The sequence below is a fragment of the Channa argus genome, chromosome 10 (assembly GCF_033026475.1).
Source record: "Channa argus isolate prfri chromosome 10, Channa argus male v1.0, whole genome shotgun sequence".
In the NCBI taxonomy this organism is placed as follows: Eukaryota; Metazoa; Chordata; class Actinopteri; order Anabantiformes; family Channidae; genus Channa; species Channa argus.
Window position 1 is genome coordinate 7,476,818 of NC_090206.1, and position 70,742 is coordinate 7,547,559.

Sequence of the window (70,742 nt, forward strand, 5' to 3'; positions counted from 1 at the left end):
GAGAACATAAATAGTGATGGGATGATGTACTGGCAGTCAAAAAGATTTGAAAACATACATACAGCAAACATAATAGCTTTGTTGAATTACACAGCATTAAGTTATTCTATGCCCGATATATTGTACAGAACATTCAGACTCCCAAAAATCATAACAGACATCACACAAGCTTGGTGTCTGAAATTTGGCTGTTTAAAACCTGATGGTGCAAATGTGCATGTTTTGTTGTCACACCACATTACCAAAACAGGTTTCTGCAAAACCTCTGGGTAAATCTAAAATCCTTTCAAATAGACATTTAATAAGGCTCAGCTGTGTAGATGTGATTTATTGCCGGCCTACTACTAACTTTCCCCATCTTCTTGTTTATAGTATAAAAGGAATCAGTCACTGTGAAACTTCTTTGCCGCAGATGAACAGCATATCTGACAGGAAAACAACTGGATGCTGTGTGTACCCAATTACGCTGTCTGCCAGCCAGTAATGAGACACATGACAGCTTCATTAGGAGACAGACGGTGAGCCTTTCTATTGCATCAATGAGCAGCAGATTTGCATATGTACACAAACACACTGCCAAGACAGCACAAACAAATACCTCTCAGTGAAAAAACACTCAACGTTCTTCATGCATGGCCAAACACGCACACACCCACAAACACATATGGACACACCACTGGCCTGGTAGTCAGAGGAACCACCTTTTAAGTACTGGATGTGTAACTATTTTTGTCTGCAAGCATCTGCTGAATAGGACTTTGAGCAGGACATCTGTCCTCAACTAGACCTCAGAGGTCATACATAGGTCAAAATAGCCAAAAGCAAATAGTATTACACCCACGGGGACACAGTTTTATTACTCAGTGTATGTGGTTAAAAATGAGTTCAGCTTTAGGGACCTGAGGTTAAGATTTTTATACAGAATCAGGCAAGTTTGTGCTTTAAAAAAAGTGGAGATGCTGAATGATGTGTCGTGTGTGCTCCAGGTGAGGTCCTCAGTGATGCTGCTGACTCTTTCTACAACAGAGCTGTCAGCAGGGAGTCACTGGTAAGTGCAGGTCCTACTCATTGTTGCTGCTGAGGCTCACAACCATTGTGTCGTCTGTCAATTTAATGCTGTGGTTCGAGGGAGATCTGACAGTGTAGTCATGGGTCATCAGTGTGAACAGCAGCGGAAGGGGGACACAGCCTTGGGGGGGCCCCATGCTCAGTCTGCAAGTTGTCATAAAACTTTCGGACTTGGTATCTCCAGTCTTTGACAAATCCTCAACACCAGAAAATCAAATATTTCTCTGTGTTGTTTAAAATTGTGTCTGAAAAAAACTTGGCAACCATGACAGATTTCTCTTAAATTGAATCGTTCGGAGGAAATTTAATTTAATTGAAAAAAACAAAATCTGGAAATGTCAGAATTAGCGTAAAGTCAAGCACCTCTTCATGTGTTTTATTTACAATATTGAATTCAGGCTCTCTAACAATTGTGGTAAGAGCTAATATCCCATACTGGTTCAGCAAATGACATAAAAAACCACAGAATTTAACACATGCACACACTATTGTTTGCCCCAGGCCCCGTTTGCCGTTTTAGCATTGACTAACTGTCTTGACTGCGGTAAGGCCAGCTGGATGTGAGGTACATGTATCAATAGACTGCATTGATGAGGCTTAGGGGTCAGCGAGGGGCACATGATTCGGTCCTTCTTCAGTCAACTCCACTCTGATGGGGAGGCTTCCTGTACACTTGGCGGGGATAACAAGTGGACCATTGTGTGCGTCTGAGTGCGTGATTGTGTGCGACTGCTTTTACGATGGTGCACTTGGAGGGTCATGGACAAGTCCAGTGAGTTTGTGTGACCAGGTGTCATGTGACAGCTGGAAGCAAACACAATGACCACTTGAGGAAGAAAGTAAACAACATGGTACCTGTTATGGCATCTTCTTCTGTCCAGACCAGTGGACGTCCACCCACCTACAGTGCTCGCCTTCCTCTTTTTCTGCCTGACCTCTACAATCCCTTTTTTCACTGACCAGAGTCAAATAAAGACGTGACTTTTTTTATTAAAGACATTTCTATTGATTAAGCCATTCACTTGCAAGAAAAAACATCTATGAAATATCTTTTCACATTTTATTTAGTTTAAAAATGCAAAAACCTATCTACCTACCTACCTATATATAGCTTTCACTACTCATTTTAATAATGGTTGGGTTATGAGAGTCTTTTGTTAATTATAGAAATATGAATTTTCACTATTTTATTGTGAAAAGGTGTAAGCAATTTATACATTTTCTATACTGGTTTTTTGCTCTTCATGTTTTTTCTTTCTTTCTTGAATATGGGAATATATGAATTATTAAGTTTTTAGGCCATTTTAATTTAGGAAACTGTGGTCAAACCTGAGTTCATGGGCAGTATGCAGTGATATTGTATATTATAAATGTTATTAACATGATTAGATGCTCTGTGTATGAATGACAGTTTATATACTGCATATGTTGTGGTTGGTTGCTATACCACAGCTTATTTTGATCAACTCGTTTAGCTGCTCAACAGGCGATGGATGACATTTATTGAATTAAATTGAATTTGTGTAATTAGTAGCTTGTTTGAGAAGCAATCTTCAGCCCTACAATTATATACTGCAATTAAGCCCATTGCCTCCCTCTGACACTAAAAAGGAGTGGGAGTTTATTTCAAAGGGTCTTCAAAAGGAAATACAAAACAGTTGGTGGTTTTTAAAATATATCAAAAATAATAATTTTATTAGGCTGCAGGTAAGGTAGACGGCATTTACACAGCTAAATAGGCCTATTTTTAATTTACCATTGCTAGATAACACAGATTTAACATAACACAGGCCATAAGAAATTGTTATTATATATTATTATATTTTACAATCCAACCATTTAACTAATAATAATTTTAATTGATCTATTAATTGAGACATATTATAGTTCAGTCTATTATTGTGTATTTGTATCTATCAATACAAATACAAATAGCATAACAAATATAACAGACACATGGCCATAAATCTTAAAAATAAATTACATTTGTACTTTTTCAAGATAATGTATCATTTTAGAAATCCATGTTTTCCTTGGACAATGATACTATCTTGCTGTAAATGATCACAATTACTGATTACTCGTCAATAAATCAGACAATATTTCATTAAAATCTCTCTCCAACAAAGAACTCTGCACTAAATGAAGACAAATTGTGTTTTCCAGTGTTAACAGTTCTTTTTTTCACTCGGTTCCGGCATGTGACAGCAGGTTTCAGAGCCAAACCTCAGCTTTATTCACTTTGGAAGCACTATTTATTTACAACAGTCTTACTGGTCTGGATAAACTTTAACAGACTGTCCAAACTCACTGTGTATGTACAGATCCTAACCAGTTTATTAAGAGGTAAAAAGAGACTCATAGGTTTCACTACTGGGGAAATCTATGGTAACTACGGTTTTACTAAAACTTTACTATTATTTTAATCATCGAGTTACAAAGAGGTTCTGCTTTGGACTGAGTGCTACAAAGTGATTGTTCCTTTTTTCTCTGAACAAAGAGCTTTTCTTTTTGAATTGTTGTTCCCAAACTCCACTTTTTGCCAAACATTTGCAATTTTTGGCATTAAACCATTCTTCTTCTGCGGATCCAGTAGTCCCCTTCTTGCTAAGATTAAACCGACTTAGATTACACTGGCTCAGATGGCAAATCGTGAAGGAAATGAGTGATATGTGGTGAAAGAAATGCATTTTTTTCTTCGTGAAACATCTGGAAGTCAATGACTCTTTTGATATTTCTAAATATTTCTGATCCTGATATGGGCTTGAGAGCTCCTACAGATGTACTGTGGCCTTATGGTTTTGATAAAAATTGCTTTAACTTATATTCAACTCTCCAGAGGATTCTTTTGAATTTGCTGAGTTTGACTCTGGCAAGAGCGAGTGCAAAGGCAATGTAGCTGCACAATAACAGTATATTCCCAACTTTTATTTGTTTGAAATATCATATTAAGTTAGGATTTTCCTGACAGTGGAGTTTTCTTTATGTTAAAAACAGGGAAAAACGGGACCTGAATTTTGTGATAATTCCAACCTGAACTCACAAATTACCTTAAACCTCTGCTTAACCTTTAACCTTACACCCTGGAAGTAAAGAAAATGCAATTTGCATGTAGCCAGGCATGTGCAGACATATACACACAAACACACACTCACACAAATGTGCAAACACAAGTATCCTTGCATGGGAAACAGCAGTCCTCAGCTCAAGTCATGCAACTGATGTGATATGGTATAATTGTCAGACACAGGATAGATCTTTTCTGTCTAAGTAAATAGATAAATCCCACAAATTAGAACCCACTTTCAAAATGTGTTTGTCCATAAAAAGAGCACTTTTTAAAATTGAGTTTTACTGATTTTGATCTGGTGAACAGATGCTGTGATAAGATTTTAAAAGTCAGGCAAACCACGGGGCTTTTCTCTATGTGTGCGTCACAATGCTGGCAAAAATACACTGGTGGCCTAAAATACTTTCAATAGAACACACAAAAGCTCTTGTGGATTCCGTTGCACTGTTTGCAAGTTTCCTGCTGGAGCAACAACAAGCTCCAGGAGTGTAGGGTGGGCCCTGGTGAGTTGCCTGTGAATCAGGCAAACTCATATTGTAGTAGAGTGGGCAGTCTCAATTTTTTGGGGTTTTTTTTAACATAAGAGAGAAGTGACTGACAGATGTCTCAGTAATAGTTGACAAAGCCTGACTCGAATGTGTTTGAGGCTCCAGACCCCCATTAACCCATCTGTGGGCTTTTTGTCTAACTGGACAACGACCATAACCCTCAGCTTGGTCTTTAACCTTGCACTCTGAGAGTAAAGAAAAGGTAATCTGCATACAGCCTTTAATGTGGAGCAGACTGGCCAAGAGTAAGCCAGCATGCACGCACAGCATGCACTCAGAGAGGCAGCAGTATTTAGCTTGTGTCCTTCGTCTTGTTAATGAGTTAGAAACTTTAATTGTTTAAATTATACTGTCATTAGCAGGTAACAGCTTACTGAAAAATCTGTGTGAAGGATTTATGTAACGTCAATGCACAAGGCATGCTTACGTTTACTGATCGGACTAACCACCAATTTTTTTATATGTACCAAAAAAAAAAGGATAAAAAAGGTCTAAGAGGTCTAATGCTACTTGTTCTGTTGAGACAACTGTTTGGGTTTATACTGTGTACACACACAATGCTAACACACTTAATATGTTGTCTGGTTCACTGCTGCTGCTGGATGGGGGGTGGCCAGACTGTGTGGTAAATAAGCCAAGTTGAGCCAAATATCTAGTTTGTAATAGAGCTGAACTTAAGACCAGCCATAAACTGTAAAAAGACATGTACAATTTTCTTCGATCCCCCCCACGTCTTTCTAAACCCAAGGGCATGTGGATGAAATCATGAAAGCAACTGGGAGCTTTAAAATGGAACACTAATTCATGCAGCTGCTAGATATCAAAATGTATGTTAAATCTGCACACATCAACTGTAAAGGTGACAAACCCTGAGAGAATCATTATCTGATTCTATGGTTCATCCTGTGTTTTTAGGTTCATTACATAATTAATTTAAACATTTCAGACATATTGAAAATGTCCCCATTGCAAACCAGTGTACATACTTGTTAATCCTCCACTGGTTCCTTGCTTCTTGTTAGCATCTTTCAGGTCATTGTTTTAGTTTAGGCTCTTTATTTCTTTGTGTTTGTTCACTGTCACTGCTTTGCTTCAAGCTGCAGCAGATGTGGGCTTGGCTCTGAGAAAACTGTTAAGGAGTAACTACACTCTAAATTATTTTTTGTACTGATCATAAAATTATATAGCGGTTTGTTGGCATTTATACAGGTGCTTTTCCAACAAAATTGTTTTTTCCCTTTTAATTAATTATGTGTAACGACAGCGATTTATTCGTTTTTTTATAGTTTGGAGTTAAAAGTTGAGTATAGCTGAATCCTCTGGACTACACAGACTAGACTTCATGGTCTTTTACACAATGATGAATATTACAACAATGGTCAGGTAGAAATAAATTGATTTAGAAATGGCAACAAATTTCTCTAGATCACATTGTAAAATTTAAAGACAGCAAGCAATATCTTTTTACCACCCCCACCACTGAGTTTTCTTTCCTTTTCTATGTTGTGTAGGTGTTTACATCTCAGCTGTCATTCTTCACTCTGAGGGCTTATCTCAATTATACTTGACAAATGCATGTTAGAGCCCATCCCAGAGGGAAACAGCGCTGCTCACATTTGTCCTTCCTTTGTCTCGTCCAAAGTAAATCACACTCTTATCTTGAGTTTACTGAGGTCTGAACTTTTTCTCAAACCCCGCCGTAGGAGAAATATGAAGCAAAAGCTAAGGTCAGTGGAAGATGTGGAAAAACAAAGGAAATGAGGTAGATCTTTCTCTTGACAAGCATGGCTCATAGGCTGCTCATGACTGACAGTGTTGAGATACAAAGTTAATAAAGGGAGATGTGCTTAAGCGCTTTACAACTGTCGGCCTGAAAACTCTGCAGTTTGTGGAACACACCCTTATCACATCCCCTACTTGTGAAGTTTGAAAAAATGAGACAAGAGAGCAACATGAAAACTGAACAAATCTTTTATAAATTAGTGCCAACTGAGCCATGTAAAAGTAAGTTTTCATTGCTTTTTAAAATGTTGCCCTTTTACTGTGACCTTTTTAAAACTAAGACAAGGGCATGAAATTCAGAATCTCAAAATAAAATCTATTCATAATTTTAAAAGGTCCGTTGTGGTTGTTAGTGGAAGTTTGAGGGCTGACAAAAGGTGAGAGGGAAAAACATCTGGCAGAGGGCAGCTGTTGGCTAACACTTTTGCTAAGTTGACTTTATGAGGTGATGTCATTGTTGTTTGTTGTGCTGCCTTCCAGTGGCCAAAAAAAAAAATCAGGTCATGCATGGTAAAAAGAAGCATTACCCACTCCTGAAGTATTGTATTTACAAGTGTCTCCCATTTAAATGTCATTGTATCACTCATGGAGAAAAGTAAACAGCCTGTAGCACAGTTTTTATGACATTTGCTTTTGCTTTGGAGGTACTTTGTCAAGTCTAGAAAGGAACTCTGCTGATGTCACCTGGGCCAGTTCCAGCTTGTTTGTAGACTTGCATGTTTTAAAGCAAAAAGCTTTGTATTACTAATGTTTGAAAGACTGGTGTTATTCAGGCAGCACGGCCATGACAAAGAGATTCTATCCACAAGAGATACATTTAGGAAATAAGATCCCGGGTCTTTAGGCTTGATATTATTATGGTAGTAAACATAGCTCCCCTTCTGCTGTTACAATTTTGACTTTTGATTTCCTTTAATCTGCCCGTCAAACATTTTGACAACCCCTTTAATTTCTCACAAATTTATTGGTATCTTTAAATCTATTAAAAGACAGCATGGACAAATAAGATTTTAAGGCTTGTCAAAAGATATTTGCCACTGTGATTGCCAGGAATAAAGAAATTCAGAAACAAATCTCTGATTGCTGGAAGTGTATTGTAGGTAAACTTCAGCATGGATCCAAAAATATCCCAGAAGTATTGCATCCGTACAGCTCTTTCCTAAACAGCTTCTCTACCTTTTTCTGAACTCTCACATAGTTGGCATTAACACATGCTGCAGAACTGAGTCTTATTCTTCTGAAGACAAAGAAGTGTTATTTTTAATCTTTCCAAAAGAAAGAACTAATCAGTGCGAAGGCCAGATCACTTATGGAGCAGTAAACCTTGAGCATAGAGGCAATAGGGTGCCATAACATCAATAAAAATAAATAAGTTTAGCAGGGACTTTCCTTACTTCCTGTATGACAATTATCATTGCCATGAAAGACACTAACACTGCAGGCCCAGCTCTAAGATAGCCCCTGCTTTACAGACTGAAACAAACATCTTTTTGTGCAAATAGAGGACACAGTCGATCATGTGCTTGATATTATCTGTTTATGAAGTGGCAATACAGTAGCCCTCTATGTTCTAATAAGCAGCATTGGTCTCAACAGTCTGCTGTCTCAGTGTTGTTTTTGTATTTCTATTGAACCTGGAAGCTAAACGTCTGCCTTAATGCTGTGAGATGCTCTTTACCCTTAAATGAAGCGTGTTTTAATCTATACCTTCACTATGCATGTATACAAACAGTTTCATCACATATTGATTTACCACTACTAACAGTGGTTCAGTCCACAAAATGAAAACAGAATTTCACTGTTTTCCTGTTGTAAAGAAATATTGATAATAATGGAGTAGTGAAAGAGAAAACGATCAATACCAGACACGCTGAGGAAGCTTCTTAATATGTGTACTTGTGGGACATCCAGTGGACAGAGTGTGTAACCGCTATTGAAGTGAACTGTACTCGATTTCCATGACAGTGATGCATATTTGAAGATTTATTTATGCAGTAATCAAACACAATGTGAAATATAGTTTGACTAGAGTAGGAAGAAAGCAGAATGTTCTCAGGTATTTAAATGAATCCTTCAGTTGGACATTTTAGAAAATGAACTTTTTTGCCTTCATGCATTGGGATACAGTAACTAAAAGATTTGATGCTTTTCTCGTTTTTACAGTAGTTAGATATAAAGCTACCTTTAATACATTACATAGTTACGATGCAAGTAATTCAGTGGCTTTGTTTTAAAAATACACATCCAAATGCTACTTTTCTCTTCCAACTCACCATTAATGTGTTGACCATCGAACAGAGAGTTCAGAAAATCAGGGAAATGTCAAAGAAATATAAAAACGAAACAACCATAAATCAAAACACAACAATGGTAAGTATGAATGTGAATATGGCAAAGGTAACAGCACGGGCAATTTCAATAATACAACACATTTTAAAAAAGGCCATTACAACTGTCCACAAAAATGTTCAAAATTAAGTTAAAATTAAGTTTTATAGCAGCCAACCTAAGGCAGAATTTTGACACTGTCAATAAATGATCTTCTAATTCAATAAATGAATTGGAGCTATTATTGAATTATTATTGAATGTTCTTAAAGACAACATAATCTACCATAAATTCATGTACTGATAAACTGATTTTTTGGAGTTTCAGTAACTTTAAGCCACAATAGGCTCCCGTTTACTGACATAAAAAATATTCATGCAGAACAACATGACTTATACATTGAACAATGCTTACTCCTTAGAATAATAAATAGCAAATTGAATTAAAAATATCCTCCTGATATGTATAATGTAATTGCTTGCTGCTGTTCATGAGTGAAACACCAACACTTGTCAAAACGTTTCATGACTTTCTTCATCTTCTTCCTTCCCTGACGGAGTAATAATGACAACACAAGTCCTCCTGAGCTCTTAAACTTTTCTCAGCAGGCTGTGTGATGACCTCCCAGCTTGGTGCGACTTAACTGGCCTTCAGCTGGTGGTTTTCCCCAGGGTCGGAGCCTGTGATGGGCTTCAGCTTGGACCCATGGTACCTGGTGCTGCCCACTGAGTGGCGCAGAGAGGACAGGCGGCTGCGGAACCCCTCTCCGGAGAAAAAATAAAGCAGTGGATCAAAGCATGAGTTGGCAGCAGCCAGGCACAGAGTCACCACGACAGACTTCTGCATGGCCACCTTCTCTGAGCAGGTGGTGTCCCTCCTTGACAGGAAGCTCAGGTGGACGGTGCGCTGCACGTGGTAAGGCATGAAGCTGATGAGGAAGGTCAGCAGGACGATGACGATCATGCGGATGGCTTTACTGCCTGTGTCCCGCTGGCGTCGGGCAACTTGGTTGCGCGACAGGAGGGTGCGGACGATGCCAGTGTAGCAGAGCAGGATTATCAGGAAGGGCAGGACAAAGCCTATAACCAGGGACAAATAGTTCAGCATGACTAGTTTATGCAAACTTCCTCCCTGTGGAGGCTCGAAGCACTTGGTTTTGTTAGTGATGGGGTCAAAATGTTGGCCAGACATCAGGAAGGGAGAGGATGATAGACAGATAAACAACCAGATGGCCCCACAAACGAGGCGTGCACGGTTCTCTGTCACCAGCCGCATGTTTTGCACAGGAAAGACAATGGCCAAGAACCGTGTTACAGACATGGCAGACATGAAGTAAATGCTGCAGTAGAGGTTTACATAGAGGGCGTAGGAGCTGATGCGACACAGGAAATCCCCCTGGTTCCACTGGCCTTTGTTGACATAGTAGAGAACTCGCAGTGGCAGTGTCATTACGCACAGCAGATCCGACAAAGCCAAGTTCAGCATGTAGACGTGAAAGGGAGAGTTCTTTCGGTACGTCCTCAACAGCACCGCCAGGGCGAAGCCGTTTCCCACCAGGCCAAGCACAGTGATGAGGGAGTAGGCTGTGGAGTAAACCTGGTTTCGGAAGTCATCAATAGACGGGCAGTCGGTGGAGTTGCCCTCTGCGCTGTCCGTGAGATTCACTGGCTCCATTTGTGGCTACACCTGCAGCGACCGAGACAAAAACAAGTGGCATGATAATGTGTGCAAAACAGAGCATGTCAATGCCTAAAACCTCTGAGATGCACCCCCCCAAAAAAACCCAAAACCCCAAAGTGCATAAAAGACCTCAGACTACTGCAGAGTGCAGTGACTGTGATGTGACAGATTGTTTCACTGATAAGGTTAATTTGTGCTGCTCTAAAGGAAACTCATAAAGTAAATAAGAATTTCTCAACCTTTATCCTGTCACATGACAAATGGTTCGTTTCATCTGGGTTAAAACGTAGATATGTTATATGTTCTTTAGTGCGGCACCTTCTGTGTGAATCCCCTACATCTACTATCGTATATTGTGACCCTGTTGTTTATCTACCCTCTCTCTATCAGTACATCTGTAGGTAGTAAACTACTCAGTAGCAGGCATAAGTGCAACCATAAGTGCTAAGAGTAGCGGGCAGAATGCCACAATTATTATTACATGCATTATGGGAATCTCATGCTCTTTACTGTAAACTATGTTTATCTTGGGAAATCAAATGCAAATGATATTGAGCCCTTTTTAAGTGACACGTTCATTCATTCGTGCTGACTGTTTGCATTGTCACTCTCTGATAGACATATGTGGACAAACCTCAAAACTATATAAACTGAACATTGAACTTTACATACTTTGAATTGTGTCCTCTATTTTTTTGCAAGCACAAATTGTCAGTGTCATAAAATCCTAAAAATGCCTCGAGCAAGTTTCCCTTACCGCCGAAATTTCTTGCTGATGTTAGGATAAACGATGCACCCCGTCCGCTGATGTTCTCTCCTGGTTCACGTACAGAAACGGCAGTGTTGCCTAAGAGAGCGTCTCCTCTGCCTGTTTGCCTCGTCTGCCAGATGTCGCAGCAGTAGTTGGATGACTCTGCAGCAGGTGGCTGCCTCTTCACCCTCAGCTGTGTGGAGGCTTTTTACAGTACGACTGATCTTTCTATTTTGACTGTGCAGCACAGCAGCATCAAACCCAGTGACATCACAACATTGTGGCCACACATTACGGTAACTGAATCACTGTGCTTTAATGCTGCAAGTATAAGCTCCACTTACTCCTATTAATTGTGCTCCATTAAATGCCCGAGTTTTTCTTGTTTTACTTGTACTTACTTGCACAGATATTTCTTTTGCCAACTTTCCTCACAAGATCGAGTGAATTATGAATCATCTCATATTACTGTCTCAGTTGCATTTGCTCGTCTGACCTGTTCTAGAATATACAGTATATAGAGTTTGTGTATATTAGAAATGAAGGGTTACTTACTAACTATTTTGTACCTTTCAAATCTACAAGTTTATCATAAGATGTGTTTCAAATTGTGTTAAGTGAGGAAATGCATGGCTCAGTGATATTATTACCCTCTTATTTGTTCAGTCATTTGAGGTTAGTTTTAAGATGTTGAAATAGTCTTGACAAATGTGTTTTGTCTATCTGTTATGTTAACTTAGTCATTTAAACAGGTTGGAACTATTCATTTCATATAATGTTTTTTTCCCTCCAAATCCAAGATGTCAGAGTAAAAATGTCAGATTGGGTGGTTTTAGAAATGGTTAAGTTCTGTTTTCACAGAGGGGGATTTAGAGCTACAGTAACTTGTGCTCTTGAATTACTAAACTGTGGGCACAGTCTACTTAACTCCTGTGGATGGTGGAATAATATTTGATCACAACTGCAGTGGGACATTTGTCCCCACCCTCTCATATGACCTATACGGGCCCGTTTGTTGAAATAGTACCGCAGTTAGAAATTGTACCTCTTTTGGCACCAGGTACCAAAATGGCTGATGCTGTGTTATAATAGTGCCTAGTTTAAGACTATTGTTTGATATAAGATTAAAAAATGCAGCATTAAACTGCAAACATAGTTGTTCTGTTAGGGTTAGGCACAAAGGCATCAGGGATAGGTTAGGGTTAAATACAGAAAACATGATTAGATGCTTGTAAAATGTCATGGTTTTGCTTCAGTTCACTGCATCATCACACTATGTACATTACATGGCTCACGTCACATGCCATGTTATAACAAAGCAACTACCAGTTTACAACTGGGCTTGACACTGGGCCATGGCTCATGTAGGAAAGTAGCCTGCTTACATTTGTTTTGGTCATTTTTGTTTGTACAAACAACCTACTTAGTTGTATTTTACAGGAGGAATGTCTCAAGCCATCATCTGAGCTGTCAAATGATGTGCACCTGTTGTATTTGGTGTGACAATCACTAATAGCCTGTTTCATCCTCCCTATCTTAAACAAAGCCACAAAGCCACAAAAGTTCCCTGCTGTTTCAGCAAACAGGAAAATGTCTCATTTTCATCTATTTTGCACTTACATCACAAGATTGGACCGCAAACTTTACTGAGAGTGTAACACACACAGAGCTAACCCAAATTACAAAACCCCTTTATCTATGTAGAGTTTTTGTTACCTTTCTACTGGTTAACCAGTTTATTATTAACAATTAATCTTTTATCCAACACAGAGCACCAGAAAGGAAATAAGTTCCCAATGTAAGATTGGGAATTTAAAGGTTAATTATTTTACAGCCCTCATCATCATTATTTTTTTTAAATTAGGTTATTACTTACAGTATCTAGTCATGGCAACTGGATGGGTAAATAATGGCAAATGAGACTGTATCAACATCAGTACAACGCCCTCCTCAGTTTCATATTTCCAGCAAGTCCAACTGTTTGATTTAGGCATTACGTATTTGTGATGGAGCTTCTTCTCATGTTGTATAAGGTTACAGTTTTATCTTTGAAAAAAAAAATCTATTTATATATAAATATGAACATCTGGCCAGATAAAATGTTTCCAATAAGATTTGATTTATGAGCGAGTTCATGAATATCAGGCTACAACATCATCTAATTGAACATACTTGGCCCCCTTTTATTTATTATTTATATTAATGACCTTGGCCAAACCACTACAAATGTACATTTTCATTTTAATGCTAATGGCACAGTTACGTGTTTATCAGCTCCGACTATTGATTATGCACTTGGGAAGCTACAAACAGCATTTAATTGTATTCAGACAGAGCTCGGTGAGCTTAAGCTGTTAAGAAATTATGAAAGGAAAAACTTAATTTAGAAAACTAAACTTTCGGCAACTTGAAACCACTAAACGAGAACCAACTAAATTGTCTGTTGTTTAGGTATCTTGGAGTTTTAATTTTATTGACAACCGCACCAAAAACGGAGATTGAAATTTGGATTTTACTTTAGGAGCAAGCTTCTGTTTCGCTTTTGAATCAAGAAGAAAGTTAGTATCTGTTATATTTCTACCACTTATAGATTCCTGTGATATTGTGTATATGCAAACCTCAGTTGAGTGTTTAAAAGCCATAATTTATCACAGTGCCCTCGGATTTATTACCGGGTGTTGTTTTAGAACCTTCCACTGTAACTTATATTCGTTGGTTTGTTGGCCACCACTTAGTAGGTCAACTCATTGGCTGATGTTCGTTTACAAGGCCATCGTAATCTTCATGACTTCATATTTACAGGTCCTTATGAATCCTGTTTATGCTTCAGGTTGTGATCTGAGATCTCAAATCTCTCTTTTATTTAATGTCCCAAAGTCTCTCACTGAATTTGGAAAAACACCAGTTAATGTCTGCCCTTTAGTAGTCACAGAGCTGTAGTCTGGACCTCTTCCCTCATTCAGTGCTCATTCGTTCTCTAATACAATATTTGAAAAAATATCTTAGACAGTATGTGTTATATTTAATGCATGTTAATGTTTTAAGAGTGTTAAAACATGGTTAGGGTGGGTAAAACTGTGGTTTGGCTTAAAATGGACTCCTTCTTAAAAGGAAATGTTTAGGACTTTTAAACCTTTAAACCTAATAGTAACTTAAATGCTGCTTATTTATATAGAACGGGCTCTTGGTCGCTGAAGCATTTCCTGCTTTGCCGAGTGTGTCTAAATGTTTTTACCTGGAAGGCGACTACACTATCAGAAATGAGGACCATGGTTTACAGCCCTCGTTCAATCAAGAAATGCGCTTCAAGGTTCAACACAGACTGGAAGTAAGTTTTATGAAAGTGTGAAACTAAAAATATTCTTTGAAATGCTGGAACTTAGATTCCAAGTTTACCCCTTGTTGTTTTTTATGCTCCTTGTTCAAATGACCTATAGAATTGTATTGTACAGGACAGTCATAACAATTCAAATGATGACCTTAATTAAATTTGTGCTTTGTTTAAACTACAAAATCTGGACAGGTCAAGTTTTTAAATATTAAATCTAAATATTTTTAGGTAGAAATATGCCCTAAACATGTCTTAATGTGAAAAGGTGATTTACAAAAGTGGTGTCCTCTCATAAGGGAGGAAAACAAGGCTGACATTCTCCACAACTACTACAATGTTGATGTAAATATATTGTGATGTAAATATAATATAAATATAACCCAAAGTTTCCTTGTTATTAATAAACAACAAAAGAAAGCCTTTCTCTTATTATTATATTCAGTGGAAATAAAATGGTTAAAATGTAGAAACACTGTATTTAATGGATTACGTAATAAATATTTATTCTTTCAGTTTCTTCCATACTCTTTCCTTTGTATGCTTCTAATGAGTGTGCTGTGCTAAATGGTGTGCGGATACTGCGGTGGAAATGGGCAAACTCATTTTGGCAATTGACAGGCCTGTGTAGTGAAAGGGCAGGATAATTCATCTGTAACTCGTTTAGTGGTTGGGCACTCAGAAGCCATCTGTATGGACACCAATGACTGAACTTGTTTCTATGTGTATTACATTGTTAGCTTGGTAGTGCATTAAGGGCAGTACAAAAAATTATTGCAGGACAGAAATCATTAATAAGTGGTTTGATCCATTTGAAAGTGCATTTGTAAGTGAATGAGTAAACCCAGTTTCCTGTATATATTAGCTCAATCTGAAGCCTCTGTGATGTTATTCTTCAACGCACACAGTACCGTATTTTGAAGTTACTGTATATAATTTTACTCTAAAGCTTCATTGTTTATTCATTACACAGTGGTTGATATCATTTTCGTGACCGTCGTACAGTCACTTCAGCACTTAACAGTGTTCCGAACATGTAAAAGCCGCGTTGATCAATAAGTTAACCAGTACCAGAAACAAACCCCATAAGTGGCAGGAAATTCAAATATAGGTCCATCTAACAACTAAATGTAATACATACAGTACTGTATTGTAAATCATAGAATGATCTACAAGATGGCTTTAATATTGAAATAACCAAAACGGCCCATTAGCGTTTTGTTTTTTAACTTGTTTAAGCATTAACATAGTAGCTTTAGGGACAGCAGTGGCTCAGTGTGTAGAGCAGCCTCCTACCAACCATAGGGTTAGAGGTTTGACCACATTTCGAAGTGTGCCTTGGCAAGACACTGAAGCACCAACAGCCCAGTCCTGCTGATGATCCTGCTGTGGCGACCCTGAACTCACAAAATAAGCCGAGAGGACAAAATAAAAAATTTGCAAAGTAGCTTTAGTTACCTCAAATTAACTTAAAGCTACAACATGTCAGTTCTTTTAAATTATCCTTTTAGCAGAAATACTATATGTACCAAAACTTCATAATGTGGGTGCTGTCAAAGCCTCATATGACCCAGACTCATTGAAAAGCACTGGCAGCAGAAATGAGACATTCACTTCTGTAGGCTTTTAAATGAGGCTCACCCTTCTAGCAAACAAGAAAATGTCAGCAATTTCTGCAGGGTTAGAGAGTTTTGCGCAATTCTCATTCGTATTTGACTGTGCTGATTATCTGCAGGGCTGTGCATAGCCAAGCAAAGTGTAAAGTGAGGGGGGAGTCTGGAAGAAGAAGAGTGCACTGAATGTTAAATGTAACAGGCTATGAGCCTTTTTCAGTCCTATCAGCTTCATTAGTTTATTTCTGTTTTCCTTATCTTTCGTTGTGGGTTTAGAGTGACAGCAGCAGAATTTACTGCAACATGTTAGTGGCCTGGGTAGTACTCAAATTAGAGGTGCCCCTTTTGTAACTCTGGTCTATGCAGTTGGGCTCTAAGTCTAAAACTGTGACATGTTCATTTTGACTTTGCAGCCGCCGATCCCTTTAATAGAAGTGAGAGCGTCTGGTTCCATTCCTCCTGAGCCAAGTCTTTTGTATCTTTATACACTGGAATTTGTTTGGCTCCCCAGTGCTACTTCAAGTCAACAAATTGTTTAATATCGTTTGCTTTACCGAATGTATTTAAAATTAATAAGGCTTAAAATGACAGAATGATGCAGTTGATTTTTAAAAAATGCTGGTTTGTTGAAGTCAAAGCACATTAATACCTGGGTGGTCTGCTTACACCGAGATTAGCTTTACTTCAAATGTCATTCTAACAGTGATGGTTAAAACTATGCTAACTAGGATGTTTATATAGGTCACATTATCTCTAAAATACACTGATCCTCTCAGCAGTGTTGAGTGTTTCATAAAGCAGAACCTAGAGATAGGACAGAGCAAGAGCCCTGGAGGGAAACAAACAGCTTCTAAACAACTTATAAATCTTTGTGGTTTCCTAAATGCTGACATTGTGCATGAGAACAGAAAACCTTTTAGCTGATGTACAGTTTCTTTTATCCATCCTATGTGCTTCAACTCAGTGGAAACAGCAGTGCATCTGCATTCAGGAATAAGCTACTGTACTGTGTAAGTTTCGAATGGCACTCTGTTGGCTCATTTATCAAAACATAAATTATTAAAGCCACATCTCTTTAGATAGAGTGCTTCATCTAGTTTTATGAGACCAAATTACATCATTACAAGATGAAAGTTTTCAGGCTATGCTTACATAACCTCCCACACCTATCATGGCAAACCGGCTGTGCCTGTGCAAACACACATTACACACACTACTTTAATTAATGAGTTGAATTAATGTGTTTCTTAGACTTCGCTTAATGCATTAAATTAGGTTCATTTAAAAAATGGTTAGTGTATTGGTAGACTTCGTAGCATGGATTGTTTAAGAATTACAGCTTTTTAAATATTGTTCTTTTTGCAGTTTAAAGAAAAAAAGCATAGTGGAAACTTGCGTTCATTAATATATTATTAATTATATCATGGTTGTTTATTTTCACAATAAACAAGAAAGAAAACAACATAAACCATGATGAATATGGATGTTGAATTCAGTCTCTACCCCTGTACACTTTATCAGTCCCTCTGGCCACTTTAACATATTGGCTTTATACTGGCTTTACTATAATGTATCTCTATAGGAACAGCTTCATATCTATGGTTGTGTTACTCAGTTTGAAGAGTTAACTATTCAAATAGACTGAGACAACTCATTTAGGTAATTAATTAATTTTAAGTACTTAGTCTGGTGCCTTTCTCGGCTGCCACTAGGTGAGAGGTGGGCTCCACCGTGAACAGGACCCACACAGAGAGACATACACAGACAGGCAACCATTCACACTCAGGCAATTTTGCGTCACCAAATAACCTAACATGCATGGCTTTGAACTGCGCTAGGAAACCTGGAGCAGCTGGAAGAAACCCACACAAGCTCCCCACAGAAAGGCCACGGTCACGCTACCCATTCCACCACCGTGCTGCCCCATAGACTGATTGGAAGTTCCAGGAGATCCAGGTGTAAAAAGTGGGGACATTGTTCATTTGCTGTGGCGGCTCCAAAACTGTGGAGATCTTTTCCACCTGACATCCACTGCATTACAGATTGGGCATGTTTTAAATCCAAGCTGATGCATTTGTTCAAACTAGCTTTTGATTGTTAGTAGTGAGGCCATTTTATTTTATGTCTTTAAACTAATCTTTTTTGACTTATACTTTTTAATTTTCTAAATGATTTTAATCTCACTGTTTCCATCATTTTATCATTGGTGTTTATCTTACTAAACTTATCTTATGTTTTCTGTAATGACTTGCTTAGGATGTTCTGTTTATCCGTTGTGAAGCACTTTGTTCAACCTCCCGGTTGTTTTTGAAAATATAAAGATCGAATTGAATCGAATTGAATTTAATTAATTAGATTTGTTTATTTGTTTTTGCAGTGGCATAGAAGGGTGTAGAACACTGTCACAAACAAGAGACAAAGTGTACATATTAACACTGTAGCTACAGAGCTTGGAAACAAAAGAACCACACCAACATCTTATCAGACCAAAGACATCCGTAGATCATTAGCTACTGTAAACCGGTGCTACCAATGTACTTTACCTCAGGTAATGTTTGTTTAATGGTGTGTTCGACAAGCTAAGGTGCAGGCCTGCTCCGACTAAAGGAATAAACTTTGTATGCAGACACAAAAGTTTAAACAACGTTATCTAGAGGAGTTTTTAGATAGAATCAAGGAAACATTTAAGGCAGAGGGAAGTTTATTTATTTACACGAATGTTTTTCCTAAACCGGAGTCATAGGAAACAAGTTGAAATCAGTTAAGTCTCCTTTTATTTGTCATCGTGGTTTCACAACAAATTGGGATAGATGTATTATAATAAAGCGATTTCGTTTTAGGTGACTTCATGGTGGCGGATCTTTGAACCACGGCACAGTGGTTCTTTGGACTAAATGTAACATTCTAATACTAATACAAAGACAGTGCCAGTAAGCTAATGTTTAGCAGATTTTATGCCAACAGTGTTCAGTATATTATAAGGAAATACTAGCTTTTCCTGATTAGTTTAGCACTAAACAAATGAGGCTGATGGAAATCACATTAGATTTATAAGTCATTAACCAAAGTAGCGCACAAAGTTTAACCTAATAGTGTTAGATGCTAAAGGATTCGTACATCTGACATATTTCCTCCTGTGGGAAATGTGTTTATAAACATTCATGCCCATCCATCCCACGGCTGCTCCGATATTTTAGTCTCAACTAAAACAGAGAACTGACCAAAAGAGCTTGTGCATGGTTAAATATACAATGAAAAGGAAAATACCAATTTGTCCACTAGTTTCCCATAAAACAGCAGTAACCTAAGGGACTGACAGAATCTTGTCATTTCCTGCCAAATGTAGCGACTTGTTTTTGTCATTCCACTTGGATGTAATTTGTTAAAGGAATAGCTAACAAATGACTGCATTGTTTTTATGAAAAACACACATGCACGCAATGTCAATTATATCCAGAGTTGAATTTATTGTATAATTTGTACCATAGTGTGTTTCAGTACTTTGTCCAGCTTGAGTATGGTTTCTATTATTCATGCACCATTACATGCTTTGTAAATAGCCTTTTGACAGTACACCTTCAAACCCCTTCACTAGTCTGTAAGACAAAAGGTGTCCATTACACACAAACACTCACATGTGTAATACACACTTAACCACACTGCTGCCCTGAAAAACTGAGTCACGTGGGCGTAGTGTGCACCAAATTTAAACTGAAACAACTTTAAACCCCTCCCAATCAAAGATCAGAGAAGTGAGTTACTTAAAACTGGAACACACACCTCACAGTTTACTCATACTAGTTCAGAAAAATACATGATTTAATTTACAGTATTCCACTGTACCTACATTTACCAGATGTAGTATCGGAATGGTGCATGAATCAACCACAAAAAGATCCTTTATCTGTGGGACATAATACAAGGTGTTACAACAGCAGTGCAGCTCATAATGGAGCCGAGTGATTAGTCAGTGAGCAGTAATTACAAAAACAACGCACCATGGAGATCACACTCTAGTTTTGGCCTACAAGTGCATGTTTTAACTCGTCTGTCAAACCTGTTTAACACTATCCACCTACTATCCACCTACTGTGTGCTTTGTTACACTGAATCAGGGATATTAATCACAATTTCTGGTTTATCCTGCTTCATACACTTTATAATAAGCATTTTCTGATTTCATGGTAGTCAATACGAAGGGTTCTTCATGAGCAGTTCCCTGAGCTTTGTTTGTGTGTATGCTAGGCATCTTGGCAGTTTGCTCCTTGGCACCAACTCTCTCACACACAGTTCCTTTTTCGGCTTGTGCTAAATGGAAATAGTAGTGTCCAATAGTATTGCATGGAAAACCCTCTGGCACAGATTCTTCAGCAACGTGAGTCAGATGCAGTGTGGCTCACCTCCAGGCGAGACATGCTGGCATTTGCAGGCTTGTAGCCAGCTGAGTTGAAGCAACCCAAGTGGATAAAAGGAGGAGAGAGAGGACTCTTTGCATACTTTCACTTCAACCCTGTGGCAGAGGGGCTAGCATGGGAAAATTAACCCACACACAGCCGAAACAGGACAATGACTTCCATTCTCAACTTCCTGCCAATACTCAGGTGAGTTCTTCACGGGAAAAGATTAAATCCTCTGGTTAAAAGCTCAAATGTGTGTTTATTGAATGATCCATTGTGGAAATGTGAGGTTGGGGATTCAAAAACTCCATGTAGCCGAGGGGAACAACATGGAGATTGAAAAAGAGTTACATGTCCTGTACAAAATTCATCATAGTGTAATATCAATAACTTTCAGACAAGGTCTTTCCACTGCTTGATGTGAGACCGTGATATAAAACACTTCTATCCATAAACTGTGTGGCTTACAGTCCTTTCCTCATTGACTTAAGGGTTATAGCAAACCATATGCTGTGGCTCTGTTATGCTTTATTTGCTTTCTTAAGTGAACTCAGAGGAGATAAGGCAGTGCAATGCTCAACCTCAGCCATGTTTAATGACACCTGTAAAGCTAAAGAATGTGTGAATGGCATGTTTGCCTGTCAAGGCTTTTACCCACTTCAATCATACAGAATATAGTTACATAACAGGACAAAGCTGTAAAGACAATAATGTGTAGAAGATAAACGTCCTGTGTGTATGTATGTATGGAGGCCTTTAAAAAACTGAACACAGAGACACACTGTATATTGACGTATACTGAAGCCACTCTACAATACAAGATGAGGGCAATTTGTTAAACTAACTCCCATGTGCTGATTTTTTTGCAGATGACACCAAGTTTGAAAGTGTGGGAGATAAGCACTTGGTGCTGGTCTGGTTGGGTCACAGAAGGAGCGCTCTCAGCCTCCAGAAGTTGGCTGCGGCGGTTCTTACTGCTGAAGCAGGTGACGGTGCTGTTGTTGCCCCATGGAGCAGGGATCCCCCTGTTGGTGGGTTGCGTGTTCAGCCTACGGGCTCTGTTGCTGCTCCGCTCCTCTCATATCTCCACCAAGCCCTCTACTGTGTTCCTGAACCAGCTGGCTCTGTCAGACAGCCTTGTGCTGATGCAGTGGGCTCTTTGGCTCGGAGCGACATTGACCGGAATGATGGTGGGCTGTGAGCTTGAGATGGGCCTCACGAAGGAGGGGGAGTTGTTTCATTGGAGGGAGGTTGTGAAAGTGCTGTGTCAGCTGCTGCTCGATGCTCATCACCTGGCCTCTCTGCTCCTGCTGGGGCTGCTAGGGTTGGAGGCCACGCTGGTGTCACGCTGGCCTCAGCAGACTCAGAGATTCAGGACTTCTCACTGGGCTCAGCTCAGTTGCAGCCTGGTCTGGATGTTAGTGCTGCTAGAACTTGTGCTGTCGATACACTCAAAAGCTGGAATGGACTCCAGACCTCAGACTCACTCCTCCGTGCTCCAACACTCCAAACACTCGTCTGTGGGTTTAATGCATCTTCCCTCCATGTTTGCCTTCTCCCCCTCCCTGAGACGGACATTATGGCTGGTGAACTTATGGCTGCATTATGTTGTCTTCCACAGCAAACCCCAGAGGAGAAGCACCTCCTATCATTAAACTGTACTGTACCGCTGTAAAATAACATTCGTTATGTATTGTGTATTTCTACCAAATGTATACAACAATATTTAAAATATGAAGTGGATATTCTGAGTAAGAGCTATATGTTCGACAGGCCTTAAAGCAAGACTTTGTAACTATATCACTACATGATTATGTACTGTTTACATTTTTATGTTTTGGATGAAACTATTCAAATGTTAGTTTATGTAACATTAGGTTAGTGAACTAAGTCAATGTAATTTGCACAAAGTTGGTTAATTTAAAAGCTAATATCAGTCAGTGTAACCTACTGCTCACATCAGACCAACTGAACCTGAAATGAAGCTTCACTGCAGACTTTAATGAAGAGGCCATTTTGACAAGCATGCTGTTAAAAGCAGGAAGAACAGGCTACTACAAACTTGTGGTGAAATGAATATATTACAAATAGGCGCACAGACATACAAACTGTACAGTTTATGAATGTGGATTATGTGGGATTTTCAAGGAAGGATTTCCTCAGTTTTGAAATAGATGAAGTAAAATGATAATGACATTGACCTGCTTTGTATTGTAAACGTTCTCTCACCCTGAAGTCTCACTGTTTGATATGGCAAACAGCCCAAGAAAAGATGGGAAAAAGTTGTGACAGTTGTGATAAACAAATGTCTGGGCTATTGAAGAGCACATGGCAACGAGTTAAGTAGAATTTCAAGTATTGAGTGAGTTTAAAAATGTTGTTTTTCTATATCACAAATGTAACTCTTTCTTTTTTCATTCTTCGGCAGCATTTCATTTCTACAGCAAAATGGGTGCAGCATTAAACACAAAGTGGTAATGTACAAAAGATGTTTTTTCTAATGAATGGAAATGGCTCCAGCCTAATTTGATCAATGTCTCTATCCACCCTTATACATACACACACTGGCTCACATGGAGCGGAAAAGCATTTTCTTCATAAACGAGTCAAATGTGGGTCAAGCTGATAAGACAAATGTCACAAAAGCAGAAAAATCAAAGCCCAGACATACTGTGACACAAATGTCAGTTACCACAATCATTCTTGCATTGCAAAAATGTTTCTCAAAGATGTTCATGCAATAAGTTAACTCTCTCCCTTTTGTGATGTTAGTTGGAATCTGTGACATGACCACATCATATGTCACAGTCACCGCTGCTTGTCACTGCAAAGGGCAAATTACATATTCATGAGTTATCTTAAGACGTTTAACAGGATTATATTGATGCAGTTTGAGATGTGTCCAGCAGAGGGAAGCACAGAGCAACTGAGTCTGCATGTTACAGATTGTGTTGGCTGTGAGAAACTTAACAAGCTGTAAAGAGCTCAGCTTCTACACCAAGCTAATTAGTATGGCTGCTAAGTTTGCGTGTGTGTAGCTGCAACTTCAAGTGTTCCGGGAACTAATCAATTTAGGCTGAAAACCGAGGAACAACAGGATAAAGAAGAGTGAGGAACCCTGGTGGCCACTTCCTTCCCATGATGCTCTCTGTTTGGCAGTGGTAGCCCTGCACAGTGTACTGGAGCTGTCACTGACAAGTAAACAATGTGGGAGGTCAGACTTTTTAAAAATAACAATAGATCCTGTTTGTCCTCTTCAACAGGTCAAGGTTCATTTGTGCACTGAGGCGAGGTCCACAAATGTGTGGGCCCCACCACAGGCAAGAGAGCTACTAAAAATGATACATTCGAAATAAAATGAAGTTCATGCAAAGCAAGCATTTATAAAGCCTGCTTCTTTAGTTACTATTAAAACACTGTACACCATGTGCTCATGCTTTAAAATGCAGTTCAACAGCACCCCCCTTTGGATTGTGTAGTTTGGAATGAAGCATCATTGTCCTTTTTTGAGCTGCTTGTCACTTTTTCATACTTTTACATACATTCTTCTCTATCATTGAGTTGCCATAGCAGGAAAAAAATGATCTTATTAATTATGGCTCTTCTGTATTCATGGGTCTCAGTGACAGCACATGATCAGCATCATCAGAAATGTAGCAGCTTAATAGTATTCAGCTGAAATTCATTTCTTTCCTTCTTTTATTTTTTTTCCCTTTCTGCTGTGCTTTCTAAATAAAAAAGGCTAATAGAGAGTGAATTAATTAGAGACTACGACCCTTCCTAGGGAAGGATACATTCTTTGTACCCATCTCCTGACATGCGCCTTTCCACAATTTGTGGAATGTGGCAATGTGTAAATGTGCCTTTTGAAGGTGCCTTGGCACTGTTTGCTCTCGGTTGCAGTACCAAGCACTGGAGTGCATTGAGTCAAATAAGCTGGAAGAATTCAGTGTTTTTTTGGTTATTATTTTAGACTGTGAATGTTTCAAAACCAATTTCAAAGGGATTCTTTTGCAAAATATGTGGCCTCAGTGACTACAAAAGGCATAGCCTTCATAGTTCTACAGGTCATTATATGCAAGTTTCAAGATTTAAACTACCTTATTATTCCTAGAGGGAAATTGCTTCGTAATGTTACAGCTGATCTTTGTTCCAAAGAAAGAAACACAGAAAAAGAACTACAAAAAGCAAGAAATTGGTACTTCTGTATGAACTTCTGTATTCTGATGTTCTTATCTGTCAGTAAGAAAATCTAGATAAGGAGCTGACAATAAACAGCCGGCTGCTGTGCAATGGGGTCATAAAGGTGATGATAGGATGACATAAATAGGGGCAATGGTCAAAAGTTGGATCGGGTATCTCTCCAGCAGAATTGTATTTCTTGCAGTGTGAAAAGAAGCTCCGACAGCAACAGCATTTAGACTCTGTTTTTTTACAAAATGAATCAGAACAACGTCCTCAATTTATGGGGATGTAATTTTTCAGTTACTTTGCAGAAAGCCACCTGTAAATAATGACAGGTAACAATAATTGGTTAAATAGTTGTTCTCTCTCTCTCTCTCTGTTCTCTTTCTCTTTCTTTCCATATCTATATCTATATATACGAATCAAATCTTGGACTTTTTACCGCATGAGTCCTGAGTAACAGCAGATCAACAGTTTAAATCACAGAGACAAACAGCTGGCTCCGTCTGGACAGGCCGGGGTCAGTCTGGTCAGCTTGTCTGCAGAATGAGTGCTCACCCATGGCTGCTCATGCTGAGCCTATCAGTGATGTGGGGTAAACAGCCACTGCTCCATCTCAGGCTGTAGCTTCAGAGTTTCTGCACTCTCCTTCTGTGGCCTCAGTCACAGGCAGCAACATTGATTTGGGCAGCACTCAACTGTGGATGAGCTTGTCTCTAATCAGGTCAAAGCTGAACGCTGGCTCATAGGGGCTAAGGTCATCTCCAGACATACACACTGCAGCCATGTTAATATCAGTCCATAAAGGCTGTAAAGACAAAGAGTTCTATGTTGTACTGCATCACTGCTTTGTCCAACCCTGTTGTCAGGGCAGAAGTATGTATGGAACGAGGGGGTTGCCCTTAAACCCTCCTGGAGACAATGAATTAAAGCATGAACAGAGGCGAAGGAAGGAAAGCAAAGGAAATACACTCATCATTGCATTTAAGGAGAGCAGGACCAAGAGTTTGAAGAAGTGAGGAGACTGAGGAAGGAGGGGGGGGCGTGTGCAGTAATGGGGTCTTTGTTCTGGTTGGTGTGACTCACAAAGCCTTGACTGGGGCAGCACAGCTTAGTTACCGTTACCAAACACAGAGAATAAGAAGGGAGGAACATAAGGTTGTGTAAAGACCAGGGGGCTGAAGCCCAATCAAACCATACATGATGGCCTGCCTTTGATTTAGTTACTTTTGTCTTGTTCCCAGTTACTTTTGCCTTTGGTCCAGGCTGGGATATGTTGAATAATACTAAATATCTTTCTAATTTGTCTCATAATAAAGATAATAAACAAATCCCTGCGAAAACGATGATTTTTAGTTAACATGTGTAGACATTGAGCTAAGCTACAAAACATTCACGTCCAAATTAGTATGTAGCTTTTATGTACACCCTTTGTAGTACATATCAGTATTAGCATTTACTATAAGGTAGTGCTGTGCCACACATGATGTTAATATAGCCAATGTCCACAAAATGGTTGTTGTTGTCATTGCAGCCAAACACAGGTCTCTCCAAAAAACCTGGGAAGACATTGGGATCATTTTAGCATAATTACTAATGAGGGAATGACAAGGTCAGGCTGACTAAGTGAGCAACAATACTAAGTAAAGGATATGAAATGTCATTAACACAATATCTGTATCTCAGTTTCTGACTCATACTTATTTAAACACATGCACGTCAACGACAAAGAACAAAAGCTTAAAGACATCTGATAATGTGTGGTAAATGTGTGTTTACATGTGTGTATGTGTAGCTATGTGTGTTTTTGAGTGCGACTTATGCAGTAAGCAGGATGTCCTGTCCTCCCTGCTGCTATTGTGGAGTGCTCAGCTTGCCAGACACTACCCCCACAGACTACTTCCCCTATGTCAAGTGCCTCTCTGCCTGTCACACACGCACACAAGCAAACAACCTCATGCCAGCCTGAGAACAATAGAAACCTGTCCAGCACCACCCTGTCACCTAAAAATAACTCTTTTGGTTGCCTTTCACATTAGTTTTTTATTGTAACAATGGTGTTACTGGACTTTGATCATCCAAAATAGCACTGTGCTGTTATTCTGAGGTATCATGTAATAGAGTTAAAAGTTTATCTGGCTGGTGTACAACTGGCAGAGACTTTGTTGATGTCACCCCCATTATGAACTGTAATTAAAGGTTTTTTTTAGCTCTGCAGCTTATAGTGCTCACTTACGATATTATAAACTGTTAGGAGCACGTCAGAAGTCATTTACTCACTTTCAGTTTAAATACTTTTAGTTACAGTAATAGATTCCGTGACATCTGCTGCTATGAGTTTACACTGCAAAGGCTGTACGGTAATCTAAAGTCAAATTAAAAGCAAAAAAATGAAAAATGCCCTAAAAAATATTTGTGTGTTTTCTTTACTGTAATTTGCCTTTATTTAGACATGACCAATCTTTTAGCTAGTTTAAATAAGGCTAAAATCTATATTAAGCAACCTCAAAGCTTTAGTAGCTCTCTGTTAAATATGTTTCAAAATGATTTGGAGTTTGGAAATTTAAAATTATTATAAAGCCACTTCAACCGCTCATTATTGCAAATATCTAATCAGGCAATTACATGGCAGCAACTCAGTACATTTAAGCCTTGTATCGTTGTTCAGGCTGGTGATTATGATGTAATGGTGTAGGGATATTTTCTTGGCACACTTCTGGCCTTTAATACCAACTGAGTACTATGAAATTAAAACAGCCTACCTGAGTGTTGTTGCTTACTATGTCCGTCCTTTCATGACCACAGTGCATCCATCTTCTGATGGCTCCTTCCAGCAGGATAACACACACACCATTTCACAAAGATAAAATCATCTCAAACAATTTTTTTGAACCTTACGATGAATTCACTGTACTCGATTGGCGTCCACAGTCACCAGATCTCAAGCCAACGGAGCCCCTTTGGGATGAGGTGGAGTGAGAGATTCACATCATGGATGTGAGGCCGACAAATCTGCAGCATCTGTGTGATGCTGTCATGTCAATATGGAAGAAAAGTAATGTTTCCAGCATTGTTGAATCTTTCCAAGAAAGAGCTCAGACAGTTGTGGAAGTACAGTAAAAGGGTCAAACCTGACAAGATGTTCCTAATAAAGTGAGGCTAGATGTTATTTAAAGTACCAAAATTGTTAATACAAATTGTCCTTTCTGTCCATATTACTGATTTATTATTAATATAATTGTGTTACAGCAATATGTACGTAACGTTTTAATGTTTGGAATGTTTGAATGTACTGTATTTGCTGCATTTAAGACACGATAAGACACAATTAACTTATTAGCTAAACCAACAATAATAATTAATATGAATCTTATTTTATATTTTTAGATAGACAAAAAAAGTATTTTTTGTTGTCTTGCTGCATGTGATCAATCTCCCGAATCAATGCAGAGAAACGACGACTAAAACAAACACACTTTCTTTATTTCAGTTATCACATTGAAAAAGTAGAATGTATAACATTATTAACCACAATGGGGTTAATAAAAAGTGTGTTCGGATCACACACACACACACACACACACACACACACACTCACACAAACCTACCTCTTCGCCGCCCAGCCGAGGTGCTATTGTCTCGTTTCCTGTGGCCGTTGTTTAAAGCATCTCTCTCTCTCTCTCTCACTCTCTCTCTCCTTCTCCACACATGCGCGCGCACGCACACACACACACACACACACACACACACACACACACACACAAACGTTTAGGGAACAGAGCGAGTGGTCTGAAAGATTTGAGCAACAGACAGGAGTGGGATTTGCTGTCACCAACCGACTTCATGAACCGGGTCCACTATTTCTCCGTGGGAGTTGGACTCGGGATAGTTGGATACTCGGAGTGAAATCGTTTGGAGTTTTTGTCCTGACAGCTGTGCCGCTGCTCTGCTGCCAGACTGACAAACATCAGTGACCAGGAGGTGAACTGTCACCATCCACTCAGCTGCCAGTAAGTTTGATCTGCTTTCTGTCACACACAAACACATTGTCTTTAAACTTTCAGAAGATTATTTCCACTTAACCGGCTACTTTATCCACAGCATTTGCCAGCTGCACTTGGCAGTGAGCTACTGGAGAGTTCAACAAAATGCATGTATAACGAGATTTTAGCACTTTTTGTTGTTTGAATGAGTGTAGTCACGTGACTGCGTTAACTGGAATAAAATATCGTTAGTGCTCATTTTGATTTTATTTTTAACAGTGTTTTAAAAAAGCAAAGACGTCATATTTATTTCAGTTGCTTATCATTTACTTTTTTTTTTTTTATCTTAGGCTGAGAGCCTCACATTGCTTGTTTGTCTCACCAACAGCCCAGAGGTTTCTAAAAAACAGTTTTTAAAAAAATGAGAAAATCCATATTGAAGATGCTGAAATCAGGAAATTCTGATTCAGCTCATCAGTAATGGTGTGGTGCTTCATGTGGGACTGAAAAAATGCTGAAACCTTTTCCCCATGTTTGCCCTGGCTGAAAGCATCGAAGACGTAGACTGTGTGCCTGGTTGTCTGCCACCTTCCCTGCCTTTTTCCTCCTATCATGTGAGAGAAAGCAACAGCTGGATGTGAGCCGAGCCTGAACTCGATCCATTCAGATCAGCAGGTCCCAGAGGTCTGTTTCTGTCACAGCCACGGCTGACTGCAGGGGGAAAGCTTTTAACTGTGCAGCTGTCCATGACCTGTACATGAAACACACACGCACTCAGAGTTAAAATCTGTTGGCAGGACTTCTGAGAATCCCCAACATGCTTAAAGATGTCTTTCCTCGAAGCTCTGAACCAGAGTTTCTGTATAGATGTCAAACGTAGTGCATTATACTGTAGACTCTGCTTTCCGCAGAAACAACATCAGCTGAATATGAAGCCGGCACTGTAAGGGGTCCTGGGCCTGAGCCACGGTACACAGAGCTCTACAGTGTGTGTGTGTGCGTGAGCACTGGCACATGTGAGTGTTTGACTGCTTGTGTATGCACATCGGAGACGTGTGCATATGTTAGTGTGTGTTTGGAGCAGACGGGTACAGTGAGGGCATTGTGAGAATCAGGGGAGGCTTTCTGGGAGGCGTGTGAAAACGCAGTAAAGATGTCACACTGCAGCTGGCACAGGACAGAACTGATGGACTTCTTACACTCACAGCATTGCCTTTGTGTGTGTGTGTGTGTGTGTGTGTGTGTGAGTGTGTGTGTTAAAAGGACAGATATGGTGAATCTTGTCCCTCACGATTGGGTGGGTAAAGTCATCGGCCAAAAGCTGTTGCATAATTTAAGATAAGGCCTTGTTTGGCTTATGAAAGAGGCTGGGGTGATTTAGAATTACATTAAAATTAAGTGGGAAGATTTGAGAGAGGGCTTTAACTTAACAAGATAAAATAATGAATAAAGACATAACATAACTTTGTAGTTTATAGTCCAAACTAACGTTGTTACAAAGGGTTTTTGTGTGCATGTGATTGTTTGGGAGAGCTCCCATCAAAACCATAGAAGACACTGCACTGTTTTAACATGCTGTGTAGGAAACCTCATGACTAGATAACTGATCCTAGTGGGTTAAATCTCTGGACTTTCCCTTTGCAGACTGAGGGAGGAGTGAAGAGGTTGGACATGACAACTGCAGATGTCTGTTTTGGCTGTGAGTCTTTTTAATGTTTGGCAATTGAGTCTAATATTTTAAATCACCACACAGTGGTGGTGACTTAACCCAGAGTTTAATTCAGCTCTGAAAGAAACAGTGGTAGTGTGCTGTGAGAATTACATGGTGCTAGTGAAGATTCACACAGTGCGGAAGTTGTTTATGTTTACTTGCACAGTGGATGCAGTGAGGTGATGTGTGGATGATCTGATCTGATACTGGACTCCACCACTGCAGCGACACCAGTTTTTTCTGGGGTAAAGGTGTCCACGTGTTAGCTGTTAGACTTACAAACAAATTACCGAAAATTCTGTATTTTTACTATAACACAAAAGTAAAATGTGCGATCACAGTTTACTAGAACCTTAATTTATCAAAGTTGTGCACACTGAACATTGGTTCCTTGTCGTTTACACAGTACAGTAAGTTCCCAAGTGTCCCTTCCTTTTTTCACAGTACTATTTACTGCATATTGTAATGTAAGTCTTTGTCATCTTGCTAATCTTTGCACAAAGTTATGAGTCTTGTCTCATCTTTACTTTGCAAGAGTGAGCCTTTAGAAGCCAATCGCCTGTTATCAATTAAGCCGATAATGTTGGAATCATCCACACCAGTCAGTCATAACTTAAAGGTTGTATAAACTTTTCAGTCCTATATTTTGCCTCTCTTTGCACATTTGACTTTGCTGCAGGTGTCAAACTCTAAATTTACAGATATTTACTAAATACAGTTAAGTTGGTCAGTGAAACTACGGAAAAGATGTTTGTCCTTTTGTTAGATTAATAAAGGTGGAAGCAAATCACAGATTTTTTTTTTCTTTTTACAAAAAGTCCCGCCTTTTTTGAAAATGGGGTTTACACATACAAACAAGTAAAACAAGGCAAACCAAATATTGTGAACTATCCAGTGTGTTCACAATACACAGCACACTATGATAGTGCAATAGTGATAAGACAAATTCAGCAAATTTCCTACAATCTACATCCTACTCTGACACCACAAAATCACATATTGCTTCAAGTAAATAACTGGGAAACACATTGTCTTTTACAATGTCAAATAATTGTAATTGTTCATGTTTGACAACAAAACTATTGTGAATTCTGGACAACACTGCTCTGTGACGGTGGGAGTGGCTCCGCACTGTTCCACCACAGCAACAAGTTGAGCAATTTCCTTCTGTCAGTTTAAAGCCAACTTTGGGTCATTTTGGACTATTTTACACTGGCATCTGTGTTTTTTATCTCTCACAGTCCCAATGACAACCTGAGTGCCACATATGGCACTATGGCAGATAAAACCATTGGAGGAGATGGATGTGTTCATACTGACACATAGCACATGAACAGACATATTCAACACACACACACACACACACACACACACTCTTATCATGCACAGCAAATAAATTATTGTTATAACAAATTGTTATAACATATGGTTATACAACTAAATACCTCTACGAATACAGGATTTAGTTATACATTCATGTGTAACACAGAAACACATGCTGCTGACCACAGTCTTCAAATTTGAAACATACTGAACTTAAATGGTGTAATGGCTCAAGGCCAATATTCTTCATGTCACGGAGAACTACAGTTGTTTGCTCCTTTGTCTGTAAATTTTATGACGAGGAAGTTACATTGTGCTTTTTCCTTTTCTCTCCACAGGAGGACTGGCCAACCCTGCAGTCGTGCGGCCCGACTGTCTCTGCCTTGATTCATGTGTCTGAGTGTCCACAATGACTTGGAGAGAGCTTGACTAGTTGATCCCCTATTGACAACTTGGATCCACAGATTTCTGCCCCATCTCACCTGTTTCTTGGCAGCTTTGGTGTACTCTTCTTCTGTGGAGCTACTCTCCCTAACTAAGCCCTCACCATGGCTAGTCTGGTCCTCAATGAGACTGGAATGGAGGCCTGTGGCATTGATGACTCTTTCAAGTACGACTTGTACTCTGTGGTCTACAGCATAGTCTTTGTGCTAGGCTTGGTCACCAATTGTGCAGCCCTGTTCGTCTTCTGTTTCCGGATGAAAATGAGCAACGAGACCACAATGTTTATGACTAATTTAGCATTATCTGATTTAGTATTTGTTTTCACGCTGCCGTTCAAGGTTTTCTACAATGTTAACCGCCACTGGCCATTTGGAGATGGACTATGTAAGGTATCAGGAACAGCCTTCATCACCAATATCTATGGCAGCATGCTCTTCCTCACGTGCATCAGTGTAGACCGCTTCCTGGCTATTGTCTACCCTCTCCGCTCTCGCTCCATCCGCACGCGCAGGAACGCGGCGCTGGTGTGTGCCGCCGTGTGGCTGACCATCGTAGGAGGAGGGATATCAGTCACCTTCTTCTCTACCATTAACAGCACAAACAGGGCTACCACGTGCTTTGAGGGCTTCTCCAAGAGTACCTGGAAGACCTACCTGTCAAAAATCACCATCTTTATCGAGGTAAGGCAGCAGTGACAGACTCTAAAAGTCACACAATTTCACACACACACACCATTTATTCACTACATACATAAAAATAAATTCTTTTGTGAACTTCCTAGATTGTGGGCTTCCTCATCCCTCTGCTGGCCAACTTGGTGTGTTCTTCGCTGGTTTTGCGGACCCTGCGTCGCCCAGTGACTGTTGGCCACGGCTGTGATAGCAAGAGACGTGTCCTACGGATGATTATCGTCCATCTGAGCATCTTCATCATCTGCTTTGTACCTTATAACTCTATCCTTTTCCTATATGCCCTGGTGCGGACCCAGGCACTGGCTAACTGTGCGGTGGAGCGCTTTGCCCGAACTCTTTACCCCATCACTCTGTGCCTGGCCACTCTTAACTGCTGCCTGGACCCTGTGGTCTACTATTTTACATCAGAGAGCTTCCAGAAAAGCTTGACCATGGGAGGGAAAGGGTCTGGCTCCCGGCCTGAGAGCATCCCCCGCAGCGACACTGAGAGCCAGGACACAGCAAATACTGTTCCCAGAGACACACACACAATAACCAGCAATGGAAAAGACACAAAGATGTCCGAAAGCCAGTTCTGACTCAGCAGGGAAGATAGAAGGAAAGAAGGACAGGGTAGGTTTAAAAGAAAGGAGCTGTGAATTTGAAAAAACTTAGCAATCAGCTATTTGCTCCTGGAAGTGACAAATGCATAACTCAGCAGATTAGTTAAATCCTGAGGTATGGCTTGGGCTTTACCGATTAATCCACCACTGGAGACCAGAGGAACTTATCTGTATATTTTTTATGAGCAAACACTACAGGGACCTGAGACCCAGCCACATCAAGACTATAATGATAGTCTGAGTCTCTAAAAGAGACTCCAACGCATTACTCAGGCTTAACACACAAACGCTCCCAAATCCACTGGATTGTTGAGATTTCCCTCCACGTTGTTGAAATATGCTGTTGAGTACTTGAGTAACACATTGAGCCCTTAACTTTTATTATTATAAAGCTCAAGCTTTCACAGTGGATTATTTCATTTTAGACATAAATGTTATCACACTCTTTAGCGTGGAGAGACCCTTTGTTATTATGACACAGCAGTGCGCTGTCCTGCTAAATTAAATTTGTCTGGTGTTGATGTTTGAGGCCATTAAATTGTCTGCTTCGAATTTCATTTGCAGCTGCATTTTTATTTCTGTCCTGTGTCCATTGGTTCGGTTAAACTGACCTCTGTCAGCGCGACCTTAGACATGAACTCATGGAGGAGTTTTTCCACTCAGGCACTTTATTTTCACCATGCAGCCAGTGTGATCTAGGTCTCAGAGCAGAGGACCTTGGTCTGTTTGCTGTGTCAGAGGCCAAATGCTTCTTACGACCGGAGCAATTGTCCATTGTTTGCTTCTGAATGAGGTCTCTCTGTTTTAATCTGGTCTTAGGCTGCAGATCTGCTCAAAGTTTTAGCAATGCGCTCTCCAAAGTACGGGAAAGCACTGTGGAATAAATACCCCAAATCACTGTGTTACGCTGTGCGAAGCAGCAAACAGTAAAGAGTTCCAGGAGTTTGAGTTTTAATGACTTTGCATGTATGGATTTGTGGGACATTTGGTACTTTTTTTATTTCATGTGTGGACTCTGCCATCAGTCCCTCAATTTATATGACACAGAGCCCCAGTGGCATCTATGGTTAATGCAGCATTAAGAAGTTTTGGCCTGGCTACTCCCTTTAGAAGAGTTGGAAAGTCCAAACTGAAGAAGCTTATTACCTTTGTTGCACCATTAACTTCTATGTAAGAGTCTGTCTAATTACAAACCTTAATACTGCCTGGCTTGTAGACAATTCTGAGAAGAAAATCTTTCCAACTCTTCTAAATGAAATTATGCACAACTCAGAATACAAACACAAAGAGATGATATAACAGTGCTGTCATGTTCACAGCTTGCTAGTATATTAGCAATTAACTCACCAGCTACAGTCACTGATTAGAAGTGAGAAATGTTTTCTAGAAGCTTAATCATGTGGTAGTAATAACAAGCAAATAGTCAGTTGTAGCTATAACTGACTCTTTTATAGTAACACATGAACAAACCACTCCTTTCTCGTGTGGCTGAAGCTCGAACAGTGAAGTGCCACTACAGTGCCCCCAGAAAGTTTTCAAACTAACATTTCAAATGACCATGTTTGGTCAATAATTATGAACATGGAGGAGTTTGGAAGCATTGTGAGTAGTTGGATGTCCAGCAAAGTTGAAAAACTGGGCAAGAAGGGCTTTTGTCTGGGAGGACACCAAGAACCCAGCAGTCACTCTTGCAGAGCATCAGAATTTCTTTGCAGAGATGTGAGAATCTGCCAGTCTGATCTCAGCAGTTTGTCAGGATTTTATAGTAGTAGAGTGAAAGGGAAGCGCATTTAAGGGAAAGTCATTGGATCATTGGATGACTGACAGCATCAGACTATGTGGGTAGGCACAAGGAGACTTGTTGGAATGGATTCAAGCATACAGCCAAGTCTCTGCCTGTCTTTGAGGGAAAAGTCCAGACTTAAACCCTAGAGAACACCGGTGGAGAAACTTAAAGATGGCCGTTCACAGTTCATAGTTCTTCCCATCCAATTTATGGAGCATGAGAGGAACTGCTAGGAAGAAGGGGATAAACCGCCCAAATCTAAGTGCACAAAGCTTATTTAAGAAGCTTTGCACAAGCTTACCCGAGAAGAAGAGAATTCAGTAAGACTTATCCAAGAAGAAAAAAAAATAAAAAGCTTCTCTAAGAAGACTATATCCTTACAAAGTTGCTTCTACAAAGAACTCATTTAAGGTTCTAAATGCATTTTTAACTAGGAGATTTTAGTTTTCAGGTTTTAGTACACTGAAAAAAAATTCTCAAAACATGTTTTTATTGTGTTGTTATGGTTAAATTAATTAATTGTAAAGTAAATCTGCAGTGCTAACAGGCAAAGCCATTTGGATACTTTCTGAAGCAACCAAGTGACTGTATGAGAAGTGGGCTATATGTTTTTTGGAGCAGTGAAGCAACATTTCTCTGGAACATTCAACAAGATGTTACTTTTTTCCATTGTTTATCCATTCTTTCATTGAGCTACTCAGACTCTGAGATTCATGGCCTTACTTGGGAATGTTATAGGCATCTATACCTACTCCAGTGGTATGTGCAAAGAGAGTGAAGGAGGGAGAGAAAAACATCTAGTAATCCTAGCAGAAGACTCTGGTAGTGTGAGTGATGTGAACATGTGCATCTAGCAGCAGAAACACAGAGACAACACTTGATGTACTCCAAGAATTTGGGGTCAAGGGCAGCAGATGGGAGGAAGAACATGCTGGAGTGCAGAAGTAGAACAAGAAATAAGAAGAGTGGGAGTGCATAAGTATGCATAAGCTTCTTTTATCCATTGAGTGGTTCATGTTCAGAGCAACATAAAGTCAGGAGCTCACCCTTTAAATGGCTCCTTTAAAGGAATAGTCTGTACTTCTGGTGGTAGAAAATAAATAGAGCAAACTGCTCATTATGTCAGGAAACTCTAAGTATTGTTCTTTTCTGACCTCTAGTGGCCATAAGTTGGAACAAAAAGATTCATTATGAGAAAACGTTTGACTAAACCCGGGTGACCTTTTAGTGGCATGTTTCCATCATCCTGTCCTAGCTTTATTCTTAGCTGTGTATGTTGAGCTGAAACCATCCTGTAGCAGCACCGGAAGCTTGCAAGTCTCAAAAGGGCCATGCAGGTGCCTGGTACTGCATAGAAACCTGTCAGTTCATCATCTTCTCTGGGTGTGACATTGTATTTTAGGTATGGGAAACTTATAGGTGTGGAAACTTATGATGGAGATAAAACTGACATTTTATTGATGCAAGTTTTTGGCAATTTTGCAGTGTTTTTACATACCACAGACTGGAAACCCTGACTATATTGCAAAAGCATTAATAACCACTTCTCATTATCCATTAGTTGCAGAAAAAAAAAAAAAAAACAATCCACACATGTTTGTTTTAGAGAACTAAAGCACAAAGGCAGAGTGTAGCAAGTGTTCTATGCACAAATTTACTGTTCAGATGAATGCCAATGATCAGCTTTAAAAAAGGAAGTGCTGCATCTGATAGGGGAAATAGGTAGCTTTTTGCCATTTTTGTCACATTTTCAGTCATTACGTAATAAAAACTGACACTACATTTACACTATCAAACATTAGGACAGAGTATATGTGTTCATACACACATATACACACATGAGTGTGTGCTCTCGGACTCTGCTGTTTCCACAGACCTGATCACCTGCTTTAGATTCTGAAAATTTTACAGGAAGCAACAAGTGATATTTTTTTTCTTGTCTGTCCTCTGTTATATACTTACTTTCAAGAGAAATTTTCCTTAACCGCATTGTTATCATCTATATGTGCCCAGTGCTGTGCTAGTCTTGTTGCTAGGAACTCATTGACGTATATAACGGTAGAAAAACACTCCCATGCGTAAGGGTATAGCTTCCCCTTCCCCTCATCACCGTACCCAACCAAGAGCCAGTTTAGCATGACAACAGCCCACACAAGAAGCCCGTCCGTAATGTAAGTACACTTTCAAATAGAAACCAAAACAGCAGTGGTTTAATGCTGACTTATCCTCATGCACTCACTGAAAAGTTTGTTTATTAAGTTGCAAAAGTGAGACCGGAAGGTGCTCTGTTTGCTACTGCGTGGCTTGAAGAGGGGAGAGTGTTTCTGCATCAGTCTGAAGTGTAGAGTAGTGTGTGAAGCATGAGGTCACCATTAGCAGCTCCAGACTCTCATCTCTCCGATCCATCTGCATAAGTCAAGTAAAGAGGACAAGGTAAAGACAAAGATTTTGTTATGATGATAATGGCTGAATGTTTGTGCTCCGGCTTTATATTTTGCTGATGATAGCAGATTTTACACATTATATATTTTTTGGCTGTATAATGTCTATTTTACAGTGACTGCTATAAAATATATACAGCGTATCTATTAGTAATTTAGAAGTTTATTAAAATCAAAATAGGTGTAAATTGTAAAAGCAACATTTACAAATTTTGCGTCTAATTTCACGCATGAAGTTACGACACCACAGCAACATTTGATGTTACTGCGGGGAAATGTTGGGAATTAAAAACCAAATCCATTTGAAAGCGCATTTCTCACACAACAGTAATGAAAAATTAAAGTTGGCAGTTTATCTTTTTAAGTTCCCAGAAAGATTGACCTGCCTTTACTTCTTTTAATCGAAATACTTGCACACATGTTGCATGAATGTGCTAGCATAATGTGAAAGTCCGTTGGGGATTAACGGACTGATGGTCTCAGTGGCCAATGGGAATGAGAGTTAAAAGCGGTCAATATTACACTAGCAAAAATCTGCCAGGGTTTCTATCTTTCCCCTCTGGGCCAGCAGAGGAAGGGTGTGGTATTATCTCAGGGGTAGTAGAAAGGGAGATACTCTGATTAGCTGAGTATGCTGTGCATGTTTCCTGCCACAATCTTAGGACAGACTAATTTTGATTTACAGCACTTTCTGCACATATAAAACAGTCTGAAGATGGAGTTACCTGAAAAAAACAAAACCAGATAATGCATATTATCCTGCAATAATATGTCTTGTCATGTTGTTGGTCTGCATCTTCTTCTCAGTATTTCTCAATATTTTTATGTTGCTGTTGTTATATATATACATTTCAATTAAGGATAAATAGCTTTTAGAACTTAAAACCCCAAAAATGTGTTTTACTTCAGCAGACCTCCCAGCATGCATTGCTTGATTCAGAGAGCCATTTGTCGTGTGAACGTCGTGTGTATTTTTAGTGTATATTAAATTGTTAATTTTCACAACAATAATGAATAAATAATAATATACAATAATTCAGTGCCTACCCTCAGACTGCTTCAGTCTTTGTACTGACTTTGTCACAAAATGCCTTTATCAGCTGCAGCTGCAAGTTTTACATGTGAAATAAAGAACCGAATCTTTGAACTAAGAAAAGTAGAACAGTAAGGGAACTTGTTGAGTTTGGGAAGAAAGTAAACAAAAATAATAATAGAGTTTGCAATTTTGTCAAACAGCCCTCTAATTTTAAATAGCAACATACAAAGTATTTATTAAATCATATCTTTATAACTGAAGATTTAAATGCAAACCTACTGCAATTTGTTAAGTAACGTTAGAAAATATACCTAAACATTTTTTTACTCTAAAACTGTATGTTTTGGATTTGCAACTTAGCTTAAATTGGAGGCAATTGACTTTTGTTTTTTTAAGAATTTGAAAATGTTCAGTGTACATATACACTCTCTGGCCACTATATTAGGTACAAAGTCTAATGCAATCCAATAAAGCAGCTCTGCCAAAAGGTCAGAGTGGGTGGTGGAGTGTACTGTACTGTACTGTACTGTAGCGCATGATGTTTATGATTTTAAATAGGGCAGCCAATACATTGGAACCAAAATACATTAGATGACTATGCAACACGCAACCTGAAGTCAGTCCCCTCTTCTACCTCCATTACTCTCTTTCGCTGCTTTCCCACTATCTATTACACTCTGCGCTGCCCCGTGCAGCCCTTAAGTTATTAGTCATCGCTACAAAACTTACTAATGAAGCGGACATTGCTGAAATTGTCTGAACTTTTGGAAGTGAATATCTCTGTGCTGCAGGCAGGGCAGCTCTACTAATGTGTGATTTCATCAAGCAACACCTCTCCACATTAAGATATGTTTAAAAAAATATATATATATATTAGAAAAAAAAGAGAAATACATATACACATATTTAATATTCAAATGATTGGACTTTCATTACTAATGCAACAACATATGCAGCATGGAGCATTTTAATGTATTTGCTGTAGCTTTAGAAGCCAACTTCAGCTATATATTTATCAGGTTGATAGATGAAGCTAGACGAATAAAGTTTGTCAACGTGTGAGCATGTATCAAAGAAAATGCACTGTAATGATGAGTAAATGAGTGAATAAATAGAGTGCTGAATAATTACAGATGTCACATAAATGTAGTACAAAGTATATTAGTTCACTCTTATGTGTAGTACAGAAAAAGTACAGTACAAAATGACAATTACAGTAATATTATTGTGCATAATTAAAAACGTGTCAACTATAATTTTTTGGTTGCAGGTGTCATGAGATTTGCCTGTAGTACCTGAATTATGCCCCCAGTGTCAACCTGAGCACAGGAATGAATCGGAACATGTCTTGGTCACAGGAGGGGTCCCTGGTCAACACCTCCTGTGACAACAATATGACTGACTTCGAACAACGCATGAACACAATGTACTCTTACTTCTATCTGCTGCTCTTCATCCCGGGGCTGCTGCTCAATACTACTGCTCTCTGGGTCTTGTGCAGGCACATTAGGTACACACACAAACACACAGAAACACACACACACACACACACACACAAAACACATGTCTTCATCTGACTAACTCCTGCGCATTTTGCTCCACAGCAAGAAAACCAAGGCGGTGATCTTCATGATAAACCTGTCGATCGCTGATCTGGCACACATTCTGTCTCTGCCCCTCAGGATTTATTATTACTTCACAAAAACCTGGCCGTTTGGTCGAGCCATCTGCTTATTCTGCTTCTATCTCAAGTACCTCAACATGTACGCTGCCATAATGTTCTTGGTAAGTGGACAGTTTAGAAAAATGGACTACCCTGATAAAACATAATAGAGAGAACAAGGAAATTAGAATGACACAATTTCTTTTCAACCGAAAGGAGTCGAATGTCAACACATCACTTTATTTTGATAAAAATCACACTGGGGATAACAGGAAGTCATGTGCATTGAAGTTGAAGCCGATTAGTCTTTTCTGTTTTACTTCCCATCGCTGTAAATATGGTAGATAATTTTCCTGTCACCATTTTGTCTGTGTCCTGTGATTCCAGGTGTGTATCAGCATGCAGAGATGTGTCTTCCTGCTTGACCCCTTCTCTGCTCGTCGCTGGAGGCGGCGCTATGACTTGTTGATCAGCATTATAGTATGGGTGGTGGTCAGCCTGGCCTGCACGCCATTTATTGTGATGCGGAGCAGCAGCAAAAACAGCGACATAAGCTCACAAACAGTCTATAACTGGTCCCATTCTTTGGATGACACTTCCACCCAGCATGCCTTACTTTATGCACCAACTTTTAGCACAAGTACGAGCACATCAAGCTCCAGTCATTCTCCAGCCCAATTGGGCTGTTTTAAAGACTTACCCATGCGTCCTGTGCCTTTCTCTCTGGCTATCACCATGATGGCTCTAGCTGAGCTGTTTGGTTTCTTCATTCCTTTGACCTGTATCTGCTATAGCTCCATACGCATCGCTTGGTCTCTCAACCATAGACAAACTCATAATCAGCAAAACTCAAGCTCGCTCAACACCACAGATCGCCACCGACTCCAGTCCATCACCTCCAACTGTCAGGCTGACAAATATAATGACAAGCAGACAAATAGCGAGAAGCAGCGGGCCTTGCGGATGGTGCTCAGCTGCTCTGCCCTGTTTTTGTTCTGCTTTGCCCCCTACCACCTCAACTTTATGCTCTACCTGATGGTGTCACAGGACATTGTGTCCAACTGTGCTACCAAGTTGGCCGTGCGTCAGTTTCACCCAGTGTCCCTCTGCATGGCGAGCATGAGCTCCTGCCTTAACCCTCTGCTTTATTATTTTCTAACAGCCGAGTTCAGGCAGCACCTGACCAGGCGGACCTCGTCCTTCACGTCCTCACTAATCTCTTCCCCGATCAGCTCCCCAACCCAGCGTCCTGCACAGCAAAGACTGATAAGTATGGGGAGCAACTGCTCTGACAGGGAGTAGCATCTTCTCAGGGACATATGTTTCCATTGTCTTTTGAAAACACAGAGACAAGATCCAGGTTGTAAAACTAGATGATTGCAAAGGTTCAGTGCAACTGGACCAAACTGGTCCATCAGACATTAAACCAGTTTGATGAGAGGCAAAATGGATTCAGGAACCACAAGGAGGACCGGCTGCCACTGAACGGCACCTTCGGGATAACCATGGCCTGTGTGACTGAGAATTAATTTTAAACATAATGATTTTATGTGCCAAAGCTGTCTGAATAGCTAACTAAGAGCTTGGACCTCAGTGTGAAAAACTGAAGAGAAGATGCAGTTTTAAAACAAACAAGTTAATGCAATTGTCAATGTGCAACTGAAATAGTGTACAATAGCAATTGTGCCCACTATACCTGTAGCCTAATGTGGCTGGTTATGTTCTAGATTTTATATAATGTCAAATCTTAGCAATGCTGAACCCATTTTTAAATAAGCTATAGGGCAAATGTCAAGTCACGCGTGACTGCTTGTTGATGTAATGTAAATAAAGGTTTGTGCTTTCTGCTGTTGTCTTGCCTCTATTATGTAGGCATCTAAGGTTATTTCACGAAGAGGTTTCCTCTGGGTGTCAGCAAATGAAAACAGGTGCCAGCTTATTTTTGCTCCACTTCCTCTTACAATGCAAAGTGGTAAAGACAGTTGGCAGCAGTTGAGGCAGCTCTGAAAAACCAGTAACTGTCAGGCACGGAGAGGGGCTTTTAAACTGAAATTCAGACCCCTGTCTATCCCCACCCACATACCTCCTACATCTGTATCCTCCGAGTTCCCACCACCCCAAGGCAGATGTACCCAACCCACCTGTGCAAGAACTGTGGGGGGTCTGAGTCATGCACCAAAATGTGCCATCTTTTTATCTTTTTGCTTTCATATTTCAATATTGCATCATGCACTATTTCCTATTCAGTTACTGAAACACTAAGTAATGTGTAATATATGAGGAACAAAAAACAGTTAAAAAAAGAAATTACCAAACAGTTTCTGTGTTTACTTTTAGTGCAGAGTCTCAGTCCTTTTCTCATCAAATGGACAGATACATAGATATAGGAAAAACGTAGCCCTGAACATAATAGCAGAAGTTATAGTGTCAAAAGTTCTTGTAAACCACACCCCCACACTCACAGGAAGTCAAATGTGTGCTAAAACCCCCAGTACAGCTTAAAGGCTCAGAGAGACAAAGGCAGAAAGAGATATAGGGAGAAGAGAATTAGAAATCAAAACAGGAAATAACATTAGATTAGAAGGGAAAAAGACAGCATACACCGAAGACGAGGTAGAACAGATAAAGTGTGAGAAAAGGGTGAGAAAGAGGGAGGGAGGGAAGACAAATTAGCATTAGTGGGGAGGAGGGAGGGGGTGACATGTCTGAGAGTGTCTGATGCTTCACTTTACTGCATTTTGATGCAACGTGGTTTGAAGACAGAGGTGAGAAACAATTTCTACATATTAAAATTAAACGACTGTTAACTTTTGTTTTGAGAGGCTGGATGCTTTCAGTGTGGAGTCATGCCCCAAGGGGGATCTTGTGTGTTTCTCCAATGTGAGGAATGTCTGTTATTTTGAGTGTGTGTGTAGTATGTGTGCGTCCTTGTGTTCCGCTATGTGTCCATGGAATCGCACAGTATCTGGGACAGTGGTTCACAATAGGTTTTTATGTGTGAACAGCACACATGGAGTTACCTGGGTGCTAGCGTTTCAGATGCTGATGCGTGAGGCCAGTTGTCGCATTGGAGTGGAAAAGCTGTTACATACAACCAACCCGCAGAGCAGTGACTCACCAGATGAAACAATGTGTTTCCAGTCGTGGAATCTGAAGACTATCACTGCTGAATATAAAGGTAGGGGTGCAGTTCTTTTATGAAAACTCTTCATGTACATCTAAAACTAAACTAGGTTAGTTTCCCTTAATCTGTCCACATTGCAATGTTACAATCCAATGTGTGTCAACACACGTAGAGCCACAAGGAGGAAATGAGCGGTCAAAAGTAACTGGTCTACTGTAGATAACCCGTGACAAAAACACACTACGTGCAAAAATGGGAGTAATAAGAGACGAATCGGACTAGAGAACAAATTAGGCTCCTTAAGGTGTCAGTGATGCTTTAAAATAAGACTGATCCGCTGAGAGTTTTTTCTCGGGGCAGTAAAGCACGATAAAAGGCGATCAAGGAGCAGAGGCCAGGGACCAAAGTGCTGTGGACAAGTTCATCCAATCTCGAAGAAATACCTCTATATACAAAATTCTTCTGCTTGTTATTGTCCTCAGAGATATCGAGTGTTCTCAAGCACTTTATCCTTTAAAATTTTACAGCTATTAAGATCAATGTTTGACATAGAATACCATTAAAAATACGATACATCCTCAACCTTTTTAACTTGTTATCCCGTAATAAGTTAGAACAATTATAAATTGCCTTGTGACATTTTACACGTCTACATGTGCTAACAGTCTCACCAAAGAATGGTTTCCCCTCCAACCTTCTCATTTGGCTACATCGTGTAACTGCTCACAAAATCACAAAGATTAGAAAAAAAAAAAATTTATAAAAAAATAAATAAAGTTAAATGGCATAAAAGAAAGTTTGTGTTTTCAAATATTCTACCAAATATGTTGGGAGAGAAAAAAGAAAACATTAGCTCACACCCCCTCAAATTCATTTTGTGACCTTTTGGAGCGTTTCCCTACCTCATGTTTCAGAATGACTCAAACTGAATAATGTAATCAAACTGTATATAACGTAGTTCAGTCAGCAGCTACAGGAGCTTTATATTAAAACTAAATAATAATGTAATATGTATATAACTGGATATATAGTATATGTTCTACAACTCTACTTTCACCTGGCCATGATGTTGGATTAAAAATCTATAACAGAGTAATTTATCATTGTTGTCTCTGTGTATAGATTACACCACTGGTAGGATAAAAGAGATCATATCTAAAGGTAAAGGCATCTGTGGTCTATTTTAGGAGGTGTCCTTTCCTTCACAGCATGGGTGCTTTGGATGTTTTAAGTTTTGCATCATCAGAAAAGATGATGGGAGTTCATATAAACTGTAGCATAAGTGAACCAAAGGTAAACCAGCGTATTGTTTTACAGTGGTGGGTGCATCACACCCACAAGGTTGAAGTTCGGTTCCAGACTGTGCATTTCCATTTGAAGTGAATGTAATTTTAACTAACCTAAATCAAATTTTAAACCATTGAAAGCTGCTCCCTCCTCGAGCTGTGTGAACGTGTCAAAAAACAAGGGGGCAGTTACCATAAAAAGAGTGACTCTTAGCACTTAGACAAGATAGCTTAGTATGACCTGATAACCACATACTTGGACTGACTTGCAAACCACGCTAGTTTCACTGATGCTTTGGCTTTATGTAAGCTCCCCTGCAGGTGGGTTTGCTAAACATTGATCATGCTGTGGTACTTTGTAGCCTCGCTTTCTCTGGAGGTTTGCATATTTACTGTAAATGACACTGCAACACATCGTGATCGAAGACAAATCATTTATTCATGTACCTTTCAAAACAGGCTGTGGCTAACAAGTGTGTATTTAGGTGTGTGTGTGTGTGTGTGTGTGTGTGTGAATTTGTGAGACTGGGTCCAGTACAATGTAATATGTGTCTTATCCAGAAAGGTTCTTTTTCAATGCTTAATAGCAATGTGCAAATTATGCAAAACATGCTGCTATCTCAGGCTGATTTATAGATGCAAACCTTGCTGCCTGTTTTCCAGGTGAGAGTCAGGGATGGTAGCTCGTTCTCACAGTTGTGTGTGTAAGACTTAGACAGATTCCATTTGTTGAAATTCAAAGTCATAGACTCTAACCTTCACAGAGAGAGATGGGTCGTCTTGCTCTGAGGTGACCATACACCCAAAATTGTCACAGATGGACTGTTTTTTTTGGGGGGGGGGGTTTGCATTTGTGCTTTGTGGCTTTTTACACACATCTTGCTATAAAAGGTCCATGAGTTGACCTTTTTTTCTCCCCTACCAGATGCCACATTTTGGGGCTTGAGTGCAGCCTGAAGACGGTTTCTTGCCACGGGACAAAACTTCAACTTCAGTAACGGTCAAGTTCTCTCAGGTCACAACATGAACCCTTTGCCATAATGGACAGCGTGGATGCCAAAATGCATCCATCAGCAGACTTCAAGCTTCTCTGCTGATACAAGCTTCCTGTTAGTTCATAAGACAGCTTGTCTTAAAACACTGAACAATAAACAGCCCTGGGCTTAAGATGAACTTTGCTAACCAAAGCTGTCCAAACAGCGGCGATATCCAGAAGTACCAGCACCATGTGTATGCAGTGTTGTACAGTGTGATCTTAGCACCGGGCCTGCTGGGTAATGTGCTGGCCCTGTGGGTGTTCAGGGTCTACATCAGAGAAACCAAGAAGGCTGTGCTGTTCATGATGAACCTGGCTGTGGCTGACCTGCTGCAGGTAAAAATCTCCCCTGGGTCTTTTGTACTTCATTTTTGTCTCATAAGTCTTTAATTCCACAAATGTATGAATTTATCTGTCAATCTGTCTCATATAACTTGACTAGCACACAGCTGTTCATCACTGATACTGTATTTCCTTTTGCTAAACTGTACGTCCCCTTCTCAGAGGGTGCTGTGGCTGTTATTATTATCATTATGGGTTAATCTATCGATTCTGTGTTCTATCAATTTAATGTCTTTAAGGTAATATGTGCATTTATGAATGCATTTATCATGAACTATACCATATCTTCACATATGATACATCCATAACTGCAGTATAAACGGAATGATTGATAACATAACATAATATGTTAAAATTCATTAAGATATAAGGACAGAATATATTTTAGATGTGTTTAACAACTGTGTGTTTGTTTATACACCAGCCATAATGCTTTCAATATGTTAAAGTTACATAATTAAACAGTGTTATAAATTATACAAAAATAATTTTTGGTTCGTAATTTTAAATGGCCAATAGACCCCTAATGCTTTTACCCTGTAATATGTCAGAAAAAAATTATCCCAAAGTTTATTCAAAGGCAGGGTTCGGTGGTCTCAGCTGATCAAATCAAGAAGCCGTCCACCACGAGCCAAATCTTTAAATTGTTTTTAACTTTGACCCAATTAGAAAATATACATAGGGAAAAAAGAGCTGTGCTGCTGATTATTTGCCATCACAATAGGACTCAGATAACAAGGTTTTGCTTTTGTCAACAGCCTTAATACTCTTGGTTGTCCCCAGGTTCTCTCTCTGCCTCTGCGGATTTACTACTACCTGAACGATACCTGGCCCTTTGGACGTTCTCTCTGCATGTTCTGCTTCTATCTCAAGTATGTCAACATGTACGCTTCCATCTACTTCCTGGTGTGTGTCAGCGTGCGTCGCTGCGAGCTCATCCTGCGTCCGCTGAGGTACAACTCACCCAGGCGGAAAGGTGACTTGTTTGTATGTGTCCTCGGCTGGCTGTTCGTCTGTCTGGCCTGTCTGCCCTTCCCCCTGCTGAGGAACGCCACCCCCAGTTCAAGTAACTTCACTTCAGAGGAAGAAGTGTGTTTCTCAGAGCTGCCCATGAGGCACGTCAGTCCTCCAACAGCCTTTGCCCTCCTGGTCATAGCAGAGCTTGTGGGTTTTGTCATCCCCCTTACCCTGGTGTTAGCCTGTGCCATCCTGACTGCTGGAAGTCTTCGGCAGTTGGGGGCAGGGGCGATTACCGACCGAGGGGAGAAGAGGAGGGCTTTAAAGATGGTGCTAAGCTGTGCTGTGGTCTTTTTAGTGTGCTTTGTTCCATACCACATCACCATGCCCCTGGACTTCCTGGCAAAAGCCAACACTCTTAGCAGCTGTGGCTTTAGGGACCTGATTCTACGATGTCACCCTGTCACACTCTGCCTGGCCAGCCTGAACTGCAGCCTGGATCCGCTCATGTACTATTTTACGACGCATGAATTCTGGAGGCGACTGAGCAAGCCAGAGATACCAGAGAGCATGTCTTTCAGCAGGCGCCTGTCCTGCATAACTGGGAGAGAGGAGACAGAGGATGACTAGACTACACTCTAAGTTTACCCATTAAAGGACTAACATGTTCATTTTAACCACTAAATCACTGACATGAAGTCTATAAATTCAATTTGCATTCACACCAGTGTATGAACCTATGGAGGACTTTCAAAATGTGAAGTTATTTTTTTCTATTTATTTTTGAATAAAAAAGGTCTTTTTTAATTTCTATGGCTCCAATGAAGACTGAGGTTTTCCTGGTAGCTTTTCAGTGCAAACATTTGTAATAAGCATCAGGCAAAAACCGAATACAGGTAAACCCCAAAGCCGACACGTGCGTCAACATAACCTACCAGCCCACAGAAAATAAAAAAACAGCAGCTTTGGGTTGAACAAAAAAAAAAAATCAGCTTTCTTTAATGTGATAATAAGCAAACCACCAAGATATTCAGTAGGTAAAGAAATGCAACTTTATTCAACAACAAAGTGAAGTTCAGATCAGTAGCTGCACACAACATTGGTTTGTATCTAATCTTGTAGTATTCAGGTAAAAAGCTGAGACAGAAACTTTTTTACAAGCACACTTCCTGTCTGATTGTCTTTCTGTGCAGGCATTCAGCGGGAAATCAGTGAAAAGTTATTTGGCAGGAGGCCGTATTATCAATCAGTCAAGGACAACATTCGAAGCAAATAAACAAATTGATGCTAATAATTTGTTCTCGTTGAAATTTTGAATGCAGTGTTTTTCAAAAAAAAATGCTAAACTGATCAGAGCCTATTTCTTACAGCTGTCTTACAGCAGTAAAGGTAATATTCCAAGATATGGAACCACTAAGTCATAAACATGAATTCAAAAATTAGTCGTTTGCATTTCAAAAATTGCTGAAATTTCCCTTTAGCTTTAGCTCATCATCCCTCCTTCAAGTGTATTGTCACAAATAAAGTTTCTACACAACAAACACGAACACAGAAAGGGTGCTGGACTGTTCACCATCAACTTTACATTACGGTATTACACAGCAGGACCGTAGAGGCCTCTGGGAGAAGCAGAGCACTCTGGGAAATATCTACAAAGTGGTGACTGACAGCTCTGGGCCTGTGCACTTCCAGGGCCGTCCATAAAAAAAAAAAAAAGAAAATAAAACAACAACCGTATTTCACGTGTACTGTAACTGTGTTGTACCATGTGTTTCCATGGCCACTTGTGCTATAGTATCACACAGTAACATACAGTCCATCTGGTCGATGCTGCTCCAAAGAATCCATTAAGTAGGGGAACAGTGGGTGAACACACAGATAACTCTGACATGTACCAGTCCTCAGTTCCACTGAGAAACTAGTGTCAGAATGACTCACGACGTTTTTTTTCTGTAGGTGACTGGATGTTGGAATACAGTAACAACGATAAGTTTGGTCTGCAGGAAGCTACAGCAACAGAACAAAAAAAAAAAAAACCCAACAACAACAAAACAAATCAAATCTAGTTACATCCGTAGTTAGCAAGCTGACACTGGTTATCAGTACAAGATTAGCTAGTGAATACATGAGCAAGAGAGCTTTGACCTACAGGTTCAGGGGAATACAGCAGAGGAGGGAGGTTTCTCTATAATACTGTAAATAAAATAACTCACTTATCACCAGGGTTAAAAGCAGGGGGGCAAAAACTAGAGTTAGGAGTTTCATACAAAAGTAACTTTCTGCTGAAAGTTGTTCCCTCCTTGGCCTCCACCCACCAACTCTCTCTCTCTTTCTCTCTCTCTCTCTCTCACTCAGTCCCTCACTCTCTCTGACCTATGCTCATTCTTTCCCATCAAGGCTTGCAGATCTGGGTCTCCGTCACAAACTTGTTCTCAAAGTGGCGGATGGTGAAACATTCATCTACAGAGCGCTTCTGGATGTCTCCACCTGACAGACACACAAATACACAGAAATAAACGTGGAACATATTTAGTGATGCTGGTCAATTATAAATTGAAGTGCAATTTAAAATGGTTTTGCTAAGAAGTAAGTCGTATACAACTTTGGTGTTATTGTGTAAACTACTCTGTGTTACCTGATAAAGTAAGTGTGATGCTATTCAAAGATTGAAAGTGCTGAGGTTATAGCACGTGCTCAAAAAAAAGTCTGCTACCATTAACTTTGAGAACAACAAGCAACAGTCCGATAAACTTACCTTGACTTTGATACCTGTTCTTAAACAATACTTCCATTTTTCTACTAAAGACAGTTTTAACGCTCATGAGAGAAAATTTACTTGGGCTAATGCTACATTTATGCAGAATTGGTGTATGAGCTTCCTGTTAGGCTTTTCTGACTGAGCACACTTCACACATTTTTCAACGATGGTTTCAATTCACTTTTTTACATGACCTACCCTACTTTTGAAGCCTTTGCTTATTCTCATAAACAGTACAGCAAAGCTCCTTTTACTTCACTGTAGCTGAACCGAACTTCATGTGTGTATTAACAAGGGACTTCATTTAGATGTCACCTAGCAACATCAGCTCTCAGATGAGTTGTGGAAAATCCCCCCCCCCCCGCCAGTGGTGTAAAAATGGTAGCAATTGTAATATCATGGGTTAATATTTCTTACACAAAGACTGAGGGGAAATAAGAACATTTTGTTAAAAAATAAAAGAAATAAAAAAATGTCAACCACTGAGAGTTTGAAAAGTGCATCAACAGTAGGAAATAAGGGAAGCTTAACACACACTCGTTCACGTGACACAAAGTCAGCTGAAGCTGCGCACCACATCCATACCTGGCAGGCTGGCACGACGCTGCATTCTGTAAGTTTCCTTTCCATCACACAGCCGGCGGATGTAGAAACCCAGAGGCTTTATATCATCGATGCGCTCTGTCACCACCAGGTCCTCATGCACCAGATAACTGCGGTAAGATCCCGACTGGGGAAATAAAGAAGGGGTACATCATAAAAATAAAAGCAGCTCGGTGGATGTGAGAAGCACAGCGTGTGTGGACGTAAGTGTAATTACCAAATCAAATCGTGTTCACACTACATAATTACATAATTAGCTGAATGCACCAACACCCACCTAATACTAAATGTCTTTGTGGACAACTTAGTGAAGATGTCTTTTTTTAAAAGCAACTAAACTTTTGCCATGAATCTGTACTAAATAAATAAATAAATAAAAATAAAGTTTTAAATGTTTATTAACAGCTATTTCTTGGACTCAACAAATGGGATCATTTTAGCATTGCTGTTAGCAAATCCACTACCAGGTGGTTCTCATCTGTGTTTTCTTAGAGAAATACTAAAAAAAAAAAAAGAACTAGTGAATGGATTGTGATAAAATCTATATACACAAGCATGTGTCTAGAAATATGTAGTAACATTTGTGAGCTCATGAGATTTTATCTGGTAAATCCCACGACATGAAAATTCTGTCTTTAGCATTTAGCTGTAGCTCGAGTCCACACGGGTAAGTGATATTCAAAACATACAATATATCAATAGTATTCAAAATCAGTCATGGATCAGACATACTGAAATATGTTGATACCATTGTACACTAACTGCTAAAGCTGTAAAGTCTTGTAACAAGTATGTAGTAGGTTTCACACTGTACAGAATGAATAGTAATTAATTGTACAGACTTAATACCACTGTTTCAATGTTTGCAATTTAGCACAGGAACTTGTTCAAAAAGTGCATTAATACAATCTACCATAAATATAATAGTATTCTACTGACACATTTTTCATGTCGCATATGTAAAGTCAATGAAAGGTAAACAAATGCCATTGAGGTTCAAAAATCCCATAATGCCTGTGATGGAGGAAGGTGAGGTGTGCTGGAAATTTCCACTTTATAAATTGCAGACACGTCTGATTTGCACAGGATTAAAATGCAGACAATCCCTGGAATTATTATAAATCCCTAGATTTTTCCAGGTAATATTTAGTGCTTAATATCAGGTCTAATGCATTAGCATGAGTAAGAGTACTACGAGTATTTCTACATCCTTAGTGCTTGAGGTCACAAACTCTTCACTACTCACCATCAGCTGAGAGAAAAGGTCAATGAGGTCCTGAGGGGGGAGGACCACGGAGGTGTTCAGAGGAATCACAAAGCAGGTTCTCAGGGTCAGGTCCAAATATGCAGTCAGCTTCTACACACACACACACCACAGAGTAAACGGGAAGAAAGTCTGCTGCTGCAGGTGCTTGCATGGTTTTTAAGGGTGTGAATGTTACCCTGTTAAAATCATGGAGGATGTAAGCAGGGTCTCCAGGTCTGAAGCGGGGAGGGGGGACACTGATGACGGCCATGCTGTCAGAGATCTCCACCTCCTCCTCCACCCGCGGCAGGTAGTATGGCTGGCTTTCTCCTCCAGCTCCGGCAGACACGTCACTGAACTGCATCGCACCGTGATACAGCCTCTGGAGGACACGGGCAATATTAAATCATATTAATGCACACTAAATCTAATATAATCTAACCAAAGTGTTATTTTGTTGGAAAAAAAAAAACTATTTTTTTTATTGTCCAAACTTTCACTTTAATTATTTGCGTTTGAGCCAATAATCAATAGAAACTGGCTTTTGGTGACGGCTGGTTCTTTAAACATTTATTCATGTACAGTAAACTCTACAAGGCAACCTACACATTATTTTAAGATTGTGGCTGTTCTGTGTCCTGATATATCCTTTCATGTCAGAAGGAGCTTGACTTTCATCTTGACTTTCATCAGAAACCAGAGAAGTGTCCCCAATGTATTATGGAACAACCCATATGCAAAAAAGACAGCGTCTGTGTGCACGTAGACATTACACCTAATGTGAGTTCCACCCATTCAACACTGCAAAATTCAAGTGGGTCACGTGAGCACTTTCTCTAAATACAGTGAGTGCACAGGTCAGCACTATTGCTTCCCACGAAGAGTGTTTCATCAGCAGTCACGCGCAGCCTTAATAAATCTGTCCACATTTGAGAAACTCTCTCCCTGCTCTCCCCCTGCAGGTCTCTGGTCAAAGTCACAGAAAATTTTAAAGATGGCATTGAGATTCTACCGGCATAAAAAGCAGGGACCAACTGATTTGATTTTTTTTTTTTTAACCTTACAGGTATAGAATATTGCAAGTCAAAATGCTTTACAAATGGCAGCTTGGAAATAACAGAACAGCACAAATGTTAAAAGTTCTGAAACATATAAACACCAATAAAAAAACAAAAGCCATAAAAATCTAATAAAAACTATAAGAGCTAAAAAACTATAAATAAATTAAAAAAAAACTATAAAAGCAAACTACATTTAAAAACTTACATAACATGGATGAAAAAGAGTAATGGATTGAAAATATTTTAATCAAGAGCCATGTTCAAGAGGCGAGATTTAGGTTTCAGGCGCTCTCAGCTCTTAAGAGAGACCAAACAGCTTGCTAAAAGTCTTTGTACCACACTTTGGAACAACTAAAAACAGATGGAGCAGCATTACTACACTGCAATCTGCTGGTTACAAAAGCTTACATCAGTCTCCCTGAATCCCTCAGAGAGAGAAATGGCTGCACTGTATTTCTGAGATGAGCAATAGCGGATCTGGAGACACAAACGCGGACCTTGAGGTTCAGTGACAAAAATGACATCGGTTTCTGGACTGTTGGATTGGTCTAAGTCCTGGAGAATTTTCCTGGACATTTTCTTTTACCTTAGAAACTATAATATTTTTGTTTTCTTGGTTGAGCTAAAGAGGTTGAGTAACATCCAGGAAATAATATGAAAGTAAACCACATACAGATAGTAAAGGAAAAATTTCACAAATAGTGGTTTACAGATGTTGTGACAGCTGCTATGGTGTCTTCCGTAGGCATATTCATTTATCACATGCTTCCATCTTCGGGGCCTTTTCTTCGCTGCGCCATACATTTCATGGTTTTGTCTTTTTGAGAGAAGACTCAAGTTTGTACAGCAGCCAGACACACTGGTGATCCAGCAAAGAACCAGCTAATAGGAGAGCAGTGGGCCTCGAGTACAAACTGGAGTCCACTCGGGGTCTTCTCGACTGATGCATCAGCTTGAGCCCTCCATGCTGCAGCATCCTAACCACTAGGCCACCTACATTTCCTCACTTGCAACAGTTATTTGAACAGAGAAATTTGTTTGTCTGTGTTGTAATGTCAAGCAAATGAGGATGTAAAGAATTTGCAGTGTTAGTATTGCAGAAACATATTATTTAGGTTGGACGTTTTTTTTCTTTTTTTTTTTGTACACAGTGCTACATCGTTCTCCTGATTCATATCACATCATGTAGCATTGGATGAGCATAGGTGGCTTTCTGACAAAGTTTCTGTCAGGTAACCTGCGCAGTCTACCAATAAAATAAAAAAAATAATACACTCATAACAATGTAATTTTAATAAGACCACTACTAATAACAAAACATATAAGGAAGCATACACTCACTTTAGGCGTGAAATATCGGTAGAGACATGCTCCCCCCACGATGAGCCCACTGAGGATGAAGGCGATGCCCAGCAGGGTGAGCAGACAGCGACCTGTGGAGCCCTCGTTTCCCGCTGGTGCAGAGGCCAACTCAGGATCCTAAACACACACACACACACGTAGTGTATAAAGACAGATGTTACACGCAATGCTACACATCACTGCATGTGCTAAAAAAAATCGACAATCAACGTGTGCAGAGGATTGACTGAGTCGTCCTCTCATCCCAGTGAATGGGCTCCGTCTCTGCAGGACAGCTGCTCGGAAGATGGGCGGTCCCATCGTGTGTGCTGCAGCAGGTGCAACATGGCTCCCCGTGCGCTTTGTGGTTACCCTCGAAATGTGCAATACGCATGAGTCTATGTAACGACCCTACGAAAATGTTCGCGGATTCGGTCGGCGCTCACAGCTCACTGCCTGGTGCAGGCCTCACCTTCCACCAGGCTGAAAACGGGCACCGGGCACAGACTCCGCACTCAAGCCCGTTAGCTCACCTTCACAGCGTCTGGCACCTCCTTGCCCAGCGCCTTCTGCGCCAGAGCCGAGTTAAAAGCGATCTTCACCATGCTGGAGTGGAAGCGTCGGCTCGGGTTTCTTGTGCAGACAGAAAGAGGCAAAGTGTCGGTGCTGAGCTGCGTCGGTTTATTCCTAGTTGCTCCTAGTTGTGACGCAGTTTGCAACCTCGGCTTTATCTAGCGCTTCCGGTGGCAGCAGGGGGATTAAGATGACATCCGAAAGAGAAGCTACACAATCTTCTTCGACATGAAGCTAAATAACACACATAAGTAGCCGACGTCAGGTTCAATTTAACGAACTATTAGTTTCTGATCTAACCGCGACCACTGAAACAATTTAGTGCTTCACTTATTGTCTGTAATGACCTCCCCGGAGAGTTAATTTGTGCGACTTTGGTGCCACCCAGTGGTCCGATGGTGAACATGCCCTCGTTTTTTCTAAAATTACTCCCCACATAGAAAAAGCTTCCACTGATAAGAGCAAACCTAACAACACAAGACTTGAACTATTTTCACAGTCAGTTCAACTTGTCTCCATTTGTCCACACTATTCTGTGCAGCACACGACACTCAGTGAGTCAATGCTGCACTGTAATGTAATGAAAATTAAATAATTGTAAAGTATAATGTAGCCTATTCATCTCTCTGAATATTCCACTGAGTAAACTGACTCTGTAAATATATCTCCTCCTACACGGTGGGCACCGCCTGCCAGTTTTGTCTGCCCACTTGTACTGACACACAGCCTTCTCTGCACTGTGTGGAAACAGGCCAGTGCAAAAACTATACAGTATGTCTGTCACATTTCTTCAGCCCTTTCTCAGCCACACACTCTCTCTCTTTCTGGTCTGTGGTGGTCTTCTGGTTCCTCTGCTTCCTCTCTCCTGACTCACTTAGGGTTGTACATATGAGTAAATAAACACTTGCTGCTACACTAGTGCTCAAATTCCACGCAACCCAGTGGCATCTCTCCAGCCCTCTGCACTGCAACTGTACCAAATGCATCAACCCTTACTCACAAACACACGCACACACACGTGAGCACACATACACTCTCCGAAGCTATGATATTTCCTCTGTTAAACAGACAGATGGACCGGTAATCACCACTGAAAGGCACATAAACAGAGCAGCTGATTTCTGTACCTAGCCTCCCCCTCTGAGTACCTCCCCTAACACTGACTCTCCCTGCAAATCCTAAGTGGTCCTGAAGGCTTGTTTATGGGTTCGTCTTACGCTGTGTTTGATCTGAGAGCTTGCCCACACACGCACGTGTGGACACACATGCGCACACACACGCTGCAAGAGAGTGGTATTAGCAGTAATAGCTGAGATGATCAACAAAAGACTCCATTTAATCCTGAAGGCTTCTCAGCATCACACACAACAGAAAAAGCAGAGGAGGGAGTGAGGAGGTAACCGCACTCTGAGGGAAACAAGGAATGATCGGGGGAAGGGGAGGGGCATGGAGGCCGGTGGGGGTAAAATGGAGGGATTCATGGGTAAAGTGATGACGGGGAAAAACACACACAGGGAGAGTCAGAGCAATCTACAGTCCCTGATGCTTGAGTGAGTTTTCCGAGGAGCTGATTAACGGCAGATTAAGCTCGCAGTCCGTCCAGTTTACATCTCAAGCTTTCTAACACGCCTGCTAGGTAGAATTTCAGTGCCTCTTAGACTGAAAAGAATTAAACACACACGCATGAACTCCCATGTTTTTCTGTGCACAAGCACACAGGCCCACGGGCAGCGGGCGTCATAATGGTGGATGGCAAGCGTGTATGGTGGAGTCTGAATGCCAGTGTTTCCTTGTGGTCTGCAGACAACGTCCAAGAAAAGCAATAAAAACACACACGCTAGAACACATGCACATGTATACACAAATGCTTGCAATGTCAGCAAACTGTGAAAGTCTGTGGGGACTTGGCTGCTTTCACAAAGTGTGAGAAAAAGAAGCTCACATGCATGACATCATCCTCTTGTTAGCCACCAAATATGAACACACACACAGAAAGACACTTCATAGATTTGTCATCAATTTCAATACCAGACATGTGAAGCCGCAAGTGACAAATGACTTTGTGCCTTTTATTGCTCTTAAAGCCGTACATACACTTCAGACACACATACAGCCCAAAAAACTGCCATGGTAACAGCTGGCCACAGAGCTGCGTTGAACCAAAAAAACTATACACTGCTCAGTGCTTCATAACGTCACTGACATGTCTTCATGTGGACCCGCCATAATCACCATGTGTCTTGAGTGGGAGAACATTTAGTGGTCACAGAGACAGAGGAAGAGGGAGCGAGCAGGAGAAAATGGAAGAGCAGATCTCATGGACGGACGTGGTGGAGAGCTGTGATGCTGCTTCAAAGCTCCTTTAGATCCCCCCTCCCACCCCCTCCCAAAAAAAAAAATGTGCATATCACACTTTCATGATCCTTGCTCCACCACACATTTTTGGCAATCACATATAGCTTTGAGACAAGGGTGACAAATGAGTCTTTCCTGTGAGTATCAGCTTCTAAAGCTACCTTTGCTCTCCCATAGCACAGCCTGTCTGCCAGCCTCCAAGCCTCCATGCGCTCAGCTTGGCTCACCTCAGGGAAATGTAATAATTTCATGCTGAAAAAGCTCAGTTGGGGGGGGGTATCAGAATTAAGCTCAGGATTGGGTTGCAAAACCTATTTATGTGTGGGTTTGTGTCTCAAATTCTTCTTTAGTTCTTCCACTGTGTGTATGTAAAACCATTAGTCTGGGCATCACTGGCTGACCTAATAGAAGGAGCTTTTTTGTTACACCAAGGGTTTCAACACTGATGAAGGGGCCTTCATCAGTGAGACCATACTGAAAGAAGATCCTTCCACCTTGTTGATCAGAATTACGGCTCTTTTAAAGTCATTGGGAAGCATTTGTAGCACTGTCACTGTAGACTCACAAGTTGTGGAGGCCTAATTTAAAAAAAACTGATAGCATCCATATGACAAGATAAGCTTGATAACTGCAGATGCGACTCTGAGCATTAAATATGTGATCATGTTGAGTTAACTGACAGTACTCACTCAAGTGTTAATTGTGTAACAGTGGGGGGATACATATGAGGTACTGTATGTTAGTCATCAAAGGTAATTGATTTTATTTTTCTGATTTACACATATACTAAACCACATTTTATGATCAAAATGTTGGTGCAACCTGCGTTGACATCACATCACTGTCTTTTACTTCTTCCACAAAGAGACTGACATGTAGCACATGCTTGCAGTAAATACCGGGGTCATCTATTGAGGCTAAAATAATACATGATGTACGTGACTATATTTACAGTATGGCTTTTTGTCTTTTGACCTCTATACTGTCCTGTCATGTGTGTTCGTTTGAAGGAGCAAAGAAGTACTGAAAAAACAAAATGACAAACGAGATGGTGTAATGAAAGAAAATTCAAAGCACAGCAGTGAAGGAGAGTAGAGCAGGTAAGGCTGAAGAAAAAAGAAGGCGGGTCACATATGTATGTAATGAAGGACAACTGAAGGTAAGCAACTGGAGCAGGTAGACAGGAAAAGGTGGAAGAATCAAAAGAAGTGAGAGGATGGATGTCTGTCTGTTATGTTCCTGAAAGCTAAACTCTGGGGAAATGACTTCATCACGTTGAGACGGCTCCAGAGTCATGTTGACTTTGCATCGGTAGAACACACACATACATGCGCGCGAGCACACACACTAACCCCAGACTGAAAACTGACCAATAGCATCACAGCCCGGTCGAATCACTTCCAGATTCAATGACATCACCTCTGTCAGGTTCACGTAGGAAGCAGAAAGCGCACGCGCACACACACACACACACACACACACACACACACACGCATGCATGAGACTGTGATATACTAATATTTTTTTCATCAGATTTGACACTTTTTAATCGTGTCTCCTTCATTGAAGTCAGACAGGAACTATCCTCGCTTCACACAATAGGTTCAGCAAAGCACTGCCTCACTGAGTCTTTTATGTTTAAAATCCATGACGATACAATTCCCACTATAAATGTCCCTAAAATGAGGTGGCAGTGGCCTGTAAAACCCTGTGAAGGCCTCACAGTTTGGTTTTTTTGCAATAAAATTGCTTCTTCAATGTGTTTATGTGTATTAGTACATATTTTGTATTACTCAGTGTGATACCTGTTATTTGTATATATATTTCCATTTCTGCTTTATTTCCTTTGCTTATTACTGAATATAAAGAAATGCTATCACCACCACTACTACTAATACTATTTGTAAAAATCAACTTGAGCTGTGAATCATAACATTTGTGAATCTATGCCCATGGCTACTGTTGTAAATGTGTGTTTTTTTTAGTGTGTATGAGCCCTTTTACTGGAAAACCTGTGTGTAAATGTAATGTAATTGGAACGTTGGATATCAGTGCGTGTGTTTGATGAAGGGGGAGGGTTAGAGGATGTAAGAGTAAGCTGCTAAAATTGATGACATCCCTAACACCAACCTTGTTTCTCACCATGTCAAAGGTCACCATGCTAGGAAGAAGTGAATGTGATATGATATACTGTGGAGGCATGTGTGTGAGTGTGTGTGTGTGTGTGTATGTGTGTGTGTGAGAGAGAGAGAGAGAGATTGTCTGGAAGGACTTTCCTGTGCTCTAAGTCCGGGTCAGGATGTAGTTATGGAGCGCTAATTTGAGAGCTGTCTGATTGCAGACTTTATATGGGCCCCTACCAAATATACACACATGTGTACACACACACACACATACACTCTTTATCAGTCATTAATCTATCAGGTGTCATTAACAGGGGAGGATGGGCTGATTGAAACCAGAGGGAGACAGAATGATGTCACACAAACACACTTCACTGCCAGAGTGCTCATGTGTCTCCACGTCTCACTTTCATCCTCAACATCACCACACACACCCACACAAACCCACACACACACACGCACGCACACACACACACACATACACACCCACACACACACACACACACACACACACACACACAGAAAACATGCACAGACTTGTGACTGACATATAGACAGATAAAAGTACAAAAGCGGGCCTGCAAGAGAGGCGGTTATTCAGGCTGCTTCTCCAACATCTGAACCACAGCAAACGGGGAATGGTTTGCCAACACCAGCTTCTATAAAAACAGATCAGTGTGGAGTCTGGAGAGAATATTTGAAGCTTTGACTTGAATACAACAATGATGGGAAAGTCATTTTGTGTGACGATAAATGTGTACCTTTAATGAATGAGTCTGTCTTCAACAGGACAAAACAATTGCTTCTCCTGCTCCGGCCTGTTGCTATTTTAACCCCTCTCCTGCAACATACATGAATACACTGTCACACACAGCTAAACACACACACTGCAGGGCTATCTTTGGAGGATGAGCTATTGTTTAGGAGTGACAATAATCCTTTAAAGAGGTGCTGCGATTCTAGGCTGAGAATGGATCTCTTTATTAACACTGACAGAGGCTCATTATCTATAAATACAGGCGGGAGCCACTAATAAATCATTTCTCATGGCCCTGATAGAGCACTAACCACAAGGCATTAAGGCACAGTGAATACAAACCACACGTTGGCAGATGATCTCTCTGCAAGTGTGTGCCCATGAGTGTGTGTGTGCATGTGTGTTACACCACGCTTTGGCGAGCAGCATGATGGGGCAAGAACTGTGCTTTTGATTGAAATAGCATGTTGTCTTTTTCCCATTTTGGCAGAGTTTAAATTATAGTGTCTCTGTGGGTCTGCACAAAGTCTATGGGGGTGGAAAAAAAAGTCAGAAAACAGAAAATGCTTTTCTGTACATATCAACACAATCCAGATATGAATCAAAGGAGGGTAAGTGAAGGGAATACTGGCCTCAGTGCTGCATTACAGTAGCAAAAACCATCAATATGAACAGTATGTGTGGGGATATTCCCATCCACAGGTGTTCTGTTAAATTTAAAATGTAAATTTAAAACGAAATATTAACTTAAGTAAGCTGCACTTTTAAAACTATAGGAAAATCTTATTAGACTCAAAATCAACTGCTACAGTGGTACAGGAGGTAGAGCGGTCGTCCAGCAATCTCACATTTGCTGGTTCCATCCGCAGCTCCTCTGGTCACAAGTGTCCTTGAGCAAGACACTGAACCGTAACTTAGTTGTTCCAGGTGAGTGTTGGCCGGTTGCATAGCAGCTCCCCCATCGGTGTATGAGTGTGTGTGTGATTGTGAGTTGGTATCGGGGAATGAGAAGCAGTGTAAAGCGCTTTCTAAGTGCAGACTACTTACCATTATCAATCTGCCCACCCTGCCCACCTCTCTCTCCCTGCTGTGCTATGCTCCACCACGCTCTGCGCAACCTTTCAGATATATAAAAAACTACAGACTATGCTGCAAGAAGTCACTGTCGCATCACACGCTGTAAAATAAAATGTAGCTAAAATGTATTCAGTTTACCTGATGGTTAAATGTTACTCTATGTGGATTTATTTACATGCATAAATGGTGTGTTTTAGAGTCTGTCATATTTATACAGAACAATCTGTAAATGTTCAATTATGCTAACCTGAGCAGTGATATTTGGTTCTTGAGCAAGACATTATTGTCATAGCCTAAACTTTGGTGATGTTGTTGTATGTTGTAAAATGTAATTTAAAAGTCAAGTGTTTAGCTGCTTGCAATTTAAATCTACACAACGTGAGTCAAGCTGTGTACATCACAGGGCAAAGTTTAAACTTTCATGCCCTATCAGAAAGTCACTGGGTTTCCATGAAGAGAAAAACTTAAATAAAGGGACATTTCAGGCCAAATCAGCGGTCATTCAAACTAAGGTTTGAGTGGATCTATAACCTTTATGTTAGAATTCATGCCAAACTATGCACATTCTGCACAGCATGGCAAACTGTTCTCCAGTCGAAACAGACGTTTCATCTTTGTGTCTCTTGGCTTGAAAACATAGAATTCTTGCTAGATTAGCATTATTTCCTTTATTCTTATTCTTTGCTCAGTTGATCTTGTCTGCCCCAGCTAGAGTCTAAGCTATGCCAGGCCAGACCAGCCAAACCTCTGACAGTTTAACCTTCTTCAGAGGTCACTCTTATTCGCACAGCATCCAATCCAGCAGCGCCTCCCGCTTCAGCCAGCCCTGCCCAACCAATCATACCCCTATCCAGACTCATTCTTCAGAGATGGGGGAATGAAAGGTCCGATTAGAGCCTCCTGGAAGTATTCAGCGTGTAGCCTATGCCCCGCCCGGCTGATCACCCCAGTCAGTGGCCCCTTCTAACCAGCCCCTCTCCCCTCAGCCCTGTGCTGCTCAGGGCTGCGATTGACATGTGAATTACAGTGTGTGGTGATGATAATAAGAGTGCTAACCGGGGCCAGGCCTGAGCCTTCCAGCCAGCAGCCAATCCGAGCTGGCACAGCCTGAAAGACAACCGCTGCCACCATCTGAAGAGGCAAATAAAAATGACAAGCTAAATGTTAAAGAACTGCTGATTTTTCACATGTTGTTTTAAAAGCTTTTGTGGTGCTGCCAGATTTTTTTCAACTCTTTTCACTCTTCTTCCACCCAACCACATCCAGATATACGACACCCCTCATTTATCGGGGCAATCTAAAAATAATTCCCCTCATTGAGGCGAAGCTTTGATAAAAAATATTTATGTTCAGAATGACTGAGCTCAGTGAGACAAAAACAGATAAAGACGTACAGTATTTGACTGCGGGGTTCCTCACCAACATCCCACCACACACACACACACACACACACACACACACACACACACACACAACAAAGGTCTCCCCAAAATAACTACTACTTTCCCTCACTGTGCAAGCTAACATCACCAAAAGAAACCCTCAGTTTTGAAACTCCTGCTTAGGTCAGCTTACACTCTGAATGTGTCTTTTTGTTGAAGTGCTGGCATTGTTCATGTTTATGAATTATTTTATCCAAACTTAATGTGCTAGTTACACATTATAGTATTAGAAAATTGCGTTCTAACACCCAGCAGATTAGTTTTCCAGCCCTTGACATCCTTCTGGGAAGAACAATTCTCATTCCCAAAGATCTGTTCTCAAATCCCAACTCCCCAAAGCCCCGTGGATCTCGGTGCCCCATTCAATCAGAGTCCTGCTTGGCAGAGCCGCCTGTCTGGGCCGTCACTCTAAGGAGCTGACGAGACGAAGGAGAGAGAAAAGACGCTCAACCGAGATCCTCACACGCAGTGTCTGACTCTCATTATCAATTATGGCTGTTTTTGTTTCTTTTTACCACAACCATTAACCACACAGTTACTGGCAGTCAGAGAAAGAGAGAGGAGGAGAGTCAGGAAGAACAAAACAGAGAGAGAGAGAGAGCGAGAAAGCAATTTTCATCAAAAAGAATTAGCTATCCAAACAAGTGAGATGAATGTGCTGTAGAGCCGGATTCACAGCCGGCCTCATGAAAGCGCGTGGACAGATGAAGATCTATATGTGTTTAATAGGAAGAGGGTGAGTAGCGAGGGATAACTTAAGGCTTAGAAGGAGAATGAGAGAAGAAAGGGGGGAGAGGGAGAAGATAATTCACAACACACTTGTGGTGAGAGGAGGAGGCTGCATCTTGGCAGAGATATGACTCTGCTCTCCTGTTTTCCTCTTACCCTCATTGCTCGTTACCGACCGGGCCAGACTGAGGCACAACGAGCCAGTAAAGGCTGGATGCTGTGGCACATGAGCCATTAAATCTTCCTACACTGTGGGCAGGGGGAGGCGGTAGTGCAAGGCCTCATGCCCAAGCTCTACAAACGCTGCCAGCCCAGAGAGCTGGAGATACGCAGAGGCAGAGGAAATAGCACACAGAGACTTATGCGCACTTTTATCTGCAGCAGGTTTCGCTGTTTTAATGTTCTCTAACCTTTTTTATGAGTCACCATGACTTGATGTAGAAACTCACTGCCACAGTGGTGGACCACCCGTAAGACCCACTTTGATCTGGGTGGTTGATGGGTTCTTCAACTATTATTTTTACACTATAAGTCATGACTAACATGTCATTATTTAAATAAATATATATGCTAGTTGTTTACTGGCAACTTGTGTTTCTTTTCCTACAAAATTTTCTCTATATCAATAAAACACGACCAAACATGTTTAATGGTTGTGTTTAAGTTCATCTTAATTAATAAGTCAACGGAGCAGACAGTTCACAATGACAAATCGGTGTTTAGAATGATGGCAACTTAAACTTTAAGAGTTGTTTATTCCTGAGAATGTGGCAAAAGCCAGAAAATCCTTTTTATTAAATAAACTCATCTTAGACAACTGTGGAGTCTGATTGTTTATCTGGTTTCATTCTAATTGTCTTTCATCTGCTTAGAAAAATGACAGTGAAATTGTTTTTTAATAAATCAGTGAGTTCAAAACTTGAGCTGTAACTTCAGAACACAGCAGAATATGCTATTTGTCAGTTTTGTTTTATTGCATTTAAAAAAGCGAATAATTCAAGCAACAAACTCTTAATTTGGTACAGGAGTATGATTTTTATTGTCTAATAATTTTTTTTACAGTACTTCTTTTTTTTAGTTCTTTTTTTTTGTTCTTTTTTACTCTCATTATTTTGTATACCTATACAGTTTTATGTGGGTTAGATTATGAACTCGATCACGTGTACAGTCACCTCTGAAAACTGCACAGAGCTGACTGAACAGTGCTACAAAAAATTTTATATGGAGGGTGCTTCAGAAGCAGAACTGACAGGTATTTTTGTGATGCTTATTTCAGCTAATAAGAAACAGCGGCAGCCAAATAAAGCTCTTGTCTTGCATGTGGCTCAATATTAAATAGAAGCAGCCAAATAAAATTAAATACAACTTTCTCTTAGCAAAAGCTGGTTAGGGGGGAGGATTTGGATGCATTTCAACAGCAAATCAAGGGGGAAGATGTAACTGTGTTGGCAGACACAGTCAATTAACTCCTAGGATGTGAGGATGTGATCTGCGTCTCACTGCCTCCCCCACTGGAGCTGCTAAAGAAGCAGAAAGTTTGCTCCTGCTCAGTGAGAAACCCTGCAGAGACTTAACAGTCTGAGAGACGATGTGGACCTCAGACAGCTGGACCCCCTGAGACGGGGACAAGACAGAGATTATGAGGAGCAGATGTGACACTACACACATACACACACACACACGTACACACCATGGAGCTGATGACATGTCAGGGTCAAAGGAATTTGTCACTCTGTAATCAGTCTTGCTGCAAAAAAGCTTTGACTGGTTGCCTTCCTTCTATTTCTTATTCTTTGTCTTTGTTTCGTCTCGCTCTGGATGTTTTGGTGCTGTCTATTTAAAGCTGAAGCAACATGTAACAAAATCAGTAACAAACAAGCTCACATGCTTTTTGAAATCCGAACAAAAGATGGAGTTTTCAAGCTCAACGCTTGAAATTTGAAGCACACCATTGTCACAGTATGGAGAGTGTGTGTATTGTAGGTGAGCTGTCATTTACAGAATGTGCAATTCCGAGTACTCACATCCCATTAGTGGCAAAATTCACTAAGTGTGTACAGCGTTCTCTGTTCAAACACACCTAATCTGTCACTGTGGACTGGTGGTGGAAGTTTGACATTTGGCAGTAAGTGGGCATCCGCTCCGGCAGCCCATGCCCAGAATAACCCACACACACTTACTCACACACTTCCCCATACACTCACACTCTCACATACTAACTGCTCAGCATCAGTGTCCAACTTAAAACAAATCATCTGGGGGCCCTGTCACATCCACTTAACACTGAGCAACAGACAGACAGGCCTGTTTATAAACACACACTGGTTAGGTTGTGCGCATGTGCACACATACAGTACAGACAGAGGCCTGCCATGTGTGTGTGTGGCTGGTCATGATTACTCTTTGGGCACCAGCCTGCAGCTCCGTACACATATGAGCACTTTAGTGGCCTGTCAAAACCAGAGGATACAGCGAATGGACAAAAATAAAAAAAGAAAAACAATTTTGAACAATGCCAATTTAATTATTGAAATCAATTTGTATAAACGCCCCTTCAAGCACGGGATACTCTTCAGTTTATAGGCTACTTTTAGGGTGTATTTAAAAGGCTCACACCAATACGTTACAATTGAAAAGCAATTATTCGCAAATAATTATTAGTTAAGTATTAGCCTGAAGGCGCAAAATGATCGGAAAGCCTAATTGCAGCTGGTCATCGAACTTCCGCATTAATGGAAACCTGAGGTCTATGCTAAATTGGATTTGAATCTCTTGTTTCCGCCAACAGTGCGTATTATGGTTAATAAGAGGAAACATGTGTGCCAAACATCCCTGAATGGGACAAATTCAGATTTGCACAGGATTAGGAAACGTGAAACAAATAAAGAGACGCCTCCTGTTGTGTTCAGCAGAGCCAGGCGAGGCGATCACTTGTCTGCACGTCCTTCATCACAAGACCAACATCCTATAATCCCATGACGAAGATTTATGAGCTGACTGCTGAAGACAACATGACAAAACAAGAGCTCAAGCTTGCATGAAAGGAGACTTCACAGGCTATTTCTATCAGTTTTGGGGTATTTAGTTTCAGTAAAGAGGCAGCAGCGGCCCTGTGCGCATAGAAGACACTTTCTATGGCACTTTTCCTTTTGCTGTTATAAACCAGACCTCGTGTTTGGGACACACTTTGTTACAGTATTGAAAGAAAACGACAAGTTGGGAAAAGGATAAACATAAATCCAGGCCGCGGTCCTGAAACAGGTTATGATGACAGAGAACATGCGATTCCGGTTCGTCATAGCTCTCCATTTCCCGGCTGTTGTCAGATATTTCCATCACCTACCAAACCAACCGTGCCGTAAACACAGCCCTCATTTGTTTTCTCCTCAGAGCAATTATATCATGTGATTAAAAAACATTTTAAATAGAGCCTTCGTTGACTTTTATTTATGTAAAGCGGATCTATTTCATGTCGAGCAGTAATGTAATAATCCCGAGCTGTCATTACGGCCCAGTTTCACCCTGTGCGCCAAACTCCATCTGATCTCCGCACTTATGAGAACCAGACTGGCGCAAAACCTCACCGGGCACCGCAAAATACAGACACACACACACACACACACACACGGAGAGAAATCCCACTCCTATACCGGAGAAACGGGAGACAGGGGAGCGCTTTAAGGAAAAGCTTCAAATTAATATAGGAAATGTTAGCATTAACAGAAATGCAGCGAGTTTCATGGAAATGTTTTACCTTCCAGCTGGTCTGAATTAACAGACTTAAATATTTGTGCCTTGACTCCCCTTCTAGCTCTGAAATGTTCGTTGTGTTAATCTGTCCGCTGTATAAATGAAGGGAAACACTATGGAAAACAATCAAACGGATTGTTTCTGTAAGATATTGACTCAAGAAAAAACACAAATTAAACATCCCAGAGACTTAGATCTAGTCCAGTGAATTGCTTTGAGGCCGACTAATTTCATTTTTAAATTGCATTATATTACAATAGGAGAACCCTCAAGGTGTAACCTCGAGTCAAATTCAGCCCAAATTGTGTCATCAAACGACCGTGGTAAAGAGCCGCCACTGGTTGCATGGGATGCGCAAATACCATAAACTGCCAAAACAGTATCTCAGTTATTAGGTCTCCTTGGCTCCTCTCATCTTGCAGGGGAAGCTGAATATAAGATTTGATTACGGGATTAGTTAATTTGTGCCTTGAATTCAATTTCACCTGTTGATATGGACACACATTGGGTCAATTATGTCAAAGTACTGACACAAATAGAAAACGTGATAGATTCGAGCAGTGAAATGTTTTGATTTATTTTAACAGCAGGTAGGACTTTAAGGCCGAGACCACATCCAGGACGAATATTTTTTGCAGCAAAGGCCGTGTGGAGGAATGCACGCTACGCTCTCCCCTCCCTCTCTGTGACGCGCGGAGAGGAACTAAAGGAACAACCCTCTGTGAAACACAGAGGGAAGAAGAGACGTTCAAATGGATAAAGGGGGGACAGGGAAATATTGTAGTGAGAGGGAGAGGCGTGTCAATATTCAAAGATTTTGATTTTGGATGAGGGCGCGCATCTAGCGGAACACATGGGAACGCACCGGATCGATTTCGCAGGGTCACGGAGCCGCCGTGATAGCAGAAGGACTCCCTGAAGTGCTGCTACTCCCTGTTCTTCCCCGTCCGGTCCTGAATGAGCCTGGACACTGAAACGTGTTCGGTACAAAATCAACGTTTTAGACGGATTTACAGTAAGACAGTAGAAATACGGGACATTTTACAAAGATGCAGGGTCTGAGCTCCCGGGCTCACGCGTTTTCGGTGGAGGCGCTGGTTGGGAAACCCTGCAAGAGGATGAAAGTGTCAGAAGGACACGACTCGAGTTCAACTGGAGACACCGGCGACGATACGAGCATCTTCACTGGTGAGGCAGCATAGTCTCATAAGCTATGATTTTAGACTGATTTGATAACCACAATATTCTGTTTCTTCAGAACGCAAATCAAAATATGTTTTGCAAATATTTTCAATAACGCCATGCAACCCTAAAGTTCTGTGTTGTCTTTTATTAAATCTAATTTGGTAACATGTATTCTCAAATAAAAAGTTCATAAAATTGCCAATTCTTAACATTTGTGCATTGTTAGTCTTCGTTTCTCAGCACCTCGCTCGTTCCACCTTTTTGCACTTCCAGGCTTGAGCCCGATGAAGACAGCAGGTTCAACTCCCAGGAGGCCAGAGGACACATCCTGCGACACTGGGAGGCAGACTGCTGGCTCGTGCGCTGAGGAGCCTAACGACGGCCGAGAGAAAAACAAGCCGAATGAGGGCGACTGCCGCCCGGACAGAGAGGTCCGGGTAGAGCTGCAGGGCTCCGAGCTGTGGAAGCGATTCTACGAGATCGGCACCGAGATGATTATTACTAAAGCTGGCAGGTATAAAATGTGGCCTGAGGGAGAGCAACTTTAGTGATATTTCCAACTAATATTACCGATATGTTTAGAAATAGATCTATATGCTGCTGCAAACTTGTCTTTTCATCCTGTATAAAATGTTCGCCGTCGTTCACAACATTGTGTCATTATATGATTTTTTCCCTTGAAAATCTTTAAAAGCAAAATTAATTGAATTGCAAACAATAAGAGCAGGCCTCACTCTTTGCAACGGGACCTCACTGTTTGAACAGGGATGACAAGGCTTCTGGTTCCCGTTTGCATCCCTCCAATTAAACGCTATTTTCCTCGTTGAAGTGTCTGTTGTAATAGAAATGATAGATGTAGCGGTCATTATCGGTGGCAGAATAAATTATGTATATCTTACTTTAACTGTTCTGTGGGCACAGGTGCGGGTTTATCAGGTGTGGACGGTTTTGACGGCGCAGCAGGCAATCGGATGTGAACAGCCGACCTCTAGCAAAAACTCGTTGTTTTAAACAAATTAGCTGAACGAGATAGTAATCAGCTAATATAACAAAGAAAGGATATTATTATTTTTGGAATAAACCCCAGTTTCGCTTTTAAATGTGAATGCATTTTCCAAAATAAAAGTAAACCTGAATTTTGAAAAATAAAACGGTTTCAATTTTTGTTGCTCAGGTAATAAATTAAGCATCTTTCAGTTTCAAAGAAATTAATTTAATGTCTGATAGGTAACCATGTGTCTTTTTTTAAAGAAATGAATTATTGGGACAGAACTAGTTGTTGAAATCGAAGTTCCGTTAATGCAATTAACGAGAACACGCACAATAAATCTCGGCAGTGCAGATGCCCCCAATGGCCCCTCGGGGTTTCTGAAATTTCCTTTGGACTTTGGCCGCTGCACGCAGGGAAGTGTCTGCCGTCATTTTAGGACGTGACGTCCATTGTGGCTTTACACACTTAGACCTCTTGTAAGCAACGTTTTCGAGTAGTTCGAACTGAAAACTGATAAATATTTCCAGAATGAAACGCAAGTGTCGCTGTCATTTTCTCGCCTGTCATTAGGAGAATGTTTCCCTCCGTGCGAGTCAAGGTGCGCAGTCTGGACCCGTGCCAGCAGTATTACATCGCCATGGACGTCATGCCGGTGGACTCCAAACGCTACAGGTGTGTGTCATAAATTAAACGAAGTCTCCACTAAGCTATTCGCTTATTTACTTAGATGTACCCCCCCACCCCCCTGTAGGTACGTGTACCACAGTTCGCAGTGGATGGTAGCTGGAAACACGGACCACTCCTGCATCTCTCCCCGACTTTACGTGCACCCCGACTCGCCGTGCGCAGGAGAGACGTGGATGCGTCAGGTTATCAGCTTTGACCGGGTCAAACTCACCAACAATGAGATGGACGATAAGGGACATGTAGGTAACCCATCCGAACATGAGCCTGGCACGCTGTCTTACCGTCCAACTGGATAGTGTGTAAATACTGTACCTGCAGGCGAGACAGTTGTGAACTAAGTGAACTTAGTAAAAATGCTTTTTAATTTTAATGTAAATGCATTCTTGTGTTAATTTGCCTATTAACACAAGCTATTTGCAAATGATAAGGGTCGATGCTTAAAATGGTGCAGTGGAGCAGCGGAGTCAGTATTGTTGCAATATAACAGTTGAACTGTCTGGTTCCTGAAAATGCAAACAAAAAAGAGCTCACAGTGTTTTAGGGACGAAGGAAATGGACAACTTTCTTCAGAATTCCTTTATGTGTTCAGTCATGTACAGATGTTACAGATGTGAAGCCTGTGTGAGGCTTTCAACTTGGTGCTTGTGTTTCTAAAACCAGAAAGGTCCCTTGTAGGTCCCTTATTGTGTGTCTGGAGAATTCATTACTCTGCTTTATGAAGGAGGATGTTTGTACTGCAGAGCTGGAAATTTCATAAGCCAAGTTGCTGTTGTGGACACTTCTCACTAATTGGCATCTTTGAAAACTGTTATTTAGCTCATTGTAGTTTGAAACACTAATAACTTGAAATATATGCATTTGTAAAGGTTTTTGCCACTTTGAATCCAA

General features: G+C 40.5%; 7 protein-coding genes across 10 annotated transcripts in view; 5 read left to right on the forward strand and 2 right to left on the reverse strand.

Annotated features, from left to right (window-relative positions):
• Positions 1-8,438: 8,438 nt before the first annotated feature.
• On the reverse strand, positions 8,439-11,533 carry cysltr1 (cysteinyl leukotriene receptor 1). The gene is made up of 2 exons (XM_067519581.1): positions 11,234-11,533; positions 8,439-10,482 (listed from the first exon to the last, which is right to left on the reverse strand). The coding sequence occupies exon 2, from the start codon at positions 10,468-10,470 to the stop codon at positions 9,436-9,438; it is 1,035 nt and encodes a 344-aa protein (XP_067375682.1). The 5' UTR covers positions 10,471-10,482; positions 11,234-11,533; the 3' UTR covers positions 8,439-9,435.
• A 9,047-nt stretch (positions 11,534-20,580) lies between these two features.
• On the forward strand, positions 20,581-23,014 carry LOC137134537 (uncharacterized). Its single transcript, XM_067519462.1, has 2 exons — positions 20,581-20,769; positions 21,435-23,014. Exons 1-2 carry the CDS (start codon positions 20,698-20,700, stop codon positions 22,218-22,220), a joined length of 858 nt encoding a protein of 285 aa, XP_067375563.1. The 5' UTR covers positions 20,581-20,697; the 3' UTR covers positions 22,221-23,014.
• A 5,477-nt stretch (positions 23,015-28,491) lies between these two features.
• lpar4 (lysophosphatidic acid receptor 4) lies at positions 28,492-34,064 on the forward strand. Of its 2 annotated transcripts, none has more exons than XM_067518058.1 (3): positions 28,492-28,760; positions 32,106-32,891; positions 32,993-34,064. In XM_067518058.1, exons 2-3 carry the CDS (start codon positions 32,316-32,318, stop codon positions 33,479-33,481), a joined length of 1,065 nt encoding a protein of 354 aa, XP_067374159.1. In that variant the 5' UTR covers positions 28,492-28,760; positions 32,106-32,315; the 3' UTR covers positions 33,482-34,064. The 2 variants fall into 2 exon arrangements, with proteins under 2 accessions (XP_067374159.1, XP_067374160.1); XM_067518059.1 differs by lacking the exon at positions 28,492-28,760 and adding an exon at positions 28,796-30,432.
• Positions 34,065-37,119: 3,055 nt separating this feature from the next.
• Positions 37,120-42,276, forward strand: p2ry10 (P2Y receptor family member 10). Of its 2 annotated transcripts, XM_067518056.1 has the most exons (5): positions 37,120-37,462; positions 37,551-37,724; positions 40,039-40,278; positions 40,373-40,553; positions 40,819-42,276. In XM_067518056.1, the coding sequence occupies exons 3-5, from the start codon at positions 40,100-40,102 to the stop codon at positions 41,731-41,733; spliced, it is 1,275 nt and encodes a 424-aa protein (XP_067374157.1). In that variant the 5' UTR covers positions 37,120-37,462; positions 37,551-37,724; positions 40,039-40,099; the 3' UTR covers positions 41,734-42,276. The 2 variants fall into 2 exon arrangements, with proteins under 2 accessions (XP_067374157.1, XP_067374156.1); XM_067518055.1 differs by having other exon boundaries at positions 37,120-37,724.
• A 603-nt stretch (positions 42,277-42,879) lies between these two features.
• Positions 42,880-48,523, forward strand: gpr174 (G protein-coupled receptor 174). The gene is made up of 4 exons (XM_067518057.1): positions 42,880-43,196; positions 43,437-43,609; positions 45,767-46,213; positions 47,003-48,523. The coding sequence occupies exons 3-4, from the start codon at positions 46,010-46,012 to the stop codon at positions 47,804-47,806; spliced, it is 1,008 nt and encodes a 335-aa protein (XP_067374158.1). The 5' UTR covers positions 42,880-43,196; positions 43,437-43,609; positions 45,767-46,009; the 3' UTR covers positions 47,807-48,523.
• On the reverse strand, positions 48,206-55,122 carry LOC137133924 (integral membrane protein 2A-like). Its single transcript, XM_067518060.1, has 6 exons — positions 54,719-55,122; positions 54,186-54,323; positions 51,980-52,165; positions 51,784-51,894; positions 50,520-50,664; positions 48,206-49,663 (listed from the first exon to the last, which is right to left on the reverse strand). Exons 1-6 carry the CDS (start codon positions 54,788-54,790, stop codon positions 49,569-49,571), a joined length of 747 nt encoding a protein of 248 aa, XP_067374161.1. The 5' UTR covers positions 54,791-55,122; the 3' UTR covers positions 48,206-49,568.
• Positions 55,123-67,737: 12,615 nt separating this feature from the next.
• Positions 67,738-70,742, forward strand: part of tbx22 (T-box transcription factor 22) — a 9,357-nt gene continuing 6,352 nt past the window's right edge. For both annotated transcript variants that reach the window (XM_067518062.1, XM_067518063.1), the window contains exons 1-4: positions 67,738-68,179; positions 68,450-68,690; positions 69,738-69,839; positions 69,919-70,093. In XM_067518062.1, coding sequence (XP_067374163.1) covers positions 68,041-68,179; positions 68,450-68,690; positions 69,738-69,839; positions 69,919-70,093 — 657 coding nt within the window. In that variant the 5' untranslated portion in view covers positions 67,738-68,040. The remainder of the gene's footprint in view (positions 68,180-68,449; positions 68,691-69,737; positions 69,840-69,918; positions 70,094-70,742) is intronic.

Bases quoted from the DNA above. Each gene is read 5' to 3' on its own strand.
- LOC137133924 (XM_067518060.1), bottom strand. From the start codon at position 54,790: ATGGTGAAGATCGCTTTTAACTCGGCTCTGGCGCAGAAGGCGCTGGGC. The intron at 50,665-51,783 runs GTGAGTAGTGAA...TTATTTCCCCAG, and splicing joins ACCTTTTCTCTCAGCTGATG to TCGGGATCTTACCGCAGTTA. The intron at 49,664-50,519 runs GTATGGATGTGG...TGTGTCTGTCAG, and splicing joins GCGTCGTGCCAGCCTGCCAG to GTGGAGACATCCAGAAGCGC.
- gpr174 (XM_067518057.1), top strand. From the start codon at position 46,010: ATGAACTTTGCTAACCAAAGCTGTCCAAACAGCGGCGATATCCAGAAG. The intron at 46,214-47,002 runs GTAAAAATCTCC...GGTTGTCCCCAG, and splicing joins CTGTGGCTGACCTGCTGCAG to GTTCTCTCTCTGCCTCTGCG.
- LOC137134537 (XM_067519462.1), top strand. From the start codon at position 20,698: ATGGGAAAATTAACCCACACACAGCCGAAACAGGACAATGACTTCCAT. The intron at 20,770-21,434 runs GTGAGTTCTTCA...ATTTTTTTGCAG, and splicing joins AACTTCCTGCCAATACTCAG to ATGACACCAAGTTTGAAAGT.
- cysltr1 (XM_067519581.1), bottom strand. From the start codon at position 10,470: ATGGAGCCAGTGAATCTCACGGACAGCGCAGAGGGCAACTCCACCGAC.
- p2ry10 (XM_067518055.1), top strand. From the start codon at position 40,100: ATGAATCGGAACATGTCTTGGTCACAGGAGGGGTCCCTGGTCAACACC. The intron at 40,279-40,372 runs GTACACACACAA...TTTGCTCCACAG, and splicing joins GTCTTGTGCAGGCACATTAG to CAAGAAAACCAAGGCGGTGA. The intron at 40,554-40,818 runs GTAAGTGGACAG...CTGTGATTCCAG, and splicing joins ACGCTGCCATAATGTTCTTG to GTGTGTATCAGCATGCAGAG.
- lpar4 (XM_067518058.1), top strand. From the start codon at position 32,316: ATGGCTAGTCTGGTCCTCAATGAGACTGGAATGGAGGCCTGTGGCATT. The intron at 32,892-32,992 runs GTAAGGCAGCAG...TGAACTTCCTAG, and splicing joins AAATCACCATCTTTATCGAG to ATTGTGGGCTTCCTCATCCC.